This window comes from Pectinophora gossypiella, chromosome 14, assembly GCF_024362695.1.
Source record: "Pectinophora gossypiella chromosome 14, ilPecGoss1.1, whole genome shotgun sequence".
NCBI lineage: Eukaryota > Metazoa > Arthropoda > Insecta > Lepidoptera > Gelechiidae > Pectinophora > Pectinophora gossypiella.
The window spans coordinates 3,749,434-3,821,522 of NC_065417.1; the positions used below are offsets into that span (position 1 = coordinate 3,749,434).

Sequence of the window (72,089 nt, forward strand, 5' to 3'; positions counted from 1 at the left end):
AATTTAAAGATACAAAATATACTTTATTGCACAAAAACAAAAGAAAATAGTTACAAAAGAGACTTAAGTAGGTACATGGAAAATGGCGGCCTTATCGTTTATAGCGATTTCTTCCAGACAACTCTAAGGCGAGGAAATATACACACACATACACATGCATACGGATAGATACACACATTATTTTATATTGCGTAATAATTTATAAAATAACAGCCTCTGTGGTGTAGTGGTTAGAGCGTTAGGCCCACGATGGAAGTCCGGGTTCGATTCCGAATGAGGATATTGCCGAAAGCACTTTGTGACACTGTCCTTTGTTTGGTAAGGACTTTGCGGGTTTGAATCACCTGATTGTCCGAAAAAGTGAAATGATTCCTTGCTTCGGCGGGCAAGTTAAGCCGTTGGGCCCGGCTATTACACCTCCAGTAACCCGCAGTGGAGCAGCGTGGTGGAGTATGCTCCATACCTTCTCCAGTTGATTGAGGGGAGGCCTATGCCCAGCAGAGGGACGAATGAAGGTGGTTTATGTATGCACCTACCGGATCGTTAACGTAATCAATATCATAAGATTTCCTGTGCCTACTAACCAGGTGTCCATCAGAATCACCGGTCACTAGCCGGTCACTCATATTTTGTCAGCGTATTTTAAGTAGACATGGTGCTCAGTAATTGCTGCCCACTTAGTGGTGCCTAGGTATCACTAAACAATTGCTTCCGACGTATTTTAGCAACAAAAAAACTTTCAAAGGTGACCGCCGATTCTGACGGATATCTAGACGCGTAAGTCACAAATAAAATAAGTAATAAAAAATAAATAAGTCCAATCAATTTCATAAATTAACTAGTAAACAAAAAAAATATAATTATGACAATGATTCAGAATTTCACCACTGTTTACAAATGATTCGCTGGGCTCAGTGACTGAACTTTTGGTCTTTGATTGTACCTTTCCTTGCAATTTCTGTAATACTTACTATTTTTCGCCACAAACATACATTAAGTACTTACTTACTGGAGGAATGGTGGAGGAAATTACTTACTTACGCTTATCTAAAAAATACCATCATCTCAAAAGCACCCGGACGCATTCTTCAACTGAACCACAAATCCGACAGAAACAATAAACGAAACAACAATGGCCCGAAAAAAATCCATTTCTTCACCTCCTTACAAATCTCCTCAAATCCTACATGACAGATTACACAGCGTCATTCTATCAGCGCCTGCTGTGAAAAAAATCGCAAGACTCGGGCACAATGGGCTAACCCCTTCTCACCCTCCCTCACCCTACCGCGCCCTACCGCGCCCAGCTTCACCCCTCGCGAGGCGAGGAGGCAAAATAGGGAAAAAGTAGGATGAGACGGTAAAAGTGTAGTAAGCATATTTTGCGACTATTTATGTGCGATTGTATTCGGGATTTTTATTTCTATTGCTAAGTTAGGCAGAGACTAGATTACGTTGTTTTAAATAGACAAATATATAAATGGATTTACGTGAATCAATACGTTTTGGAGTCCAGTTACCTAATCTACATAAAAGTTAACAAAATTAGCCTATAGGTGGTCTGTGCCCAGTAGTGGGCCAAGCAGCCAGAGGAGGTATGGAACATACTCCACCACGCTGCTTCAAGTGAGTGCACGATTTGGAGGTCCGAGTGTAATGTATTTTAGACTATCCTAAATGCTTGCATGAAAAATACCATCTTCAATCTCACTCGCTCAAAACAAACTTTTTTACAAGTTACTACCATCAAGAGTTTTAAAAACAGCTAAAAATATTCAATTTAACAAAATAATGTCACCACAAAAATTTCGTACTACATAAAAACTCCCAAACACAAGGCAAGTATGTATTCAAAGTATCTCACATACTCCGTCGTACTCTACAACCCCTTAGCTTAGTATAAAAACTACAGCAGTGCAAAGCCAAATTGTTACCCTATTCGGCTAAATATATTCGCCTTTCAAATCAAATCAATCTTTATTAATTTCATCATTTCCCGTTTTTCACGAGGTCCGCTTATCTAACCTGAAGATTTGACAGGTCTGTTTTTTTACAGCTCTACCACTGGACCACAGAGGCCGTGCCAACCCCACTGGCCTGGTCGACGCATTTCCTCTTTCAGGGCTTATCGCTCGCTAAGAAAGGACTCGTTTACCTATCTAGCAAATGTCTATTCACTTGACGTGAATACTCGGAGAATTTAATGAAATTATTTTTTAATTGCACGCCTGTTCTCATTATACTATGTCCTAACAACGTGGGGTGGGATTTTTCGCGATCATGCGGAGTCAGGCGCAGTCGTGACCCCGCATCGGAAAATGACCAATCTCGGGAAATGAGCCTAAGATTATTTTGCTGCTAGCGTAAAATACTTACCTATAGCACACCTCAGACACTTCATACAAAAAACCTCGTTTTACACAGACACTACACATTGACGTTCTCGTACGCGCGCATCTGTGTTTGTGATGTCTGACGCCCAAATGATTGAAGACTAAAGTAAGACTGGGGGGGAGGTAAACCTAGCTCAGACGCTAGTGGGGAGCGGAGAGTTGCCGTTCTATACGTAGTATTATTCTATGCGTATATGACTACAAGTCACGATAATAGTGGTTATTTTCTTGGCTTACCATTTTAGGTAGAAACTGAGCAAGTATGACAGTAAAAGCATGCTGTACTTTTATTGATCTTCCATTGTGTGGGTTGTGAGATCAATGACCGACCTTAAGATTTGACAGGTCAGGCTTTTTACAGAAGCGACTGCCTGTCTGACCTTCCAACCCGCGAAAGGAAAACCAGCCCAATACCTACATGTTAGGTCACATAACCGCCGAAACTTCTCGGGTTGTGGATTTCTTCGCTGCTGAGCGCGTGAAACGATTTCGAGGTTAGGTTTAGGCCCATGCTGGATTCGAACCGCGATTACCTAATATTTGTAACGTGTATGTTTATCGAATTTCAATGGCCCGTTGATACTTGAGTAACTATCAATAGTATCACAGAGACAATAATTATTACAGAGAAAAATAAAACAAAAAATAATTTCCAGGATACATTTATTAAAAATCCATAGCTACTTACACCAATCACCAAAACCGTATTCGAAGATGTTCAAAAAACCCCCGTCTATCGCGACGTGAAGTATGCTCGCGTCCCCTCGACTTGTACTCGCGGTACTCATTTGGTACTCACTCAGTACTCACCCGGTACTCACTCGGTACTCGTCAGTACTCACAGGTTCTCACCGAACACTACAGTTGTCGCCGGATCCCTCTTCACGCGATGAAGATAGTGCATGTTCCTAATTTTCAGCCGCCCCTCGAAAAACCTGGTTCGGACAGAAAATATCGAGTTTCATATTCGGAATGCTTTTTTCGTCGTTTCGGGCTAAATGGAAATGGCCAGTATTATTCTACTTGTTATGGCTTCTTTTTTTTGGTAAATGCATTTATCGTAGATGGAAGCGATATTTTTCAATTGATCGTTATGAAATTTTGTATACATGTTGACAAAGGTGATATAGTGATTTGTAGGAAAAGATTACAGCCATAGCCGTAGTTGCGGACAATGGGTTCGTGTTATAAAAAAATAATTATAATTACTTAGTATATAAAGATTTCTCTTAGCTCTTATTATTGTAGATTAACTTCAGATATTTACTACTTGTTTGAGAAATGTAGGCAAAACTTTATCTGGCACAAATCTACAAATTATTTAAATGTTACAAAAGGAATAATCATATCAAAAGAAGGCCCTGGTGAGTCCTCTTTATCTAAGCCCCTAAAATATTAGTTAGTACTTAATAAATATGAATCGTATCTAATCCGCCTACCCTAGACAGAACGCTTTTCCACTGGCGATGAACAGTTTGGCTGTTATGGCTGGTGGCAATTAGATGGTATCAGCTTATACCATGTAGTCAGATGTACCTGAAACAATAGTAAATCGATCAATAAGTAGTTTTCATCAATAATAATACGAGTAGGAAGTACCTAGATTTTGTTTTAAAAAAGCAGCTCAATAGGTCACACTCGTTGATTTTGGCACAGTACTCTGGCATAGATTCTATAGACGTATATACGGGACCACCAATCTATGCACTATTCGCAGAAAACCATCATATTGGCTATATGAGCCCCGGGTGAGAGCCTTTTCCCCATTTGTCCGGCCAAGTAGGTAATGCCATCTGCGTTAATAACCCGGGTGCTTCGGTTTAGCCGTCAAGTAGTAGCCAATACAACATTTACATCGGTATTGAAAAAAATATAGACCAGGTGTATTATGCAATTTGATATACGACGAACGACGACGACGGGTTTTGATTTTTGACGAAGCTTGTGCGGAGTTTATTATGTATGAATTGAATATGCCTTCCCTTATTTTATTTTTTAAATATGAATGTTGGTACTGACGAAGCCTGTGGTGGATTTACATTCTGTTTTTTTATTATTATTGTTTCTGAATGAATATTTATATATTTGATATACGAACCCGTCACTTTAGACAAGTATTTCGAATTCCTCAACCGCAACATACCTGCACAACATATATTCCTCATCAGTATAAAAAAGCTATAAAACGAATACCATACATACACACAGTTGTTACTATGATATATTATGACTTATGGCAAAGAATGATAGCGGCATCATTCCTAAAATCACGAATAAATATAAGAAACAGTTATTGAAACCTACGCTTAGCCAACATAACTTTACAGTTCAAATAATAAACAACCAGCCTACAACATCTTTAATGACATTTCAATAGGGTTAAAAATAGTCAAGTGGGTTCAAAACTAAGTGAAAGTTGAGACTGTGTTACCAAATGTTTTCGAGTCTTTCTCACGAGCTTCTCACGCTGTCAGTGATTTATCTGCTGTGGTACCACGGTACGTAGGCGTGAAAACTAGACATCTCGTTAGTCTTAGGAATGTAGAATCGATAAAATAATTGTTTAAGTTTGCATGTTTGTGTATGCATCGAGAATAATGCTGTTGACTGTGCAATCACAGGATTACTTAGCGAATGAATTAGCATTGTATTTGAAATAATGGGTTTCATTTACACGAGGAAGGAGACTATGGTATTGCTTGTTGTAAACTTTGTAGATAAAGTTAGTATGCAGTAGTTTCTCTTTTGTTTTTTTAACCGATTTCAATACATGTTAAGCCTTCAGGTTACCTACTACTTACTGATGTAAGTACTTACGAAAAACATTTCCGCTAAACAATTACAACTTAGTAGTTACATGAGCATTAGGTCGCTGTGGCTGCTCAATAATAACCCTGAAACCAAGTTTGAAGAGCTTGGTTTTTGGGACTTTTAAGCCAAGAGTGAATAGGCACTATTTGAGTTTGCGTGCTGCACCTTAGACGACATCGCTGCTTAAGACCAGGCTATTACGTGATCTCTCTCTCTCTCTTGGTCCGTCCCTCATATCTGAGGATCGTGGTCAGCATCAGGGTTGCACCTGGAGCGTATGATCTGCTTCCTCCGGTTCCTGTCCAGCGCTTCCCTTACTACTGTGTACAGTCATGAGCAATATAATGTACCCACTTTAGAACTCTGTCGCACTAACATAATATTTGACATTTAGTGAGACTTACAGTTAAATTTGTCAAAAAAGTTAATGTGACATGGTACCAAAGTGTATACATATTAATGCTCGTGACCGTAGAACTTGGATGACGACGAGTCTTTCACTTGATCAGTCCATCTAGACGGTGAACGACCACGCGATCTTTTGCCTTCATTACGTGGTCTTTTTGGGTTGCCTTCATACCCACTTAAATCTCTAAAAAAAACATCTCACAGCCCACGCGATAGAAGATGAAGAGATGGCGCTGAAATTAAACTTCGTTTGCACTCAAACTCATAGACAGTGGACCGTTTGTTAAGTTCAATATATACGCAAGTAGTGGACGTTTACGACGCGTTTACAAAGCATCGCAGTGAGTTTTCAATCTTTCGTCTATTCAGTAGGACAGTAATGTTTGTTGGTTGATGGTTGCTCAATACTGTCGGATGCGACTACGGTTTGCAACTTGACATTATTATGAGCCCACGCGCTTTGCATTGTACTGTGCTGCGCTTGGATTGGTTTAGTAATTTGCATCATGGAACAGTAAAACTCGACTTCTTCCTGATACAGATAATAAATCCTTGCGTATGCATACATTTTGTTGTTAGAGTGTTATTTTATCATAATTATTATGTTATTTATTTTTCACTTTGCTCATCGTATATTTTCTATACTGTAATGTCAAAAATAAACACTGCATAATGCTTCGATTCAATTTTAATTTTTTTTTTTTTTTATAATGTATTTGCTTTGATACACACACCCATATCAAAGATACATACATAAACTCACGCCTATTTCCTGCCGCGGTAAGTAGAGACTATTCAATTTTTAATTCGATCCTGAAATACTTCTCTTGCTTCCTCCACATTCATCAATCGTTACTTACACGCATGCCGAATCAAAGTAGATCGTACTAAAGTTTTTTTAAGGACGTCTCCAATTTGGTCAATGTACATCCTACCAGGTCTAGTTATAACAAGTAAATAATATATTATATTTTTTAAAACTTTTATATCCACATGCATCATTACGATTTTTTTCAAATCACATGGAATGTGGGTCGAGCAGTCAAGTAACTGCACCGTTCTAAACAAGTCACAGAAACGCTTTAGCAGTGATTATCACCTATGTAACCGGCGTGGGCGCATCCAACATGCTTATCGATCGTTCCTAAATGTTCACACAATGCTTTTGGTGTATTTCGTAATACATTCTCGTTACTATAATGTATTTCGTTTTCGTGAGCTTTGAGAGTAGGAATGCACTGTGTACGTACAAGTATTGAGCACATAATATACTTGGGTTATGCACATACATTTACATAAATAAGTATTTCAATACATAGTCACCATAAAGGTACTCCTACGTATATATCGCACTCACGTGTCGTGTTCACAAGTACATAATATCTACATACCTGCTTAATAAACCAACTCCTCGCGAGCTATGTTTGAGTTCCATGTAATAGGGGACGAGCCTATTGCCATTAACCGGGCAAAAATTGTAGAAACTACGTGATATCAATTATCTATAATCCAAACATGAATTCAAACACATAAAGTCAAATTCCGGGGTTCTAACCAGTGACACTGCGATGTTAGTCACGCGTTCTCTGAACAGAGCTATCACGGATTTCCTAAAAGAATTTCTACTTAAATAAAATTTTAATCTTCTGTTATTCAGAGAAAAATAATTATCATCTGCCCATTTTCTCTAACAACAACGAAGATTTTATCGCGCCGGATATATTTTATTTATTTAATTATCGAATAATTCCAACTATAAGTTACCATACACTCACACATATGGCACGCCACACGGTACTGTGATGTGCCTTACTGGCCGTGAGTTAGTTTATGGTCGATTTATATTTGAATTTTTAAATTTGGAATTGTTTGAGAATAAGTTAGTTGTTTTTTTCTGAGGCTTTTTGGCAGGAACGTGATCGAAATGGTTGCTTTCTTCATTGAATAACCTAAATAATTAATATAAAGTGGTGGTTTATGGTTAATGATCCCATTAAGTTAGTCGGAAAACATTCACGACAGTGTTATTATATCGGAATATTCAATGAACCAAGTTTACCTATCTATTTTTGCTTCGTGGCAAGAAACCGCTTCATAACTCGAAAGTTTATGCGGACTTTTGGGTAAATTCGTTTGGGGGTTCGGAGTATTATTCGTCGTCATCACCTTTCATCATTTTATTAATCATCATCAAGAAAAACTACATAAGACTTGGCTGTATGGGCATAGTTCCCTTTGCCTTGCCCTTCGGGGAAAACCAAAACAACATCTCTATTCGAGCTGTCAATTTGTCTTCGGAGGTCCATCAGATGTCCAAAAGGAGTTTTATTCCCTTTGTTTGTCTCATCATATCTTTGTCTACTTATTGAAGGGAATGCAACGTTATCCGTATCTGTGTATTACCCCCAAACGTATAGTAACTTCTTACCCGAGATTTCTTATTCGCAATATAACACAAGGAACAATACCAACCAACCAATACCTATAGATACCTTTCGATAGGCCGATCCAAGGATTCGGAGTGACGGAAAAAAATGGGAAAATTCCGCGAATGGGAGAAAGGGTGGGCCCACATATTGGAGTGATGTGAGGGCGGGGCTTAAGATGCATGTTACGATTTACGCCCTAAGGAAGTACACTGACTGAATACGAAAAACATACATACATAAACTCACGCCTATTTCCCACCGGGGTAAGCAGAGACTATAGAATTCCATTTGCTTCGATCCTGACACACTTCTCTTGCTTCCTCCACATTCATCAATCGCTTCATACACGCACGGCGGTTCAGAGTAGATCGAAAAACAAATAACATAATGTATTTAAACTAGATATCCGATTTTGAGTTGATTACGACCCATGGTAGCCCACTAAGTAGAACGCTTGCTCACTTTGAGGTCGCAGATTCGAATCCAACACCGGCCTAAACCAATGATTTTTTTAATTCACGTGCTCAGGTCAGACAGGCAGTTGCTTCTGTAAAAAACCGTACCTGTCAAATCTTCAGGTTAGGTAAGCGGACCCTGTGAAAAACAGGATGACGCTAGGGAGATGATGATTAGATTTTGAGTAGAAAAACCTGACAAAATCTTCGGGTTAGGCAAACCGACCCTGTGATGTTCTTGAGGTTCAACTGGGTTAAAGTTTTGATCTATCTATAGATCAGTCAGTGATAAAAATGACATGGATGTTAATATCTAAATACCCGTTTGAGATGTGTTTATGAAATTTAGAGTGTATGTGAAATAGTTTTTTGAATTATTAGGGGGTCAAAAGTGGTTCCAAATTGTTCGTGTATATATTACACACGCTGATGCTCGCCAGCTCTGTTGCTTGAACTTGGCTTGATACGCTACCGCGTGTCTAGATAAAGAAAATACCCATAACTATCCTGCTGCTGGAAGAATACGCAGATTGAGCGTTCAAATACTCAGGTAATAAAAATTTATACTGTTAGCAAAACCTACTTGCACCAAATCAATTCATTCAAGTATTTCTAATTATTTCCATCTCCCCCCTCTATGGTTTTTAAACGTAATGGGGTCACAAGGGGTCAAGTTCATCGCCGCTTCATTAGGGGAATCGATGCTCTACACAGAGCTACGAAGATTATGTAAATTAGAAGGCGATGCGGTTGGTCCATTAATTTGACAATAAATGAAAATGACACATATTTTCTGTTATATAGAATTTAGTATCTCTAATTTTTGAACCTTCGGCTCTCTTATTTGGCCTAGTCAATCATGTCAAAAAAGATAGATAGATAGAAATATGAATAACCGTCTATACTTATTGTACTTATTGTAATATTTTATGATTTAGTCTAACAATTTAAAAAAAAAACTTTATTTTTTATATTTTGTTATTTTTTCTTGACCATGACTTTTTGGGGGTGGAGGCCTGGAGTCCTAAAACACAGGGTATCCTAGTTTAGGCTCCAGCCTCTACAAATATTATATTTTTGTATGTATTTATGTATCCATGTGTTTTGTTATTTGTAGAGGAAATAAAGATTTTACTTACTTACTTACTTACTTACCAAACATTAAGTTCACGAGTCCTGTGGTTTTACTCACTGTCTTTCTAACAATAGTGCTGATTCATGCAAACAGTAACTTAATTTTAATTTATTTAGCATTTCTATAACTAGCTCTGACTCTGTCTTGCACTCGTCGTAAGTGAAGGTCGGTACTATTTATAGAGCTGTCAAACTAAAATAAAGTTAAGTTCATTTCTGTCGGAATCGGCATCAATGTTTGTCTAAATTAAAGGTTACTTTTTTTGACGTAATTTATTGTAGATTTGCCGCAGATGGCATTAACTACTTGGCCGTACAAATGGGGAGCGCTGAAGGCTCTCACCCGGTATAACGTTTAAGACAACAGGCCTGAGGGTGCCCAGTTGGGCGCGAACCTCGGCTCAGGGCGCCGTCTCAGAGGAAAGATATTTGAAAGAATTAATCGACCCTAGTGTGTCGATAGCGATAAAAGGTTACTGGGAAATAAAAAACATAATATTAAGTATTTTAAAGGGACTTCTTCTTGTTTAACTCTTGATTCCTTTTTTAAAGCACATCCACAACTGTTCTTACATCCATGGTCATGCGCTAGTGTGAACTTGTTAAACAGTGCCTGGTGATTTATTAATATTGGACTTTAATTAACTTGTAGAAATTTCAACTTTACTAATAGATGATAATAATGCTCACATAGAGATTTTCATACATAAGGAATAATGACCAATTGTGTCGTGTAAGGTAATAACATATTAAATAAATTATGAAATTCTAATTAAGTACTAAATAAATACAGATGCGAAGTAAACGATCTACCAACATTTACATTAAAACTTAGTCGATAAACAGAAATATGTTTATAAATACAACTTTAAGACATTCTATAAATATGATGTGTAATACATTGATCATTTTCGAACGCGTGTTAGCAAATTAATGACTAAATGTACTTACTAGGAAAGAAAAAGTTGCACAAGTTACTTAAAGTCATTAAAATGTTTACTCACTGAAGAATACTTTCTTAACTAGAATATTTTACATACTAAATACGTTAATACATAAAAAATACGGTTGTTAATGTGTATACAAAATAAATAAACTCACGAAAAAGTTTTAATGTTAATTTAATTCATAAACGGTAGAAATTACGGGAAACATTTTAAGTACTTATTCGTTTTAGACGGTATTTTATCATGAACTTTATATAATATAAGCTCACGACTATATCGACTAACGACTATATCGCAAGATGAACTAAGTACCCACACCTCACCGAACTTTCTGTTAGACAAACGTGATAGGTGGAGCGCCGTATCGCCGTCTATAATGGCCTAGCCAACCTGTGTTAGTGAAAACATCATGGTCTTTACAAATGTAAATTGTAAAGTATGTAAAAATGTTTAGAAGAATCTTTACTATAACATTTTTTTTTGACGAGACTTACGTGATTTGCCGCAGATGGCATTAACTACTTGGCCGGACAAATGGGGAGCGCTGAATGCTCTCACCTGGTATAACGTTTAAGACAACAGGCCTGAGGGTGCCCAGTTGTGCGCGAACCTCGGCTCAGGACGTCGTCTGAGAGGAAGAATATTTGAAAGGATTAATCGACCCTAGTGGGTTGATAGAGCGATAAGCGCTGAATGAGGGATTTACTATAACAGTAAAACTATTACTGTTTTAAACTTTACTATATCAACAAAACAAACGATATCGTAAAACATCAGCGTTCAGACTGATCTGAAGAAAGTGTTAGTCTAGCATAGGGTGACCATAGAGTTGGGACACCGGCGGGAATAATAGACAGAGGGAGAGATAAGAATGTTGCAAAACGACAAATTCAAAAAAAAATTAAAGTTATTATTATTGGATAAATGTATATATGGTGTAAGAGAATTCACGAATAAGAGAATTCTAGTATTAAAAATATAATAGTACCCAGTAAGCCAGGATCGAATCAAAAAAATATATAACTGGAAAACATGTCACAAAAGCAGAATACGATTTCTCGGAATACTTAGGTACTTACATAAAAAATTAAAATAATATAATTAGACATAAACGTAAAAGAAACTTATAAAGTATTTTTTTCGTTTGATACAGAAGCAATAACACATAATAAGAATAAATGCAAGACAATTCAACATTTTAACGTTTACTCGATCTTTTCATATATAAAAGTTTCTTTTTAAATAAAAAAAATGTCTATTCAAAAATGATAATTCTCCAACTATTTAGTCTTGAGATAACTCATAAAATCGGGACGAGTCCCAAAAACCCCAGATGTAAGGCAACCCTAATTAAGCAACATTTTCTTCCACACATCTCTTGCTTAAAACTACAATCTAAAATAATCACTTTTATAGCAAACTTTTACGGAGGAAAATAGTCCAATCTTACTTGGTGGTTACGACATTTTGGTTGTATGAGTATGTTTATAAGAACGTATGAAGGGATGAAGTGTCGTGCATGTGAAGGGGTGTGGGGGAGTGTGTGGGACTATGTGGGTGGTCGCGAAAAATCGCGATTTTTCCACATACTCGCCTACTATTGGCGAAGACGTTTGGGAGTAGTCTATAGGTATTATGTAGGGTCACGAGCATTAATATGTATACACTTTGGTACCATGTCACATTAACTTTTTTGCCAAATTGAACTGTAAGTCGCACTAAATTTCAAATATGTTAGTGCGACAGAGTCCTAAAGTGGGTACATTATATTGCTCATGACTGTACAGGTACGTAGGTAAGCTCATATTATACTATCTATTGGTTGTGTGATACGTTTATGTGACGTCACAAGTGAGTTTTGAAGTGACAATAAGATAGGAATGAATAAAAGAGAGTAAAAGACAATAAAAACAGCCTTTTTCTCCCATCAGGTGTCTCTAGTGTCAAGAGTTCTTAAAGTTTAACAGTTCCCCATACTATTTGAGTAAAGAAACGTAATTTTTTTGGATATATTTTTACACTATAACCCTTAGTGCATCGTTTTAACTACAAAACACAATGGTGTTATATTTTATTCCCTAAAAATCGGAAAGAAAGTTACTTAGAAAAACTTATTTTCAATCAAAACTGCCTGTTACCAACTGATGGGTCCTTTTCTTTTTCGTAAGTAACTCATTCTTCAGATGGGATGCACTCCACGTAGCTCGACATTTTATAGCAATTTATCACGAATTTTAGCAGTATGGAGAACTGTCAAAATTTTAGTAACAGTGCTGCCACCTACAGTTGGCCTTGTAGTTTTTATCTTTTCATTAAGTGTTCTATTCATTGATGTCTAATGGCCCCGATTCCTGCAGACACCGCCTAATTTTATTTTAAGTTATATCCATCATTTTCATATCCGTCGAAAAGGAAAGGGACGGATGATTCACAGATCTTAATTTTAGGAAGAATGAGTAAATGAATGTGTCGGGTTATTGAGTGATGTAAAATTTTTAGACGGTTGGTTTAGATTTGTGCTTAAAATTGACGTGTGTTCCATAAATTTTATGCTTGTCGATTACCCGTCCCTTTCCTTTTCGGCGGATAAGAAAATGACAGATATAACTTAAAATAAAATTAGATGGTATTTACAGGAATTAGCACCATTATGTTACTATATTTAGGCCTAGATGAATTTATATAGTGTCCAGAAGGCACTTTTTTCGTGGTTAGGTATACCTATAAGTCAGTTCGAGGTCTACCACGCGTCATTTTGATAATAAAAATCAACAACAAGACAACAAAAAAAAACTTTTTAATAACGATACAGAGATATAATATGGTAAATATTATATCTAGCTCGGGAACATGAACACATAATTATGGATACAAAATCCTCCCTCATTTTCCACATCTCATCTCAATATTAAAAACCTCTCAGAGCTATCGAAGTGATTTCATATTCGCATTCTAAGTAAGTACACCTACTACTATTAAAATAAGATAGGACTGTCTGTCTGCCTATACAATTATTTTTTTATTAAAAACTTATATTGCATTGTCACTGGTTAAAATTCCGTCCCCGTTCAAAACTACTTAATTCGACTTTATGAGTTTGAATTCATGTTTGGATTATAATATCATCATCATCATCATCAGCCCATTAACGTCCCCACTGCTGCGGCCCGGGCCTTCCCTATGGATGGATAGGGAGATCGGGCCTTAAACCACCACGCGGGCCCAGTGCGGATTGGTGGTTATTAACGACTGCTAACGCAGCCGGGACCAACGGCTTAACGTGCCTTCCGAAGCACGGAGGAGCTCGAGATGAAAACTTTTTTTTTTTGTGGTCACCCATCCTATGACCGGCCTTTGCGAAAGTTGCTTAACTTCAACAATACGCAGTTTAGAGTATTTGTGCCCGGTTAATAAGTTAATAGGCTAGCTCCCTATTAGGTACATGGGACTTAAACATAACTGGGAAGGAGTGGGGGGTATACTATACACCTCTGCCTACCCCTTCGGAGGCACAGGCGTGATGTTGAGTTATGTTGAACTCAATGTATAGGTGCGCGGGATGGTGTAGATTTTTTTCTTTCATTCAATAAGTACCAAAAATTAATATTTAAATAAAATTAATAACTGAAATTCAAACGAACAAAGTCGCAGGCGGTTACTTGTAAATTTTTCATAGCCAAAGATGACATGTCACTCCACTCATAATTCCTGCTCTATATCATATCATTTTCCATCTTATTACTAAGAGCGGAAGGTACATTTATGGATGATAGGCGCAACAATCCTCCTTACAGATTCCATACGATTTCACCGAGTAATGATTTGCTTTGTAATGAGGGAGACGCAATAATATTCAGTAATCAGGGATGGATCTAAGCTTTATGTGGACCCCAACAAAAATAATAATATTAATAAGAACAGCCGCCGTGGTCTAGTAGTTAGAGCGTTAGGCTCACGATCTGGAGGACCGGGATCGATTCCTGATGGGGACATTGTCGAAATCACTTTGTGAGACTGTCCTTTGTTTGGTAAGGACTTTTTAGGCTTGAATCACCTGATTGTCCGAAAAAAGTAAGATGATTCTGTGCTTCGGAGGGCACGTTAAGCCGTTGACCTCGGGTATTAGCCGTAAAAACTCTGCTCCATACCCCCTCTGGTTGATTGAGGGGAGGCCTGTACCCAGCAGTGGGACGTATATAGGCTGTTTATGTAGGTAGGGATGTGACGACCCCATCGCCCCCTAGTGAATTCATCAGCAAACCTGGTGAATTCAACAGTGCAATCTCCACAAGCCAGCTTGTGGCGAGCTGTTCGTGAGTGACGACATCACGGAGTTGAGATCCCCCGAGAGTCGGTCAGATATTCCACTGGCCGGCCGGAGTGGATCCCAACGGGGGCCGCATTACTCTTACCTCTGGCTTGCCTTCATTGACCGGCCAGAGTGGGGTGTTAGAGCTATACGCTTGCAGGGTGGAACTGAAATTTGCATAAGACGCGGGTAAAATTCAGAAAGCGGTGTACACCTCTCGACACCCTGAACTGCTCACAACCATGACATTTACAAACACACACATCACACACTTCATTTCACCACAATACCGCCCCCATTTTCTATCGCTCCAGACAATGGTCCGAATAGTACGGCCCTGGACCGGGCGCCAAGGTAAGGAAACTCCAATCATACACCGCCTGGGATATGATATAAGGCATTATTAAAATCCGTGAAAGAATCAATATATTATTGTATTGTATTGCATTGTTTATGACTGAGAATGGACCTGTAGGAAACTTTAAATTGGACGTTTCGTTTCTCGCGATAGTTTATTGTACTGTGACATGAATTATATTTTAGGTTTAAACGCAACATTATATTGGTGGGCCGTAAATAATGCATAATACGAAAAGGTGGTGGTAACTTGGCTGATGCCTATGATATTTAGATAGTAAAAAAACATCTGTGCCTGTATAAGCCTAATCCACACAGAAGCGGTACGGCGGACATAAAATAAACAATAATATAGACGGGACATTCTCCGCCCCGCACTGATACTCGCTTAAAACGAGCTTTAATAGTCAGGGGTACATTCATCATATGTTTAACTAAGTACAGTCATGAGCAATATAATGTACCCAGTCTAGGACTCTGTTGCACTAACACATTTCACATTTAGTGAGACTTACAGTTCAATTTGTCAAAAAAGTTAATGTGACATGGTACCAAAGTGTATACTTATTAATGCTCGTGACCGTACCCACACCTCATTGATACTTCTGTTAGACTGACGTGATAGGCCGTATTGTCGTCTATAATGGTCGAGCCAACTGTGTGTCTTCTTTTTGTTATTTAATAACAAAATAAGTAACACTTTCAGCAAACTGGAAGACAGTTTGTTGGCGAAGTCATGCACTCATTACTTAAGTATATCTATTACAGCAAGTTGTAAACTTAATTCTTAATATGCTTCAAACCTACTAACTGTTCAATACGTTCATCAAATGAGAACTATTATGAAAACTGCACTTAAATTGTTGCGAGTCTGGTACCGGGCTTCGAACCGGGGCGCTCCCTGTTTCGGAAGCAACCCCCTAAACTTCAGGATCACAGTGACTTTTTCGAGTAAGTATACATAATTCCTTATACTTACAACTAAAACTGAAAATGCTAACAAAAAAATGGAATATAATTAAACAGAGCAACTTACATCAATTTATTAAGTAACTGTGAGAGAAAACATCCGACTTCCGGAGTTTGATCCGGTCCATTATTGCGTCCATATATTATATCCGAGAACCCGGATAATCTACGAAATAGAGAATGAGAATTACTCGTACCTCGTTTTAATATTCATAATATATTAATAACTAATAAAATAATAATATAGGGTGTTAGTGACATCGTAACGAATACTGAGGGGAATGATTGAGACCATGATCCTGAGTTGATAGCAAGTGAAATTTTACGTCACCAAAGTATGGAACTGAAAATAATTAAATGTTCATGAATTTTACGACAGGAAATTCCGCTTGGTATCAAATCCGAATCATGGTCTGAATCATCCCCGTCAGTATTTGTTACGGTGCAACTAACATCCATTCGCACTTGTACGGGGTGTAAGTGACATCGTAACGAATACTGAGGGGAGTGATTCAGCTCATTATTCTGAGTTAATATCAAGTGGAAATTTCGTAAATGCATAGAATTGAAAATAATTTAAAAAAACAAAAGTTTATGAATTTTCGACGGAAAATTCCACATAATATCAACTCAGAATCATGGCCTGAATCATCCCCCTCAGTATTCGTTACGATGTCACTAACACCCTGTATACTTTTTATCTCGTTTCTAGCACAGAATGAAATAGGCACGTAAGTAGGTCAAGTTGCGTTAACTATTCACTCTGGCCCTAATACAGTACACGTGGGCAGTAGAAGACTCGAATAAAACATGAACAAAGAGTGCTAACAGAAGCTCGACGCCCAGTAGGCACTCATTCACCAGCTCCATTTATTTTACCAGTTTGACACGCTGATAAGTAGCGTTGGCGTGACACGGCCAAACTACAGTACTTGTACCGAACAATACTCGGAACCAGCGGCATACAACCTCTATCTCATTACTGCCGACAACAGTTGCATTAAACAAGCTCCAACCACTCACAAAGGAGGTTACATTTTTCATAAAATACTTGTCAAAATGCCTCCCACATTCGGCCTGGGGCCACGTCGTAACGAGAGCCCGTGTATGGAGACTCTTAACACGAAAGCCACTCGACTTCACCCCGCCCTGTCCCTCTCTACCGCCACGCGAGAAACAGAGAAGAAATAAATTCTACTCTTCATCATATTTTTCCCTTTACCACCCTCGCCATCTGAAGCGTTCTTTTACATAAAAGAGGTTCTCGAGAAAATAATAACGGGACTGCTCAAAGGGCACCCAACTTTCCCTATTCCCAGCTTTGATTTTCGACTTCGCAAAGAATTTTCGAAACCACAAAGGGAAATTCGCCGACGATATTAAGCAAGGATTTAATTTCCAAGTTAATACATTTTCTACCTGATCCAATAATTGTTTGCTTGTAAAAGATTTTATGGGCGATAAAACGGTTTTCGAGAGTTCGCCTTTCCGCGGCTCTTAAACGCAAATTGGATTGAGTGCACAGTTTACAAATTACTCGGTTACATGCGAGCCCTATTTGTACATGTCTCTGTACAAATTATCCACCCACGTTTCTTTGAAATAGAAATTACGAACAACTTTTGTCGTGTCGATTTGAAATTCATGTTCCTTCGAGCACTTCACCGATCAGTTGGGCTAAGCTTGTTGTTAAATTTATTACGGCGAGAGAAACGGAAATAAATTTCTATTTCTCGTGAATTTGAATGAGACGTGGCACGTGTAGCGGACCAACTTATAACTAAGGAGAAATAATTCCCAAGTGCCATCAGGCGGAAGGCACTCCAATCAACATTACCTGTGAGCGCTGTAAGGCCCGCGCGCCGTCATCCCAACATATCTCCCATAACTCGAGCGCGAAAACATTTTCTGCTCGAGTTTTTCTTCTACGAGAGATTTTATGAGGACAAATGACAAAAATACTCAACGTTTCATTGTGAAACTTGGGTACGGCGAACATTTTTCTGCGCCCTCAGTGCTTCCCTATACATGTGTACAGAAGGGCGAAGTTATTTGCCTTCGCTTCTCTTCCGTCCATTTACCCCTCCCCCGGCCCCCGCACTTCCGGTTCCCATATTCCGCCTACCACCCGTCGCGGCCCAAACGACGACCAAAACTTTTCCCTACCGCGTCGAAATAGAATTGCGATTCGAACACCGATTCGGTCTCAATTTTTCTTCTACCTCCGAGAGTAACGTGACATTTTTCGCGAAGGAAAGAATTGGAACTTTGAGTTCAGGGGACACATTACAGATTGGAACAGAGCGTGTGTGAGTTTAGGTCCGTTGGGAAGCAGGGTAGCGTAGTGGTGCCCCCCGACCGTGGACCGTACGAAAAACATATTTTTCAGATAACGACAATGAGAAAGGAAAATATTCAGATGAAAATTCTCCGATACGCGTCGAGTGCTCCCGCGTGGAAGATATTAAGGGGCGGGCGTGTGCTACTTAACGATATTTTTCAACATGCTTTACTTTTATTGCTAACTCACGGCTCGATATCGGATACCCGTTTGTCGTATATCAAAATTCTTTAACATTAAAATTTCTAATTCACCACACAATGCCTGAAAGTCTGGAGTTAAGTTTCTACGCCAGTTGCACTTTTGAACAATTTACGAGTAGTTTCTCCGTTCCTTCAATATTCTCTGAAACAAAGAGACTGACAAATTACAAAGGCAATAATATTCTGGAATTATTATCCGAACAATGTCCCAGTGGGGTATTAAGTAACACGATATTAGCATCCCTCGAGTGGAAAAGGACGGATATATTATTGACTTGGTTAATTGGAGAGGGACAGCGACAGAGGGGGCGATCTTGTCTAAAGGACATTGGCCTCTGGGGCACGCGACCGTTGATTCGAACTCCTTTTTAATTCTTTTTTATTAATTATAGCGCGGACGAACGGTCTTAGTCCGATGACATTCTTGCGAGCAAGCGAAGTTACTACTTCGCTTCGCTTCGATCGTACTCGCGCGGTGACATTATTTATGGGAAATACTAAGAGAAAGTGATGAAAAAACGAAACATTTCGGATTATACCTACTCATTCTGTATTTTCGACATTAAACCACAGGTTTTCAACCAAAATGTTACTAAAATTCATGTTTACTAATTAGTCAGACCAAAGGGGGTCCGACAGTTTGGCCTATGTGACCAATAAAGTTATGCGATATATCAATAAAAGCTGTAAAGATATTGAGATGTAGTTTCATTTTATTTGCTCATAACGTTTTTCCCACAGCGATTCGAGACTTGCCGCCATAGTAAAAGTTGTAGAAAATAAAAAAAACCTTTCCAACAACATATCGCTTAACGTTATTGGTCCATAGGCCAGGGTCCATGTAATTTTGCCGGTCCTCCTTTGCCGTTGCAAACTAGCTTTATGAACCTCCGCAATTAGTGTGGGTTAAAAACAATTGACATAGGTAATATTATAACACGAGATAAAAAGCTGTCACAAAAACCGGTCATCAAAATCACCCAATCATTGTCTTCACAACTCTGTCTAATAATTAATACATTTTAGACCACTTACTTAGACTTTTTATAGTTTAAAAACTACGTCACTAAAATCTCAAATGCGAACCCTCAGGACTCTCTGCTGTAGAGCGAACGTGCGCAAGGTGATAATATTTTGTCACGGTCATTTTATTGACACTGACGACATAATTATGTCGTTTTGTCGATTGGTACTAATATGTGAACCCAATTAAGTCATGTCGTTCTGTCAAAATACGAACAAAGTCACGCAGCAGGCATGAAACAAACAAAACTTATCGATTTCTACTACATTTATTGAATCGATAGATAGAGAGCCCTGAGAAAAGTCTAACTAAAATGCTCTAAACTGTCTTAATGTTAGAGAGATTACATTCATTGATTGGGTTGTTGATGAACGACTATGTACTATAGGATGTTTTTATATCGTTATATTAAAAACCCACAACTGCAAGTATCAACTTCTCAAACTCCGGCTACAAATCTTAAACGCCCCAGCTTCCTTGCCTCATTAAGGACCTTTTTCTCAACTACGCGCCGCCATTCCTTCTAATGGCTGTTCTCTAAACTTGGCCTCAAGAGCCCCAAATTGGGTCAGCGTTTGACTTAATTTCAACCAAGGTCGCAATAATCAATAAGGGTCGTTTGCACCTAAAGTAATTAGATTTTTCGGCAATCGATTTTGGGGTAGGTCGCGAATCGATTGTGATTTGTAAGTTGTTTGTTCTGGACGAGTTTGGATTCGTTATGAATTTGTGTCTGTGGGTGTTTGGAGTTTCAAGGGGAGATTTTTATTTATAGGTGTACTGGGGGTTTTAAAAGGCCACATCAAAGTAATTCATCTAAAAAAACAATATTACTATTTGACATTTTTTGCTATTGCGCGCTAACTTTTATACGCAAAAATGACAAGTTGCAATATTGTTTTTTGATAAATTGCTTCTGTTGCCTTGAAACTATGTTGATCACTTTGAAAAGACACTACAGTAGCTAGGACTACCTCATCTCATCAGGCATCATTCATCTTTTCCTGATGATTTATACAGTTTCTAGAAGGCGTAAAATGTTTCAGCATGGGTGAGACAGTCTTATCAACATACTATAGTCTTCTTCTTCTATCGTGTGGGTTGTGAAATGGATTACCAACTCCATCAACCTTAGTGTCAGGGTTACTATAGAGCCGCGAAAGGCTCACATAACCCCCTGACATGGCTCATGTAACGACTACTAACTTACATCAGTAAGTAGTAGACGGGACCACCGGCTTAACGTACCTTCCGAAGCACGAATCATCTTTCTTACGGACAATCAGGTGATCAGCCTGTAATGTCCTTTAACCAAACTAGGGATCACAAAGTGATTTTCGTGATGTGTCCCCACCGGGATTTGAACCCGGAACCTCCGGATCATGAGCCCAACGCTCAAACCACTGGATTGGAACTTGATACGTATATCGGGAGCGTCGGTTCGAAACCTAGTACAGTACAGATCCTTAATTTATCTTAATTGCAGTTTTCACTAACACAGTCGGCTCGACCGTTATAGACGGCGATACGGCTCACCACCTGTCACGTCGGTCTAACAGAAAGCTCGGTGAGTGGGTGTCAAGTTCATCATACGATGGATGTCCCTCTGACTACCCCAATTGGGGTATAGTCGTAATACAGACAGCATACGTTAGGTTAGGTTAGGATATAATTAACTAACTGTAACATAAACCTGTAACACCAATTTTATGTACCTATGTTCAATGCAAATAAATAATCTGAATCTGAATCTGATACGACATTATCCAGCACATAGCACAAGTGTATCTTTAAAAGTAAAGAATTTAAAGATGCAAAGATAAACTTGCGTAAAACAAAATACATGAACTACCTAAGCATAGGATTAAATCTAGATTGATCGCTATGCCTCCTAGGTAAACTGTGGGTAATCTGTTTTAAATGTGTAGGATATAATTACTGACATTCATCATGCTGTGTCTAGCATGCATTTGCACTGCCGTGGGGTACAGTTGGGCTGTAGACGACTAATCGGTTTAAAACAAGAGCTCTTTATGTTATAGATACTACGTTATGGTGTACTGAGGGTTTAAACCGGCCAAATAGTTAATGCTATTTACGGAAAATCTACAATAAATCACGTAAAAAAATGGGTGGTATAAAGGTCACGATCCGGAAGCCCCAGGTTCGAACCCCGATGGGGACATATTACTAAAATCACTTTGTAATCCCTAGTTTGGTTAGGACTTTACAGGCTGATCACCTGATTGTCCGAAATTAATTAATTAACATTAATTATTAGTTCGTGCTTCGAAAGGCACGTTAAGCCGTTGGTCCCGGTTACTACTTACTGATGTAAGTATGTAGTCGTTACATGAGCCATATCAGGGGCCGTTAACGGCTCAGAAACACCCTGACATCAGTGTTGATGAGGTTGCTATTCCACCTCACAACCCACACGATAAGAAGAGTTGAAGGCCGCACTAAAGCAATTCATCTTAATAAAAGAATATCAATTTGACATTTGCGCATATAAAGCTAAGTGCGTTATGCAAACATACATAACATACATAATCAGCCTATATACGTCCCACTGCTGGGCACAAGCCTCCCCTCAATCAACCGGAGGGGGTATGGAGCTTACTCCACCACGCTGTTCCACTGTGGGTTGGTGGAGGCATTGCGGCAAATCTACAATAAGTCATGTCAAAAAAAAAACAGCTTGCACAAAAAGGCATAAATGTAAGGAACGGCGGCGCAGAAGCCACTTTGCGTGCCACTTACAATATTTGTTGGAGGCGGAATGCGGTAGCCGTGGAGTGCGCAAATATACGCGCACCACGGTCAACACACTCGCGTGGTGCGCACGGGACCGTCAGCAGATATGTCACGGGGTAAATTCCTTATCGCTTTCTCTTTTTACCCAACTGCGTCTACACAAAAAGCAAGGTAGAATAGAATAGAAATAGTTTATTACAAAAGGGCGCCACACACAACACAATACAACATCATATAAAATTTCCACTAAACAATTACAAAAAAAGCAAGATGTATGTTTGTCGCGTGCCCGCATTGGAGCAGCGTCATTTATTTGATGTTTGTTTGATGATTCCGTGCTTCGGAGGGCACGTTAAGCCGTTGGTCCCGGCTATTAGCCGTAAAAACACCTCCACTAACCCACATTGGAGCAGCGTGGTGGAGTATGCTCCATACCCTCTCCGGTTGATTGAGGGGAGGCCTGTGTCCAGCAGTGGGACGTATATAGGCTGTTTATGTATGTTTGTCGAAATGATCATAAGGTGGTCATAAGGTTATATGCTTCGCTCCTTCTATCTCTCCGCTTCTTCCATCGTGTGGGTTGTGAGGTGGGTTACCCATCAACCCGTGTCAGGGTTACTATTGAGCCGTCAAAGGCCCCTGACATGGCACATGTAACGACTACTAACTTACATCAGTAAGTGTTTGACCGCTGTATATATGTAATATGTGTGCACGTCTGTTCCCTCCTAACTCCTAAACCACTTATCTGAATTTCACAAATGACCTGTCCTAAGAGTTTGCCTACCACAGCATACGACCACGGCTATCACTAATTAAATTAATTCCAGGGAAATATTTCTTGTCTCATACTTTTTAGAGCTTGATTTTTGCGTAGTCGCGTTTTTGTTTTTAAACTTAATACTATTTCTTGTGTGCCAACTAAAACCACAACAATCTACTCAACCTCTTATTCGACGGTCGAATTTTGACCATTATAGATGGCGATATGGCTAACCACACCTGTCACGGTGGTCTAACAGAAAGCTCTGTGAAGTGTGGGTACTTAGTTCATCTTCTCTGGATGTACAATCAAAGCGCAAAAGTGCAGTCACTGAGCCCAGCGAATTATTTGTAAACAGTGGTGAAATTATGAACGATTAATTGTCATAATTATAAAATTTATGTTTTTGTAGGTGCTTTTGGTCTATTACAGAAGCGACATGTAACCAGGAGGTCTTAAATGCAACCAGTTAATTTATTACTTTGGAAGAAACTGATTGGACTTTGCAGCTTATCGTACCTCTGGCTAGCCCAAAAGGGAACGTAACCGTGAGCTTATGTGTCAATGTAATATGATTATCAATCTGTACATAAATAATTAATATTCAGTTTAAAATTTAGTTTTCCTACCACCACCTCCACGTTAGTGCGGTAACTTAGTTCTTCTTGCGATGGATGTACAATCAAACACCAAAAGTGCAGTCACTGAGCCCAGCGAATTACTTCTAAACAGTGGTGTAATTATGAAGCATTAGTTGTCAAAAAAAAAAAAAAAAAAGCGAATAAATCAATTATAATTATAAAATTTATGTGTTTGTAGATGTTTTTGGTTTGTTACAGAAACGACATTAACAGGAAGTCTTAAGTGCAACCAGTTAATTTATTACTTTGCAAGAAACTGATTGGACATTTGCACCTTATCGTACCTCTGACTACCCTATTGGGATAAAGTCCTGAGCTTATGTTATGCCACTATGTAGTTCTCATAAAAATGTGTAGGAATAAACTGTTAGTACGAAAAGCGTTCCGCCTACATCTCACTTCTAATAATAAACTTTTTCATTAAATTAGAAATTTCAGCCAAATATCTCTTGCTGACGTTCCATACCTTAATTTCTTAAACTTTTCACTCACAGACAAATAGTCGGCGGCGCAAATTTTACGTATTAATGTATGAATATACAGGTTGTTAGTGACATCGTAACGAAAACTTTGAGGGGTGGTTCAGGCCATGATTCTGAGTTGATATCAAGTAGAAATTTCCGTCGCAAAAGTATGGATTGGAAAATAATTAAAAAGAAAAGAAAAATTTTCATGAATTTTTTGACACGAAATTCCACTAAATATCAACTCAGAATCATGGTCTGAACCATCCCCCTCAGTATTCGTTACGGTGTCACTAACACCCATACCTACTTATATGGCTACCGTATGTACTTGTACGGGGTGTAAGTGTCATCGTAACGAATACTGAGAGGGATGATTCATCTAATTATTCTGAGTTAATATCAAGTGGAATTTTCCATCGCAAAAGTATAGAATTGAAAATAATTTAAAAAAACAAAAAAAAATCATGAATTTTGCGACCGAAAATTCCACTTGATTTTAACTCAGAATCATGGTCTGAATCAACCCCCTCGGTATTCGTTACGATGACACTAACACCCTGTATATGTATAAGTAAAGGCTTCATACACGCCGCATGTAAGTATATTTGTCTGTGTAATCTACTAATGAATCATGACCATACGAACGTTTACATTGATTTCATCATAACAAATATAATATTCGTTAGAAAGAGCTTTGAATAGGTCAATAGGTGGACTTAGGTAAATATGCAAGGCCTCTTCCATCGTATTAGAGTTTCCATGGCCACGTCGACGGCGACAGTCGTCAAGCAATTCATAAGACAAGAGAAATATACTTTAAATGAAATATTAAAATATATAGCAGGTAAGCCGTGGTAGCCAGTTGGTAGAATGCTTGCCTCTCACTTTGAGGTTGCAGGTCCGAACCCAGCACAGGCCTAAACCAATGATTGTCGAATTTATTTTTGAATTCATGTTTGGATCATAAATTATTATCACGTGCTCAGCGGTGAAGAAAAACAGCATGAGGTAACCTACATTCCCGGGGAATGCATTTTCGGAGGTATGTGACCTAATCTGTACTGAGTTGGTTTTCCCTTCGCGGGTTGGAAGGTCAGACAGGCAGTCGCTACTCTGGTACCGGACTTGCATTAAAGCGTTACTAATTAATCTTACGTGCAGTTCTCACTATCACATTGGCTTTTGCTCGACCATTATAGACGGCGATACGGCTCACCTATCGTTAGTCTAACAGAAAGCTCGGTATTATCTTACGATGGATGTACTACCCCAATTGGGATATAGTCGTGAGCTTATGTTATTTATATACCTATATGTACGGTCACGAGTACTAATATGTCATCATCATCAATTTAAGAGCCACGCTCTTGTCGGTGTAGCATTTTCCATTCCAGTCTATCAAAGGCCAATTCCTTGACTTCCCTATAAGACACGACGTTAACCTTTTCTTTAATCTGTTCCATGTAAGCTCTTCTTGATCTTCCCCTAATATGTATACACTTTAAAACCACGTCACATTAACTTTTTTGACAAATTAAACCGTAAGTCTCATTAAATGTCATATATGATAGTGCGACAGGGTTCTAAAGTGGGTACATGATATTGCTCATGACTGTACCTATGTAATATAAGCTAAAACATATAATCTCACCGATACAACACAAAGGCGCACTGAACTTTCAAATTAGTTGTAAATTATCGAACATTTTTGCCAACATGCTCGCTAGATCCAATTTAGAAGTTAGCACGTTCATTTGACGACGAGTACAAAGAAAGAATTTCTCATAAGAATCTCTCATGTCTAAGGACGGGTGGTAAAGCGAGGTGCAGAATGAAAGAGATGATCCGAGTTTTATATTGCGTCTTGAATTTATTTACATAAGCATTTATTTATTTGCATCTGCTTCTATGCTCGGCTGGGAGTGAATAAAAACATAGAACAGCAGGACTAACATGCTCAACGTAACAAAACTATCGATCGATTCAATACATTTTGTCGAAATCTATAAGTTTGTTTTTTTTCCTAACAAGCGTGTCACGGGATTTTGTTCGTATTTTGACAGAACGACATCACTTATTTGGGTTCACACGTTAGCACCAATCGTCAAAACGACATAATAGTTATATCGTCAGAATCGATAAAATTACCGTGACAACATTTTACCACGTTACGCATGTCAACTGCGTATTTGACAACTGACATAGTTCTAATTCCAGTACGCATGTTGTTTTTCTGTGAGATGTTACTCTGACTACCCCATTGGGATATTTTCGTGAGCTTATCTTACGTTTTTATCAGTGTTTTCACAAAAAAATCAGATTCGAACTGACTGTTTTCATTGTCGCGCCAAAACGGGGCTCGAGTGTAAGTTTTCTATTATTTCATTCACAAAATACTCGTGTGAGAATGAATCTAACCGCGCATGTAAACCTAGGCTCTATTCTAATCAACACCAAGCCGAGACGATCAATAAAATGAGCTTGAATGTATTTAAGATCCTAACATACATATATACCCAAGGAAAGGTATATGCATACGTATAACACGTATGTAGAAGTGTTCAAAGGAAAGAATTCGCAATATATTCGACTGAAGTCTCCACCCCCTACGTATCACGTAGGACATCCATTGGCGAACGATAAGGAAAACGGAAAAATGGGGTAAACCCGGGTAAAGGAGTTATCGAGGAAGAGTTAGGGAACAGGGAGGCAGGGTAATGACATTCTTTGCGACATGCGATTTTACGGGTTTTGGAGACTCAGTATTTTGAGACTTGTTTCGTGATATTTGCATGCATTATTTTTTTGTGAAAACTTAATTTGTTATGTGTACTACCTAAAGTGTGTTATATCTATATATGTGTTATTTTAAGCTGTATGTTTTCCTTAAATAAATAAAAATAAAAATAGATATTGAGTAAGTATTCTAATATAAAAGTTGTGAAAAGTAAGTAACAAACATGTTTTTTTTTTGTATTTAAGTACTCGTACTCGTTTCTATTTTCCTTCCTTTTTGTTTGTTTTTTTTATAATCAGACATATAAAGGAGCATATTGAGGAGCTCGGTGGCGCAGCGGTAAACGCGCTCGGTCTGCGATTGTTGAAGTTAAGCAACTTTCGCAAAGGCCGGTCATTGGATGGGTGACCACAAAAAAAAAAAGTTTTCATCTCGAGCTCCTCCGTGCTTCGGAAGGCACGTTAAGCCATTGGTCCCGGCTGCATTAGCAGTCGTTAATAACCATCAATCCGCACTGGGCCCGCGTGATGGTTTAAGGCCCGATCTCCCTATCCATCCATAGGGAAGGCCCGTGCCCCAGCAGTGGGGACGTTAATGGGCTGATGATGATGACTCGTTTCTATTATTGGAACAAAAAAAACTTCTGCCTAAGTTTTCTTTCCTATCTAAGTAAAGAGACACACATTAAAAAAAATAACCACGGGTCTTTTTTCAGTTTTATATGGAATTAATTAAGTATAATCACTTTTACAATACAGATAAGGCAAATTGCGTACGATGCGCAAGAATTGGTTTTCCAGACACAATCGTTAAAAACAATGGGGTAAGTATGGATTTTAAAAGAGCATTCGGTTTTACGAATACAACTGTATGAGACAAAAAAAAATTGCTGAATTATCAAAGCGAACTTAACTGTTGTACGGACAAGACTTAACTACTTAAAGTCTCCGCTCAAAATACCAGACAGTCTAAACGAAACCCCTAATAGTAGTGTTGAATTTACAACTTACACCAAAGTGTTTCTAAAACAGCATTAGAACAAAGACGTGATCCTACCGCGGCCATTAATAAAAACTTTTCACAACTTTCGCAATATGGCGATAGTCCACCGCCTTCATTCATGCAACGGAACTTAGTTCTTCGACTTTTGCAACTTTCCCCGCCTTTTTTGGAACTAAAGTCTGCAATTTCGAACGACTTTTTGCTGTCAAAAGACCGTGTTTGATGTGAGCTAGTGGTATTTATTTTTGCAACTCTTTTTTATAAAAAAAATGTATGTAAGTATTTTTTCTCTCTTTTTTCTTTTTTTAAGTAAGATGATTGCATATTTCGGAAGGCACGTCAAACCGTTGAACCCGGCTAACCGTCAAACGCTTACCCGCAGTAGAGCTTCGTGATGGAGTATGCTCCATACCCGCTCCGGTTAATTGACGGAAGGTCTATGTTGGATATTTATATTAAATAAAGAAGCGGCCTAGTAGCGTACGTATGCTCCACCACGCTGCTCCACTGCGGCTTGATGGAGATGGTTTATGTGGCTAGTTTTTCTCAGCTAATAATTTCCAAGTTCACATAAGGCTTAACATATTTATATTCAACTTTAGCTGCACTAAACCAAACCGAGGCTAGGTCCAATCCACTTTGCGATCTAAATAAACATAAACAACGAAAATCCATCGACTTCGTTCCCGGGTCGGCGACATCGCTTTATTTTCCATCTCCTTTCATCTCTTTTACTCGAATGACTCGAGCCACTCGTATTTAATGTTCAATCTATCAGGCTGGGGGGGTTGCCCCCCCCCCCCCCCCCCCCAAAGCTGATACACTTTGGTTGGTAAAAGATGTTGAATCTATATAAAAGGATATCACGTGATTCTACCTCCAATATTTACCACTACAAAAAGAACTACAAGAACAACTTAAGCCCACAAGATGAACTAAGTACCCACACCTCACTGATCTTTTGGTGAGACGTATCAGAATCTATCCTCGTTTATACGTAATGGTCGAGCTAACTGTGTTACTGAAAACTGCACTTAAGATAAAAACTCATAGGGCCAAATACGGTTCCGGAGTTCGATCAAAAAAAAAAATTATCTTTTTTTGTCATTATGACTTTTCCAAATATTAGGAATCGACTATGATACCCGGCCAAAAACATTTTTGATTCCCGCTAAAATCTCCATCTACTCCAAGCCATTAAAAAGAAAAAACACGTTCAGTTGACGCACCGTCTTTACTGAAGACTAGGCAGCATGTACTTATGACCTTAGCCTGTATCTCAAATGGGCAAAAGAAAAAACAAATGACGCACCGTAGTTATAATCGCGCGCGAATTTTTGCAGTTACTTTATAAACGTTTCAAATTTATTAAAAGTGTTAAAACTAATAATCTCTAGACTATCCTAGGAGAATATATATCACTACGTTTTTGTATCAGCAGCTTCAAAGAACTCACCCCGAGATCAGAAAACAAGAAATATGGAAGAAGTCATGTGAGTACCTACCTATATTATGTAGGCGATTATTTAGGCATTGTCGTGTCACAGATTGGAATTCTGCTGAATTCGACATTGTGAGTTTGAATTCATATTTTTATCATACGTAGATAATTGAGTCGTGTATTAAGCTCAAGATAAATTATAAAGACAAATGTAGAACTAACGAAAAACATTTTCTTTTTTCTATTTAACTTAAGTATTTATGAATTTTAATCACGAAAAACGTTAATAAGTCCGACATTTTATCACGTTTTTCTACAGAAAAACGTCATAACGTCACAGTGTGCTTTTTCATACAAATTCCATTGTAATTTCGTGTTTTGACGTTTAGTAAAAAGTAACTGATTTGACTAGTTCGAAACTAGCCAATTGATATCACGCTGTTTCCAGGATTTGTGTCTGCTTAAAGGCAACAGGCTCGCTTCATATTACATGTAATTATATACAGTCATGATCAATATAATGTACCCACTATAGGACTCTGTCGCACTAACATATTTGACATTTAGTGAGACTTACAGTTCAATTTGTCAAAAAAGTTAATGTGACATGGTACCAAAGTGTATACATATTAATGCTCGTGACCGTACATCCCTCTCCAATATTTTACTAAGCTATAATGTCGTTTCAATTCAAAACCTTATGGTGGTCCATAATAACCTGTCGAGCCTTCTTACGCAAACATCGCGTCGCCGTCTATACCATCTAAAAATGGTCCATTTGTATGATAACCCCCTCCCGACTTTAACCCGAGTTGTCTATACCTCTATGTATACTAAGCTCACTATATACATGAATTTCATTTACTCGACTACTTCCATCTCTCTCTATCACATCTTTTGTCCCTCTCCTTGGGTTTCCAAGCGCCAAATCCTACTTATAACATCTCGTGGCTCAGCTGAAATGGATTTTTTCTTTTGACCTGTGACCGACGAGTTTTGATACTATCTGCATAATACTGTTTCTTTGGCTGTGGATTAAGGAAATTGGCTATGTCGACTAACGTCTTGTTTATTTCTTTTTTCGAGTCAGAAACAGTGTTACATAGATACTCGTAGTAAATAACAGTACTTATAAGTATGTAAACTCATGTCATTAACCTCTTCTGTGGTATACAGCGACACAAAAGATAATATAAGCTCAAGACTATATCCCAATTGGGGTAGTCAGAGGTACATCCATCGCAGGATGAACTAAGTACCCACGCATCACCGAACTTTCTGTTCAAAAGATCAATAAGATTAATTTTAGATTTTCGTCATGTCTAACAAATCCATAGTATAGGTACCTACCTATACTTTCTTTAAAATAAGTTCTTGTAATATTGTTTGTTCATTGTACATGACTCCTTGTTTTACGAGGTTTCTTTCAAAACTGTAAACAACACATGTTTTGTAACATTAGCTCTCACACGAGTTCGCATTCAAAAGGTATTTTGGTTTACACACGGTCGTAACCTCGTCTAAAATTACTTAAGATTCAGGCTAACGTCGTAAATAACACATCTTCGGATTTATATACATATAAACATTCTACTGCTGGGAACGGTATTCGCTTCATCGGGTAAGGAGTACAACTTCACTACGAGGATCCACTGCGACTTGATGGAAAATTTCGTTTTCCTAAATTAATCCCACCGAGAGCCGAATCCGGGCTTTCTAGTTTGGTCGAGTTGTCTAGCCATAACACCATAGAGATCATTAATCATTTTTAAATAGGGATGTTTTAATGTGACTTATTGTATATTTGAAGTAGTGTATACTACTTGGCCGGATAATGGATAGTGCTGAGGGCCCAATGAGAGTCAGACCTAGCCTGTAGTCATTTTTGGTCGATATCAAAAAGCGCTAGCCCTGAGTGTGCACAGGTGAGCGCGAATCTCGGCTCAGGATATCGTCTGAGGGGATTATAACCTGTCCTGAGAGTTTGCTTATCACAGTGTACGACCACGGTTAAGCTATCTCCTAAACATTACTATTCGGGAGAATTTCAGAGAATTCATGGCTTACTTTGCAAACTGAAGTATCTGCAATTTTTTGCTGAAATAATTTGTGTCTTATTGACAACGGCAAAAGGTGCGTCAGTTAGCGACGTCAGCGTCGAATTGTTTTCTTGTTTCATGCTTTTAAAGCGCGTTTTTTTTTCCTTATCGAGATTTAAACTTGTATTTTTATTTTAAATATTTATCAAGTACCAAATCCTCACCGTCGGCGCCTAAGACGCGCCACGAACGCATTCGTAGAGATATTTTCTTTATATTCCGCGACACGGCTACTCTGGGGAAATACGGAGTATCTAGCGAGTCAGTTAGCATTCCGAGACATTCCCTGCTCTATAGATTAGAACTTCCTTGTCATTTTAGATTGAAATCTAGTTAAATAAATGGAAATATACCTATAGAAGTAATATGGGCCGTTATTAAGCTGATGAGTTCATTGAGATGGTTCAACGGTAACCTGGTATTGATGACACGCTGTTTTTTTTTTAAATTATGTACCCTTGACGTCTGTAGATGTATAATTGCAGGTTATTTTTCGTAAAAAAAGCATGCGCATTAGAACAATAATGTCCTTTTCTGTACACTTGACGTGTATAAAACCGAAAGAAACCAACTCTCTTTCACGTTTAGTTTCTGTTCTGAGTTTAGTATCCTAACAGTGGCATAGTGAATAGAATTATAATGGTCATGTCTAACTGTTAGTCCGTCTAAAGAATGCATAGATAGGTCTTATAGTACTCGGTTCTAAGAAGAAGAACAAAAAACATGGGCGCACATTTGAATTTTAATACAACGAACCCTGGCGCTTCAATTGTTTTAGGCACGGTTGTGATTTGGACAAGTTCTATAGTAAATCAATAATATAAAAAAAACTTTATAGTACCAAAATTGTACCAAATTAACCGTGGTTGTGTGAGGATACAAGCTCCATCTTTACAACCTTCAAAGGCTCCTGACTCTTGTAACTATTACATACTGTTAAATAGAAATGAATCGATTTCTATTTATTTAACAGTATAGTATAGTGATCTATACTTATGAACGTCACAACACTAGCTTGCGTACTTTAACAGATCTAATTCTTACCGCGCATTGAGACTATTGTAAAATGTTATCTTATTGAAATATAATCATTATTTGTACTGAGCTAGTTTTTCTGTTTAATAGTACCTACTTAACTGAATAGTAGCCAAAATTTAACATGCTTTCTGAGTAACGGAATTGTCTTCACAAAATTACATAATATAACACAGCATCACGCCTGTATCCCTGAAGTGGTAGGCAGAGCTGTATATATACATTTCCTCGCTCACTCCTCGCTAGCCACATTTAAATCCCATTTAAGTATCACCACAAAATTAACTTAAAGGGGCGGCCCACAGAGACCTGGCGACGTTAAAAACGCTCGGCATATATAGGTGTCTGAGGTTCTGCGTGATGATGAATGATGTGTGAAAATTAAATAAAGTATTTTTATATGTCTCATCATCATCAGCCCATTAACGCCCCCACTGCTGGGGCACGGGCCTTCCCTATGGATAGATAGGGAGAACGGGCCGTAAACCATCACGCGGGCCCAGTGCGGATTGATGGTTATTAACGACTGCTAATGCAGCTGGGACCAACGGCTTAACGTGCCTCCCGAAGCACGGAGGAGCTCGAGATGAAAACTTTTTTTTTGTGGTCACCCATCCTATGACCGGCCTTTGCGAAAGTTGCTTAACTTCAACAATCGCAGACCGAGCGCGTTTACCGCTGCGCCACCGAGCTCCTCAATATGCTCCTTTATATGTCTAATTATAAAAAAAAAACAAACAAAAAGGAAGGAAGACCAAGAAGAGCTTACATGGAACAGATTAAAGAAGAGGTTAACGTTGTGTCTTATAGGGAAGTCAAGGAATTGGCCTTTGATAGACTGGAATGGAAAATGCTACACCGACAAGAGCGTGGCTCTTAAAATGATGATGAATATTATTGTTTCTAATGAAAGTTTCACGGCACATTGGCGCTTTTTCACTGTAAAGTCGTGAATTTTAAATATTAATACTTAATATTAGTAGTTATTAATTGTTCGCGAGGAGTGGAAATCTGTTATTCGAGCATCCCAACAATAAATGAAAGGATTAAAAGAAGAAGAAGACAAAATTAACTTGGCTTTTTTTCTACATTGCAAAGGTAACCGCGATTCTTATTCCTGACGATTGTCATTCACTAAACGAGACAAATTTTAATCGAAGGATGTACTTATGCAGTTTTTATAATGGCACCCCATTTCGTATTCCGCATTGTATGGTAATGCAATAGTTTAGAGGCTATTTAAGGAAAATAATCATTTAATTTGTAAGTTGGAATGGGCCTCATCGGTTTTGGCTAGTTCGACCATCTATGCCTACTCTTCTTCTTATCGTGTGGGTTGTGAGGTGGGATACCAGCCTCATCAGCCAGCCTCATTGAGCCGCCAAAGGCCCCTACCCCAAGCCTAAGGTGCCTACTAAGGGTGGTATTAATAAACTAATCTCAGCTTCGAGACTGCCCTCAAGATCATGTCAATGTGACAGTTCTCATATAAAAACAGACACTTGAGCATGATCTTGAGGGCAGTCTCAGCTGAGATTCGTTTATTAATACAACCCTAAGTGAGAGACTTTCCAGGCTATTTTCTCATTACTCGGGTATGTACGTAATTATTCCAAAATACAATTTAATGACAGAAACATATTATTATATAAAAATAATTATTGCTTGATATTTGGATCACAATTATGTATAGAATTATGTTGCTGCCTATATTGCTTCTATTTATTTTGATCAGAATAAAAATGTGTGGAACATGGAATTGTGCCTAGATGTAATAAAAAGGGTCATAATTTATACCCAAAAAATATATAGTAAAAAATGCACACTTTATCTTAATAAATAAGACCATAAAATAATATAAAGAAAAATATTAGCTTAAAAAGTAAAACCCCATTACGAAAAAATCATGCTCTTTAAAATTATAAAACAAGAAAATAAGTCCTTTTTTTTGACGTGTCTTATTGTAGATTTGCCGCAGATGGCATTAACTACTTGGCCGGACAAATGGGGAGCGCTGAAGGCTCTCACCCGGTACAACGTTTAAGACAACAGGCCTGAGGGTGCCCAGTTGGGCGCGAACCTCGGCTCAGGGCGTCGTCTGAGAGGAAAAATATTTGAAAGAATTAATCGACCCTAGTGGATCGATAGCGATAAGCGCTGAATGAGGGAAATCGTCGACCACGCCGGCGGGGTCGGTATCGGGGCCGAGAAAATAAGTCCAAAACTCTGAAATTCTTCCAAATAACGAGGTTTAGAAGATACCTAAACGTGGTCGTATGTCGCGATAACTCTTAGGACTGGTTTGTATACGACCACGGCTATCTTGTCATCTCAGAGGTGGTTTAGAAGGTTAGACGCGCATACACAAATATATTATACATAGCAGTCAAACACATAACCCTCCTTTATGATTCGCCGCAGTCGGATAAAAAGGCATCAAACAACATTCGCATTTAAATTAAACAGTCATATTGACAGTGTATGCTAACAAGCCAGCGTTAGTCCTCGTAACAAAGTTGCACCGCGGCAATAAAATTAAAATTAAACCTTTAAAGTCGAAGTCCAATATTCCTCCAAGCGCGAACAACAAGTTTGTTCTTTTTCTTTTCCTTCGTTTTTTCCTTGTATAAGTTCCTAGAGAAATTACTCAAACAATTTGCCGGCCACCAAACAAGGCTTTTGAAGAAGAAATAAGTTCAACTTTGTTCTTTGTTGTTCAACGTTTTTGGATAAATAATGCCGGGAGTGTGTTCTTATGTTGGGATCATAATATGTTTACTTATTTTATTTTCTTAGGAAGATTAACAGTCATATAATAACTATAGATCTAGACGATAAATGTAAACAATGCTAATGAGAAATCTCCACAAATAGATAAAGAGTTACGTGTTGATAAAGAGGCACATATCACATTCATCTGATATTAAATGAGTAAAAAGAAAAACAAAGGTTTGGCAAGCATTCGTTTGACAGTTGCAATGCTGGTACAGAACAAATCTAAATCGCATTGCAATTCACTGAAATCGCGACAGGCACGAATTTAAAATGAATTTCTGCGATAATTTACTCTAGCAAATGGTACTCGAAGAAAAGAACTTGTTGTTGTTCTAAACAGGTTAGGTTTGGGTAACCTTTTCTCTTATATTTTGAACATCGAAGAAAATATACGCTTAGGTAAGTCGAAGGAATGTTATACACAATACATTATCGTCTCCTAGTGTTACCGAAAATTTCGGGATCTCGCGGGATTGATATTTCCAATCCCGCAGGATCTCTAATTTGCGATCTCGAGTCGGAATTGCATTCCCTAGTTATAACCCTTACACCGGGTTTGATAATGATAATGAAGTCGGTCATTGACGTTACGACCTACAACCCACATGAAATAAAAATAGGTACCTAAGCATACCTATCCAGTTTATATCTACCTAAAATTAAATACCCCTTTAAAATTCCCACAAAATGTGTTCACTGATAACTAAATAGCTGAAGGCACTTTTAAAACTAAATTAACATTGAAAGGGTAACCTTTGTAACACCTGTCGTCATTTGTTAAACAATTTAATTTTCGTTAAAATTCAAGCTTCAGGCTAGTATGTTACAACACTAGAATATGTTTAAAACTATATAATAAAGTTCAAACTGTTATTGAAACGAATTGAAACCGCTTTATTTATAAAAAGTCCTATAATTTTATACATTATAGTTTGTGAACATGACAATTATCTTCTTCTATCGTAAAGGTTGTGAGGTGGATTACCAACCCATCAACCCAGACACCAGTGTCAGGATTACTATAGAACCGCCAAGAGCCCCTGACATGGCTCATGTAACGACAACTGACTTGCATCAGTAAGTAGTAACCGGGACCAACGGCTTAACGTGCCTTCACGGATCATCTTACTTTCGGACAAACAGATGATCAGCCTGTAATGTCCCAACTAAAGGAATCACAAAGTGATTAATGTGATGTGTCCCCACCGGGATTTGAACTCGGGACCTCCGGATCGTGAGGCGAACGCTCAAAGCACTGGACCACAGAGGCCGTTAAGAATGATAATTATTAAACTTACAGACATGCCAATATGTATCTTCTAGTGCTAGGCTATACACCTCTACCTCCCCCTTCGAGGATACAGGTGTGATGCTTTTAAAGAAAGATATAAAATGCGTTCAGGTGCTAAGCATCTTTAGTCATTTCAAACCGCAGAGAGTTCGGACCGCGGCACGGTGCGCATCAACTACCTAATGCTCTATTTTCTTCTAAATTGTTGCTCTTAAGTGAAGAATCCATTTGCCCACTATCTCATCACATCTTATAAAGGTATCCATAATAAGTAAGTAGTGTATATCAATAATTATGAGACAACAGCCTTAAATAATCTTAAGACCGTAGACATCCACCAACCAATAAATAAACCAAATGGTTGGCTACTACAAAAACTCACTATTTACTCCCCGTCTCGGGGAAATCTCGTGAATTCCATTTTTTTCTTTTATTTTTCGCAATCGCAAGCGGGCTGTTGCGTTTTCTTACTCATTTTGCTTGTTATTTCATTTAAATTTCATTCGGGCTAGGGTGAAAGACAGCAGGACCGTTTTAGCTGTGAAATAGTCGGAGAATTTCTTATTGAGATAAAATCTGTTTATTTATAACTTGACGGCGACAGTTAAGCTCAGACGGCAGGGAAAGAAATATTACATTAACTATTCGATTTCTTAATAAAACTTTGTCGATAGTTAGAAGTCGGCAAAAATAAACTTAGATTCACAAGGTACTGTCATCATTGTGTTTATGTACCTAAATACATAGCGGTGAAACATATAACACTCCTTTTTGACTGATTGTGAGTCCTATTTTTTCAGGATGTGCAGGTTTATATATTTCGGTAAGCATAAGGCGACTGCACTAGGCGAATGTCGAGCAAACCAAGCAAAAAGCTTTTGACCGCGACTTTTTGAGCGCGATTTTTCCATAGTCAGGTTTTTATTTCTTAATTTTTTTATGACGTTTGCGCGTGTACATACGCACTAACACACACTAACACACATCGGTGAACTAATATAAGACACACATCGATATACAGACACATTGGGCCACACTAATAATTTGGTCGAATTCTAACAAACGAACTGTAACCAAAGTGGACCAACTCCAAACTTTCCATCGTTTTACTGGACAAAGTTTCAAACGACATAACACGATACTGCGGTGTGCAACTTCATGTAAATAAACATTTGTATTCCTACTTCAGCACAAACATTGCCAACTTTCCGAACAAGGAACATTATGGCTTGAATTTTAATACTTTTTAAAATTGATTTCTTCATTTTTAAGTACTAAGTAATACATGTTGTGCTAACCCCACATAGAGAGGGACGAAGGCGGGAGGATGATGACGTAATAATGTTTACACCACGGAATAGAAGACAGACCTTCCAACCAGAAGGGCCAAGTGAGCGCAAAACGCGCGCCATACAAGTATGAGCAAATCATTCCCACTTCAACTTTGCACTCCATTCGTCCGCAAACTTTACGACGCACGGAGCTCCGCGATAGTATATTAATAGGTCATCTTGTGCATTATATTATAACCTTGAAGCCAAAAAAAACAAATGTCGACTATCATGCAAGGAGATTCCTCCTTATCACAGGAAAGCTAAAAACGTAAGTATGATCGGCTACGAAAAGGTCTTACGAAAAATAATGATGGAATTGCAATTGAATTATAACCTGAAGGTTTGACAGCTTCGGTTTTTAAAGAAGCAACTGCCTGTCTGACCTTCCAACTCGAAGGGTAAACCAGCCAAATATAGGTTAGGTCACACACCCCCGAAACGAATTGCATGTATACTATATAACCTGTTGATTACCTGAACGTAACATAAACATAAACAGCCTATATACGTCCCACTGCTGGGCACAAGCCCACTGCTGACGGGATTATCTGAAAGATAAATAAATACATTCTAGAGGGCACGCCTATATCTGCGTAGGCGGAGCTGCCACTCTTTACCTATTCTATAAGTAAAAGAAAAAACTAGCTTGTAAGTTTCTTACTGAATGTATTTTCTTTTATCTAAAATATCTACCTACATTAATAATATCTTTAGTGACCTATAACAAATACTTTATTGCACAAACAGGAAAAAACAAAAGAGAAATAGAATGTGTTCAATTAGGCGGCCTTATTGCAATCTCTTCCAGGCAACCTTTAAGTAAGTATAGGAGATATTTAATATTATGTAATATAGCGGGATAGTGCAGCATGGGAATACTTGTACGTATAAAAATAAATACAAAGATACACTTACGAGTACATAAACTACATCATAATAATACACATATAATTGTTATATAAATATATAAATACTTAAACTACTACATATACTATGGAAGAAAAGGAGTAAGTAGATAGATTATGAAGATGAAGACTAAATAGAAGTAAGGAAATGCGCCTTGGGACGTTCTGGCACAAAGATTTTTGAAAAAGTAATTGTAACAATTATATTATTCACACAGTAAGCGACCTGTGATTTGTTAGTTTGAAATGTTACAGATAGTCTGCAAGGCACAGTCAGTAAACAATCAAAAACTCATTTGCAGAAATCGACTGCTTTACCAAAAAAACTTAACAAAAAAACTTAACTTAACTTTATACAAAAAAATATGTAGATGAACTACATAAATAGATTCCAGAGAGAGAAAAACTTTAGGCCCTGTTCGGAGAACGCGTCACTTACGGTCACGAGTACTAATATGTATACAGTTTGATACCATGTCATATTAACTTTTTTGACAAATTAAACCGTAAGTCTCATTAAATGTCAAATATGATAGTGCGACAGGGTTCTAATATGTGTACATGATATTGTTCATGACTGTACATCGTAGTATCACGGGTTCGAATCCCGGCCTAAACCACTAAATTAATTTTAAAAAAAACCCTCAAATATTACATTGATTGACATAAACAAAAGAATAGAGAAGTGCGTATACTACACACTTCCGCCTACCTCTTTGGGGATAAAGGCGTGATACTATCTTGTGTTTGATTGAGGGGAGGCCTGTGCCCAGCAGTGGGACGTATATAGGCTGTTTATGTATGTATGTGTATGTATGTATATTAGAACTAAGTCGATTCATAATTTATTTCCATACTCGCTCTAGTCAGACAGTCTTAAAGCTTTAGGTCGCAAGTATCTGAAATTCCGCCTATCGACGGTATTGATTTCAGAACGGACTCGCGTAGCAGAAAAATATGCTTACATCACAGTCTTTGTCTCCTACTACAAAGATATCGAGGCTAGGCAAGCGTGGAGGCGGCTTTTGTAGGAAATCAGCGCCCGTAGCGGACATTCGCTGAACTAAAAGTAGTTTCCGAAAATATTGTCCTGCATATTTAAATAAATATTTACGTCATTATTATTACATTTACTTATTATTTAGAAAGCATTTACTGCACATTAAAAAGAAAACAAAAAAAAATAAAAAAGATGCCTATAAAAAACAAAACAAACAAATTAATTAATGTTTGTAGTTATGGTATGTTAATTTCATTCGTAGGTCTAGGAAAGGCCACTTTTCATTCAATTGTACGTATTACTATTATTAACTCCGTTATAAAAGATAGTTTTATAGTTCATAATTATAATGCAATAGAAAACTATACACGTGACAGGAAAAGCATAAATATAGTAAAACGTTGTTATACAATTCTTTTTATGGGGCTGCGGTGTACACGCCTTCCCATAAAGGTATAAAATTACGTCTATCTGTTTAAAAAAGCCTATCCTGTGTGTGTTTGTAAGGTACACTAGGGCAATTCACTGTTCTTATTTTTAACCCCCAACACTACGCGGAGAGGTACTATAAGTTTCACCTCTTTGTCTGTCCCCCATACGCCATATACATACACATTTATACGACACTTTATTTGACAATCATAATTTTTCGCTTTTTAAAGACACGTTTTTTTCATATTTTTTACCTTTTTTTTATTTCAAATCGTTTTAGAGTCACCAATGAGCACGGTAAAATATTAGATTAAAGGTTTTTTTTTATTAAATTCAATATTTCAATAAAAATAAAAAAATTCAATATTATTAAAACATAATAAATGCAATCAAATCCACTCAATGGCCACGAGAACCCATAAAAATAAGTAAATTTAAAATGAATAATGTTATTATAATGTGTAAAACTGCACTTGCAGGTTCATTAAACATTTATAAACAACTTATTAACAATTCTACATAGTGGTCATAATTTTAGTTACGGACGCTATATGATCATAATTCCTCAATTAACACAAGCTAATAAAAAAGACATATTAATTTTATCGCAATTTACTGTTTACTGCGTTAATTCGCATACCTAGTCATATATAAAATTGTTACAGGTACCAACTTCATGATGTTTTAAAAGACATGTTTCGCATGGTTTCACTATTTCACTACTAATTGTATTTAGGTATACCTGTATATTATGAATTGGTAATTGAATATGTACTTTCGATATTACATTGAATATAAACGATACCGAAACAAAATATGCATGTAATGCAAAAAATGCACGTTTATTTTTTTTTAATTGTTTTTACTTTACCACAGTTTATTATCAAATAAATTCAGTTTAACAATGGTTTGTCACAACTGACGTCATAAAAAATGTAATTGCCGAACACTGCTTCCTGAGATACAAGTCTCCTAGTTCGGGTAGCAGGGTTATACTTCTGTAGCATTTGTGTGTCCTAGCTATAAATAGTATCCAATGTTGTGTAGACCTTTTTTCTATGACAATATACATTTTTTTCATTTTCAACAAAAAAACAAATGAAAATCTCAGCCGTTTCCACGCTAAGCCGCCCCTAGTTTTTCAGCGCCACAAAAGGGATGGCGCGCTACGAAAAAACGGGTAAGGGCGCATAATCCACTTATACGGAACGCTCGGGTTGCCATACATTTTTGCTGGAGAAATTTTCGGATGCCCTTAATGCATATTAAGCCGGGTCCAAAGCTATTTGCAATGAGGTATCGAGCACGGTATTGAAATGAAATTTTCCGCCTGTGGATTTTAGGGATAACGAAGGTTTCGTACACTTTGTAGGTAAGAATGTGACCCTCGCTTAGAGGGTCCGACGGATTATTGTTTCAAGTACCTTTTTATTAATAATGACCGGGATATAGAGATCTGTGCATGTGTGCGGCGACTGATGAATTGTTATGTCTGTGTGTGTGTGTGAGTGTCGAGACCACATAATGTGTGTGTGTAAGTCGTGTATGCGAGTGTTTATAAACGCAGCCTTTTGTCGGTTTGGGATGTGGTTAGATTGTGAATTTAATAACTTACGTTTATCCATTAGTGAGGCATAATAAATGGAAACCCATTTGCAATGTTTTGCCTGTATATGCAATTGTATAAAATCGTTGTGAGCATTCATCTCGCATCTGGCGGTCTACAATAAAATGTTGCGCGTGGTTTGATGTCAATTTGTAACACTGTGTCGTATCCCTACTGGGTTGAATAGAGCCACAAATAGTCATGATATAACTTTCTATCATTCTTTAATACACATGATGACACATACCTATACAAATGAAGACTTCCCAGAAAGGTATGCAGAGGCTGGAGACAATGGATTATTTGCTTCTTTCACGCTTCTTTATAAACTTCTTTATAAAATATATACTAGTCTCTGTGGTCCTTTGGTACACCTACTTGTTTCTCGAACGGGAAGCACCGGTTCGAACCCCGATACCGAACTTGCACCAATGAGTTATTAATTTATCTTAAGTCCAGTTTTCACTAACACAGTTGGCTCGACAATTATAGACGGCGATACGGCTCACCACCTATCACCTCGGTCTAACAGAAAGCTCGGTGAGGTGTGGGTACTCAGTTCATCTTGCGATGGATGTACATTGCTACCCCAATTGAGATATAGTCGTGAGGTTATGTTATTACTTCCTTTATTAAACGAGTAAACGCACTTCGGTGAATTGAATATCACTAGACTCTAGACAATTGAGAAATCCCCGATTTAGTCAACATGGCTTCCAAAATCAAACCAAAAAGAAGCAAACATACTATATTTAAATCTTTAAAGTCAAACGCCTGGTCAACCCATTCTCTGCTCTATAACGATAATGTCTTGAAAAATACTAATTTTGCATCTTTTACTGGAACCCACAGCTCAACGACCTACGTAGTCCAGTGGTTGAGCGTTGGGCTCACGATCCGGAGGTCCCGGATTCGAATCCCGGTGGAGACATATCACAAAAATCACTTTGAGATCCCTAGTTTGGTTAGGACATTACAGGCTGATCACCTGATTGTCCAAAAAGTAAGATGATCCGTGCTTCGGAAGGCACGTTAAGCCGTTGGTCCAGGTTACTACTTACTGATGTAAGTAAGTAGTCGTTACATGAGCCATGTCAGGGGCCTTTGGCGGCTCAATAGTAACCCTGACACCAGGGTTGATGAGGTTGGTACTCCACCTCACAACCCACACGATTGAAGAAGACCAGCTTAAGCCGGGACGAGCCTGTTAACCAATACACCATCGGGTCTTCATCCTGTCCATGCGATTTTTTCGTCCCGGCTTGACAAAAGGTTCACGTCACGAGACTTGAACCTGCAGCTCTTGTCTTGTCAAACGAGTGACTCAGACGACAGAGTCACACTTTTTAGATTAAATTTTCTCTTTGTGAGTTTCCCTAAGCACGAATGAGTGCTACAGTAATAAAAAATCCTTCAAATCTTACATTCCACATTTTTTATATTATACTGCACTATAACTCTACACATGACAAATACCACTTTATATGAAGGTTAATACTCAATTTTCTTATTATGTATAACATGTCTGTTATAATACCTGTCCCTCATAACGTTTCACTCTTAACACACACATAAAATTTCAGAAACAACTCATTCACAAACCGTTACATTTTCAACTCTTTTAAATCCGATTAAAACTTCTTTGTCGTCAAGAAAAGTATAAGTAATTAATTATTTAATTGCATTTGTCTAATTACGCAAAACCAGTCTGTCTCAGTCGAGATCGCGGCCAGAACTGTGGTAAATGAGAAAGATTTCTCCTATTTCTTCCCATTCGAGAGAGAATATAAAACTCTTTTTCGCCTTTTTTTACATTCAACTTCGTCTTAATATGCCACCCGCTTGGACCTTGGGGTGGCGCGGCTACGAAACCGACAGAGGCGGCACGCTACATTTTGGCCTGACATATTATTTCCTCGCTTTGCAGACAAAACTAGAGAACTATTTCCAACTATCGAATTACAGACAATGAGATACTTTTTACGAAATGTCAAAAAGAAAGCTTTCTATGGAGTTTGCATGGAAATACTTGTCCTGTGACGTCATCAATAAAAGTGGTCACACGTCGTACATAATTCATAAATAAGTCGAAAAGTAAAATGAGATTGATTTCTGAGACTTGTTTTTTCTTTCTTTCTTTCTTTTCTTTTTTTTCTGAGATTTAGACAGCTTTTTTTTATTAATTTTTTTTTATTATTATTTAGCTTCTATTCCTAGATTAGAATTTTATAATTTATCTTTCACCCAGTCAGATACCTCAGATTCTTTTTAAAATAAAAGAGGCTACACAAATCTAAAATGCGGTAGACGCGGCGGATTTTTATTTTGATTGGTTTTTAATCATTTTTAGTCAGGTCTGGTTAAATAGAAATTATTGTCAGTGAATTGCATTTTACCTACCTAAGCGTTAAAATGTAGTCTAAGTCTCCAACCAAGCAAACGCTTACGAAAAGCGATTGCACTGTCGCTTTTCACAATTGTTTGCAACATAGCTAAGGCCTCTGGGCTACACTTATGCAACTATATATAAATAGCGTAGTATCCTTACATCCTTAGAACCAGGACTAGCTGCAAAGTTTTTATTATACCTATTATGAAGATAGGTTCACCCTTGTATACGCATCCGGTGCGGTTTTTTATACGTAAATAAATAAACAAAATATACGTAAATACTTATCAATATACCACCAACCAACCATCATTATACCATTCCCATTGCCAATATTTAAAAGTAAATTCAAAAAGAATGAATATATAAATTTAGTCACAACCGTTTATTTCAATTAAAATTGTTGTACTTATGCGTTATTTGTGTATTTAAAATACGTAACTATTGTTGTTGATTTTAAGACAGATTTATTACAGATTAGATTTAAAGCATGTTCGTTTAATTATATTTAATATTCGCACGCTATATGTTTCTTACAACATATTATTTAAGATATTTTGTACCACTCTAGAGCGAATAAGTTTTTCATGTCTAAAAAAATCTGGAACCAACGAGATTCAGTAAAGTCCGTCGTAAGCAAATTGGAGTGGACACTCCACAACTGAGCGGCAAAAAGCATATCACAGCCCGGTAGCAGTCACCTAAACCATCAACATTGTTGCTAATCTGTTCGTTACATTCAATACAATCCGTCGAGAAATGGCAGAATAATACCCGTGAAGTTGCGCGCTATGCTACTGGTAAAATAAATGTTCAATAATTATTGCGCTTCTGACAACCCTACTGTTAGCGATAAAGCGGAGATCGATTACTTATTTTTGGTGTGACTTGTAGTAGGTTTGTCACAGATTTCAAACACTTCAGAACCCCGATACCGACCCCGCCGGCGTGGTCGACGATTTTCCTCATTCAGCGCTTATCGCTATCGAGCTATTCTTCCTATCAGACGACGCTCTGAGCCGAGGTTCGCGCCCAACTTGCAGGCCTGTTGTCTTAAATTTTGTACCGGATGAGAGCCCTCAGCGCTCCTCATTTGTCCGTCCAAGTAGTTCATGCCATCTGCGGCAAATCTACAATAAGTCGCGTCAAAAAAAAGCCACAGTTCATACAATTTTTGACCGAACAAGTGACAAGCGCTGAGGGCCCAATTGTATATGCCAAAGTACGGTTTTGCAATGTCCTGGTTCTGGTAATAATAATATTATGTTAACTCGTTTCTAGTCTGGTAATTAGCAGACTTACTTTTTTGGTAGGTAAACATAAGCTCACGACTATTTCCCAATTGGGGTAGACAGACATCCATCACAAGATGAACTAAGCATCCATACCTCACCGAGAAATCAGAAATCAGAACATACTCCTCCACTATAATATATCTCTTCGATTGGTCTTAGAATTGATCATTTCATGATGTGCTCGATCATTTCATGAATGGTAACACGTTCTGCAATGAATAATTCTAGATCTGGCCACGACATATCCACAAATGTAATCTAGTAGATAACAGATCATGGTTTAATGAAAGCGAGACTAATAGCAAGCATGAATGTGGTAAAGCAAACACACAGACTTCTATGAAGCGTGTTTCGCGGTAGCGTTTTTACTGTTGACCCTAGTATAATAAGGTATACTTACATATGCGCTATCCGCTGCCACTGAGGCCAAAGCCTTAAGGCTCAAGAATAAGACTTATGGCCTTTTTGGACGTGAGCAGAACGAATAGGAAAAGTATACCGACTTACTGTGCAGTTGTAAAATTATCGAATATCCGTAAAAGTCGTATCTATAGTCTTGGTCATTTATGGCAAAGCGTTTTGCATTTAATTCTGATAGGTTAAAAAGGCCACATTAAAGCAATTCATCTAAAAAGCACTATTGGCACTGCGCACTTTCTTTTATATGCGCAAAAGTCAAATTGCAATATTGCTTTTTAGATAAATTGCTGCAATGTGGCCTTTTTAGACCCACTGTTCGACAATAAAAAGGTACTTAAAGGTACTATCTTTACTTCAGGAATCTAATAGGTTAGTCAATCAATCGATTGATTCTTTTTAAGTTAAAATGTAATCTAATCTTTGACAATTTCTAACATAAAGCGGAATCATCGTATAAAATTGATACGTACGTATTCGCATCAAAATTAAATGACTTTATCAGCCAGAAGAGAAGACAAAGTCAGACTTCACAATTAGGTACTTACAAAGTCATTTTTTACACTAATAATTACCTACAAATAAATAATTTTCCCATCTCATTTTGTACTCTACGACATCTCAAGCCGTCTTTTACATCGTAAAAGTGTCTTTCAATATGCGAAGACATGATGATAAACAATTTAAATTACTGCTTATTAACTTATCTTGGGAAACCTGTGGAGTATAGCCTTTAATTTGAGCCCGACGTAGGCTACCTTTATAATGTAAGTATGTAATGGGTAATCATTGTAATTTACCTGCTTGGTGCTTGCGTATAGAGGTGAACTTGATAGGAAAGTCACAAGTATAAGTAACATCGGCCGTTAAAACTATTATTTTTTTCACTTCTGGATGTGGCACATACTTATTAATATTTAATTCATTATTGTGTTTTTCAAAGTAAATTAATAGGACTACACATCTGCCTACCCTTTCTGGGACACAAGCGTGATGCCTTATTATAAGTAGGAAAAAAATATGTACAACCGATCGGTCCTCCATCAGCCAAAATCTACTGCCGGCGTTTTGTCACCAACCAATTTATGCCAAACAACTTGCAACAAGCGATTTGCACCAACCGACTTGCACAAACCGATTTGCACCAACCGACTTGCACCAACCGACTTGAACCAACCGACTTGCACCAACCGACTTGCACCAACCGACTTGCACCAACCGACTTGCACCAACCGACTTGCACCAACCGACTTGCACCAACCGACTTGCACCGACACGTTTTTCTATAACGTCACCTACAAATTCCATTGTAATTTCGTGTTTGACGTTTAGAAAAAATTAAATGATTTGGCTAGTTGAAAACTAACCTACTGTCAAAACTAGCAAAACCTTGGCACCTCTATGTGTTCAGAGGTCTGCCGCGGGGTGGCGCGCTAATCGCAAGACCTCCCCGTCTTCGTTAGTCTAGAATTAATTCGTTGATAAGACGCCGCGCTCCCGGCCATGTCTTATACAGGGTTGACACTGTTCAACCCCGGTACTGGACTTGCACCAATGAGAAGAAAACTAATAAGTTTTCACTAGCACAGTTGGCTCGACCATTAATAGACAGCCATACGGCACACCACCTGTCACGTTGGTCTAACAGAAAGCTCGGTGAGGTGTGAGTACTTAGTTCATCTTGCGATTGATATACCTCTGACTACCCCATTGGGATAGTCGTGAACTTGTGTTATGGCACTGTTAAATAAGAATTTGAGACAACAATCTTTTAGTGTGCTATAGTATAATGCTTATCATAATTTTATGAAATCGTCTTTAATAATAAACATCCCTTATAACTATTTACATCAAACAATGCCTTTTGTCTTTATTTTTATATTATTTCTGATTCTGAAAACATTTTTGATTTGATTTGATCCCAGTGTTGTTTAAATTGTGCTGAATTTGATAACTGTATTTTTTTGCTAAAGTAATTTGTGTCTTATTGACTGAATTGAATTGTAAAAACCGCCAAAATTTGCAGATTCGTCAGTTCGCGACATCAGCGACGAAATATACGTCCCACTGCTGGACCTACGCCTCTCCTAAATCAACTGGAAGGGGAATGGTAAGTTTATGAAATTATGGAATCGTTTCACGAATGTTAATTGAATTTTCATTACTTTGTAATTCCAAAATACCAAACCTCTCAGAAAAACAAAACAAAAACATTTTTCGGACATAACTGTCAACTTAGTACAGAAAATTCAAAAGCTTTTTTACATAGCGGACAGCCCTGAAATTCGAGAACAAATTAAAAAGAAGACCACAGGATGGCCTTAGGGAGGGGGGAATTATACCCCCTCCTCACTGACCGTCTTTAATGAACATTGCACTGTATCTCTGTCTCTTTCGCACACACTGAGTTTCCTTAAAAGAAACTTCGCACTCTCTCTTTCTAAAATACATTGGAAACGATACCGATTGTCCCTGTGTTGCAGTCTAGGAAACGTTTCTGTAAGAAATTGATGAAAATAATGCTTACTGGGTAAACCTCTGCACAACTAATTGTCCTGGGTTCTGTTCCCAGTATAGTAATTTAGGAAATGAGCTTTTCTGGCTTGACTCGCTGTGGAACAACGTGGAGGACTATGCTGCATACCCCCTCCGGCTGATTGAGGGGAGGCCTGTGCCCAGCAGTGGGACGTGTAAACTGTTTATGTTATTCATCTTAGGACAGTACATAACATAAGCTCACGACTATAACCCAATGGGGTAGCCAGTACAGTCATGAGCAATATAATGTACCCACTTTAAGACTCTGTCGCACTAACATATTTGACATTTAGTGAGACTTACAGTTCAATTTGTCAAAAAAGTTAATGTGACATGGTACCAAAGTGTATACATATTAATGCTCGTGACCGTACATCCATCGCAAGATGAACTAAGTACCCACACCTCATCAAGCTTTCTGTTAGACTCATCATCATAAGTGTCATCTTAGGACTGTATTATATATGGCGGCAAACGGTTTCTGATGGGGCCTTAAGTAAGGGCTCTGTTTAGACGCTCTGATTTGGTATTACGAACTTCATGTAATTGTGTATACGATATATTATCGTTGCTAACGTCGCTTTTTTATGTATCTATAATTTCTGGCGAATCTGTTTTGCACCTGTTACTATTGAGAAGCTCGGTGGCGCAGCGGTAAACGCGCTCGGTCTGCGATTGTTGAAGTTAAGCAACTTTCGCAAAGGCCTGTCATAGGATGGGTAACCACAAAAAAAAGTTTTCATCTAGAGCTCCGTGCTTCGAAAGTTACGTTAAGCCGTTGGTCCCGGCTGCATTAGCAGTCGTTAATAACCATCAATCCGCACTGGGCCCGCGTGATGGTTTAAGGCCCGATCTCCCTATCCATCCATAGGGAAGGCCCGTGCCCCAGCAGTGGGGACGTTAATGAGCTGATGATGATGATAACTATTGTCAATAAGGCATAAATTATTTTAGCCAAATATTGCATATACATCACTTTGCAAAGTCAGCCACGTTACCTATGTGCTATGATATTATGTTGCGTCATAACACATCCTCCGGGACGTCGCGGCTTGATTGATGTACTATAATGGCCTAAGTACTGTCGTGTACACAAACTATAGTACAAACCCGACCGAAGGAACATAATACGATGAGGTATCGAGTAAATTTTGTATGAAAACCGTTGTCGCTTCTGGTACTACCGAATAAGGTAATTTCCAACTAGTCAAATCAGTTACTTTTTACTAAACGTCAAAACATGAAATTACTACGGAATTTGTATGAAAAAGCCATCTGTGACGTTATAGAAAAATGTGACAAAATCGCACTTATTATTACATTTTGCTTTATAAAATTTTCTTATTTATCTATACTTATAATAAATCTGTAGAGAGGTCAATTCTGTACATTAAATATTTTTTCAAAATAACTATCAGGGGGTGATAAGTGATCGATACTGATGCCAAAAATGCAATCAGTAAAATTTTTGTCTGTCTGTCTGTCTGTCTGTCTGTCTGTCTGTCTGTATGTTCCTTATAGAAACAAAAACTACTGGACGGATTTTAATGAAACTTGGTACAATTATTCTTCACACTCCTGGACAGGTAATAGTATACTTTTCATCACGCTACAATCAATAGGAGCAGAGTAGTGAAGGGAAATCCTTTTGTATGAAAAATCTAAACAACTCAAGTTAGACGTTTGAAATTTGGCATGCAGGTACCTTAGATATCGTAGAGGTGCACTAAGAAAGGAATTCCCGAAATTCCTACGGGAACGGGAATTAGCGGGAAAATTCTTTTATATGAAAAATCTAAACCGCTCAAGTTAGACGTTTGAAATTTGGCATGCAGGTACCTTAGATACCGTAGAGGTGCACTAATAAAGGAATTCCCGAAATTCCCACGGGAACGGGAATTAGCGGAAAAATCCTTTTGTATGAAAAATCTAAACCACTCAAGTTAGATGTTTGAAATTTGTCATGCAAGTACCTTAGATACCGTAGAGGTGTACTAAGAAAGGAATTCCCGAAATTCCCACGGGAACGGGAATTAGCGGGAAAATCCTTTTGTATGAAAAATCTAAACTACTCAAGTTAGACGTTTGAAATTTGTCATGCAGGTACCTTAGATACCGTGGAGGTGCACTAAGAAAGGAATTCCCAAAATTCTCACGGGAACGGGAATTAGCGGGAAAATCCTTTTGTATGAAAAATCTAAACCACTCAAGTTAGACGTTTGAAATTTGGCATGCAGGTACCTTAGGTACCGTGGAGGTGCACTAAGAAAGGAATTCCCAAAATTCTCACGGGAACGGGAATTAGCGGGAAAATCCTTTTGTATGAAAAATCTAAACCACTCAAGTTCGACGTTTGAAATTTGGCATGCAGGTACCTTAGATACCGTAGAGGTGTACTAAGAAAGGAATTTCCGAAATTCCCACGGGAACGGGAATTAGCGGAAAAATCCTTTTGTATGAAAAATCTAAACCATTCAAGTTAGATGTTTGAAATTTGTCATGCAAGTACCTTAGATACCGTAGAGGTGTACTAAGAAAGGAATTCCCGATATTCCCACGGGAACGGGAATTAGCGGAAAAATCCTTTTGTATGAAAAATCTAAACCACTCAAGTTTGAAATTTGGCATGCAGGTACTTTAGTAAACTTAAAGCTTAGTTGCAACAGGATATTACAAAATTCCCACGGGAACGGTAGTTAGCGGGAAAAAACATTTGTATGAAAAAATCAAATCTAAATAAAAGGAGAAACTGACAGACTCAGTGACTGACACATCAACGCATAGCCTGAACGGCTAAACGTAGGCATTTGAAATTTGGAAGGAACATAGCTTAGGTACCGTAGAGGTGCACTAAGAAAGGAATTCCCGGAATTCCCACGGGAACGGAAATTAGCGGGAAAATCCTTTTGTATGAAAAATCTAAACCGCTTAAGTTAGACGCTTGAAATTTGGCATGCAGGTACCTTAGTTAACTTAAAGCTTATTTGCAACAGGATATTGCAAAATTCTCACGGAAACGGGAGTTAGCGGGAAAAAAACATTTGTATGAAAAAATCGAAACCGCGTAAGATAGATGTTTTCAATTCAATTCAATTAAATTATTTATTGCATTCCATGTAGTACAATGGGGTGTTACATAGGCATAGGAACTAAAACATGGACCCTGTAGGGCACAGCAACGTTGAAGGGAAGAGAGGAAGTGTGTATTAAAATTAAAACTCAATGAACAATCAATTTAAAAAAAAATCAATTCAATCAATTGATTGCATGCATGCATACCTTAGTAAAAATAAAGTTTATTTTTGGCTGTATTTTGAAAAATGGGAGTTATTGGGAAAAAAATTGTATGAAAAAATCTAAACTGCATAAGTTAGATGCTTGAAATTTGATATGCACTCCCACACACACAAAGATCTCTCTCTTATATAACACGCCACGCGGACGAAGTCGCGGGCAGAAGCTAGTTTATTTATAAAGTACAACCACATCACATATATTTAAACATTTTACATTTATAAGGTTACGGTATTGTGACAAATATATATGACAATTACGGCGTACATAACTTATGCAATTAAGGGTACTTAAGTATTTAAAAATAAAGTAAAGTAAGTAAGTAGTTTTCTTTATTAAAGTTCTGTCTTTATTTAATACTTAATCAGAATTTTATAATTTATGTTCGACCTAGGAAACTACCCAATTATACAGACTTCAGAATATAGATTCTAAAATTGGATTCAATAAAATATTGTTTCTTACTTTTTGTCGGTTTATTTTTTACCAGCTTTTTGACGTTTGAACAACCTCCGTGGTCAAGTGGTTAGAGCGTTAGGCTAAGAAAATTCCACTTGATATTAACTCAGAATCATGGTCTAAATCATCCCACACAGTATTCGTTACGATGTCACTAACAACCTGTATACCCAAGAGTGTTTTTTTTTTACGGGACTTATTGTAGATTTGCCGCAGATGGCATTAATTACTTGGCCGGAACACCCAAGTGTGACGTTTTCAAAGTACTTCTGTGTCCAACGATACCATAATAACTATATCATAACGTGACTTTTGGAATTCTCCCAAGAAAAATTATGGCTTCATCAACCCTTTGCGGACAATTAGGTGGCAATCATGTAATTTCGCATCGATACTCTAATGGCCTAATAATTACTTTATAACTCTTGCGATGGCATTTGGTATTATAACCTGAAAAACTGGGAAACACAGACACGAACTGATGGCTTCCAGGATACGGCTTTGTATGCGTTGCCGCTGATAAAGGCCTGATCACACTAAACGCTACACGAAGCTCGAGCGGCTTTCGTATCGCAAAAGGAAAAACACTCAATATCGAAAAACTGTTTTCTATTTAAATAAATACACAGATATCGTGAGGTTCTCTGTGTAAACTAATAGATATGCACCACATTTTATGTACTAACAAATAACTTACGACTTCATGTTAAGTTTCCGAAGTTATAATTGTAGTACTTAATTATCTATATACCGTTATCATCAATAGAAGTTAAACATGACAACACATAATATAAGCTAACGACTATATCCCAATCGGGGTAGTCAGAGGTACATCCATCGCAAGATGAACTAAGTACCCACACCTCACCGAGCTTTCTGTTAGACCACCCTGATAGGTGGTGGTGGTGAAGTTATACATTATAAAGCATATTATACAAAAAGCCGATATTACATCACTTCTTCTTATCATGTGGATTGTGAGGTGGAATACCAGCCTCATCAACCCTGATATTACGTCTATTACTGATCACAATAACTGTTACTGAGCGCAATTTTCATGAGAACAATCCATAGCCAATCTTCAGCCAAGCTAGTCAGAAGTACATTCATCGTAAGATGAACTAAGTGCGTGTGCTTCACCGTGCGATATGTCCAGAGTGACAAATAAATATTTCATTCTTTCTGACCTTCTGTCCTTCTGCCCTTCTGTCCTTCTGCCCTTCTGTCTTTCTGCCCTTCTGTCCTTCTACCCTTCTGTCCTTCTGCCCTTCTGTCCTTCTGCCCTTCTGTCCTTTTGCTCTTCTGTCCTTCTTCCCTTCTGTCATTATCCTTCTTTCTTTCGTTCAAATAACGCGAACACCGTACCAATGCGTACAGCCCCTAATGCAGATGTTACTAACACCACATTGATGTAATATTACGGATCATAAAACAATTTTGTGGTTTTAATTTCCTCATTACATTACACAGGAGTGGTGCGAAATTGAGTACGTTGACGGCATAACGTATTGTTCGTATGCAATTAATATGTGCGTCAGGAGAGTACCTTTTTATTGAAAGTTATTACAATGCATTAAAATGTTATTATGCTTTAATTCGTATAGTCGGTATGGAGCCGTGACGGGTTGTGGCTTGCATTCTAAGAGCCACAAGTTCGAAACCTGACGTGTTTCTTTTTCATGATCATGAATCATTGATGTAATAATTATGTATGAATCGTAAAATATCACGTGCAATTAACGGTGAACAAAAACACGTGAAAGTGTTTTTACAGCTATGAAATTGTCCACGATCCTACATTTGATGCCTACGAATAACTGAGATAGATATAAGATAAGATAATTTATTTTCACTACAAAAGATATATAATATAAAAAAGTAGTCGCTTATATAAAATTAATGTGAATATAGAAGTACCAATGAATGAAAGTTACTTAGCGAAAGAGAAAGGGCTTAAGAGACATTTTTATGTCATATTTTTTCAATAAACAGCTACATTATTTTGTCAATGGAATAGCAAAATTTCGTCCGAAAATATTCGGAAGACTTTATACTAAGCGTGGTATTAATAAACAAATCTCAGTTTGGAGACTGCCCTCAAGATTATGTCAATGTGACAGTTCTTATAATATAAAAACATACACTTGAGCATGTTCTTGAGGGCAGTCTCAACTGAGATTAGTATATTAATACCACCCTAAGATAATGAACGCTATCTGATTATTAAGAAACTGGACGTTAGACTCTAAACAGACCTGTAGAGTATTCCTATGAAACATATCATGATGTAAACAACCTATATATGTCACGTACAGGCCACCTCTCAATCAACATTAGGGGGTGTGTAGCATACTCCACCACGTTGCTCCATAGCAAGTCAAGCCAGAAAAACTCGTTCCCTAAATTGACCATACTGGGAACAGAACCCAGGATATTTAGTTATATTATGTATATTATTACGCTCCATTCCTATGAAAATAATATTAAAATTATATCACAAAAATTACTTTGTGGTCCCTAGTTTGGATAGGACATTTCAGGCTGATCACCTGATTGTCCAAAAATAAGATGATCCGTGCTTAAAAAACCACGTTAAGCCGTTGGTCCCAGTTACTACTTACTGATGTAAGTAAGTAGCCGTTACGTGAGCCATGTCAGGGGCCTTTGGCGGCTCAATAGTAACCTTGAAACCAGGATGGATGAGGTTGGTACTCTACCTCACAACCCACACGATAGAAGAATAGTAAAATTAAAGATGCATATTATATATTCTGCGAAAACCAAGTACTTATAATTTATTTTCTCCTACACGGGTATTTCATAATATATAGAGGATATCATAACAATTATAATGTAGTAATTTTATTAATATCCGCGGCAAATGTGGGTTGACCGGAAACCAGTTGTATTACTAGAACATTTTATAATATACTTATAATTCCGCCACGCCCTAGTTTGAACGCAAGGCTGCGTTCAGAAAGTAAAATGATCATAGATATATTTTTTAAATGTATGAGTGTGTGTAAGAACTTTCGTTGGTGTATGTAATCTATTTGTCTTTATGTTATGTACTTTGTACTAAATATTACGATGACAAACAGTACTATACAGCAATGGCAACCTTTTTTCAATAAATTAATTTAAAAAAAAAAACAATAGTTCAAGGGGTTAACCACGTTGCAAACGACTTCACTGTCACTGTCACTGTCCATTGTCATCAAAGGTCCTTGCAGGGATTGCATGAAATCTGCGCCGCACGCAGCGCGAAGTATACCAAAGGCTTCGACCAATAGACGCAGCGAATGCTATCTATGTAGATAGACATCGTACGAGGAATTCGCACCGCGCGCGGTTGTCGTGCCGCGAGGGCTGGTGTCTTGTTGGTCGCGCAACCATCAAGACATGTGGAGCAGCGTTTATACAACTGCATTGTAATTGTGTGCCCCAGTGAGATAGTGCCCTAAGGTACAACCATTAAACACCTGAACATCAAACTGATACCCATTAAAAATGTAATAAACGTGTTACATCTCTATTACCGTCCAATAACACAATTATTTTGTAATTGAAATCATCTGCGCGCTTACAAAAAAAATAATGAACTCTATAATATTCGCTATATCATCATTATAAAAACAACTTAGTGGTACACCTTAGAGCATGGTAACTACTTTAATACGTAACTGAAACCTCATGATATTATTAGGTTTTTACTGATACATAAACATAACATAACAGCCTATATACGTCCCACTACTGGGCACAGGCATCCCCTCGAATCAACTAGAGGGGCTATAGAGCATACTCCACAACGCTGCTCCACTGCGGGTTGACGGAACTTACTGATATAAATAAGTAAATTATTCTTCTTCTATCGCGTGGGTCGTGAGGTCAATGACCTAACTCGTCAACCCAAGTGTCAAGGTTATTGAGTTGCCAAAGGCCCCTGACAAGGCTCATGTACAGACTACGAGCGAGAGCTGATCACAATGACAATCCGACTAATGGTTGACCCGCCGCATTACAAAATGGCTAGCCGTTATTTAATACGGCAGATTATACAATCCGGTTGCGATATATTTCATATGACAAATTTTTAGGGAAAAATAGGGCAGTGGTGATAAATTTATAAAATTCAAATTCAATTCAAAATATCTTTATTCAGTAGATAACATAATTTTAATCGTAATTTTTTTGTAACTCTCATCCGCCTAAAATCTGAATAGCAGAGGAAAATCTGAAGAAAAACCTCGGCACAGAGCCCTAGACGCTCTTTAAAAACTAAAGTATCAGACTTGACGTAACTTTTAGATAGTTTCAATCACTATCAGCGTTATCATCACGCTATATCTCAACCGCGTTGAACAGTACCGCCCACATTTTCTCTCTGCCTCCCTATAATTAAAATTATACTTCGCAATTGGCTTATCAGCACTGTTTAATATTGTTAATTAAATTGTTGACAAGTTAATAAATACCCCATCAGCATGTAATGAGTACCTGCTGTTATAGGAGGGTAGGTTGCCACTCCCACTACACTCTTGTTGAAGAGGTTGTCGACGGTTGGAGATCGCTAATTGATTGAATTTTTTTAAGCAAAGATGATGATGATTATGATGTCCTCCCAGACGTATCCGTTGACGGGGACACCCTTAGCTAGTGCCTGGGCTCTAGCATGGGCGCAAGCGTGACTAGCAAAACTAAAATTGGTTTTGAAAGTCCTGTTGCAAGAGGCATAATAGAGAGTCCCACTTAAAGAAGGCTTGGGTCGAGTTTTTCGGGTCGAGCATTTGGCGTTTGGCGTCAAGATCTACAAGACGGGCTCGTTCAAAGTTTTCTAATCCCGATTTGACAGCAGATCGCCAGTCCGATCTCTGATTGGCAAGCGTCTCCCACGACTCACTATACGTGCCAATAGCAGTCAGATGACGTTTCAAGACATCCCCATGCAATAGGTACTTATCAATTCCGATGTCTCTGTCAAACCGATCTATTAGATTCTTTCGTTGGGAAGAAGCTGTATGATATTTTGAAGCGAATATTATACAAACAATGTCTCGCCCAGGCAGGAATACAGCACCACGATACCGCCGCCGGCGTGGTCGGCGATTTCCCTCATTCAGCGAGTATCTCTATCGACCCACTAGAGTCGATTAATTATTTCAACTACAATCTTTTCACAAACGAGCAACTGAGCACTCCTTTTTAAGTGAGAAACCTCAGCGCTCTCCGACGCTCTCAGCTTAAAATCCATGATAAGCCAAAACAAAAAAATGACATGACCCGCTTTTGATACAAAGTCTTAGATGGATATAATTTACTTGTGGCTACCTATGACGCTAAACAGTTAATCATTACTTACCCTAAGCATAGAATAAATAATAAGTGTGATACGTAACCATAGAAGGGACTTCTTCCCCCCGCACCAATTCGAGTTTAATTTACCTCACCCCGCCATGCGCGCGCGTGGTCTGTCTGTCTCGTTCACACGCACGGGGAAAGCCAGTGCACCGATCGAGATTTTTCTATCGAGTGTCCGAGCTGTGCCATCAGACAAAAACACCAAAAATATGTCTTGTGATTACTTCTGTCTTTGACTATACCAATACGGATATTACTACAATAGTAATTACTCGCGTTTTACGTATAATAAATACTAAGATAAATCAAATCTAAATTTGATCGTAAACACGGCGCGCGTGAAGATTGCCATTAATAAAACACAGGCGTAACTGCGTATAAATAACGTATGGAATATCGAAACGGAACATTGTTGCGTTTTATTGTTGCATAAAGTGTGCATTAACGATGGGAGATGTTCGCGGGCGGGTGCGGACCTCCCTGGAGCGGGCACGACTGCGCGGGCCGCGCAAGCGCAGGGTCCGATCTAGACGGGAGAACTACGTTTATTTTCTATGCCTTACATACACGTAAACCCCGGTCACCCCAGAGCCAGTAGCAAAGAGCAGCCGCTTTTAATACGAACTCGGGTGGATATCATGATATCTTGTCACCATAAATCTCATGATTTTTTTATGGTGACAATTGGTTGTACAACCATCGAGACAACAAGTATCAACCGCAAACATTTTGCTGGTGGTACGAATGTGTGGAGGACCATCGGCATTGTGTCCTAGCGAGAAATGTCTCTACATTATTTCTGACTAATTTACCAATTGCCTTTTCCGTACAAATGTACTTACTATTAAAGCCATTTTAGTTTTTACCCAACTGCGGCGAAGCAAGAAGGAGGATTATGTGTTTAACCGCTACGTATTTATAGTTTTCAATCATTAAAATTCATCCCTGACCAATCACTATTTATTGGTAATAAACGCGAGGGGATAAAATTAACAGATAATAGCGCATTTATTGAGTGAACGGGAGCGGACTATAATTTACATTAATTATTCATCTGGCTGATTGAATTTCGCATTGATATCCCACCAAGATTGAACAATTTGTATCTGTCAGTGTTTTAATTTCATAAAATTATACCCTGACCGGTATAAACTTCAACTATGGCATATTGAGAATAGTGATACCATAGACTTGGCTTTTTTTACGCTTACGATAGGTAATACTTTTACAATACAATGAGATCCATAGTAAAGTGAATCTACACAAAGTTAAATTGGACCTTTTAATCTCAGAACTAAAGTAGATTAATATCCAGTCTAGTTTTTACAAAAGCGACTGCCTGTTTGACCTTCCAACCTGAAAGGAAAACCAGCCCAATTACAGGTTAAGTTAGGTTGACAGAGACAGAGATGTATCTGTGTCTCCATCTGTGTCTGTTTCTGGAGGTATTCACATACCTCCGAAAACAGAATTCCCGAATACCGCCGGTTTCCTCGCTATGTTTTTATTCACCGCTGAGCACAATCATTTAAGATCCAAACACGATATCGAAAATAAAATCGAGAATCATTGGTATACGTCCTACAGCACGGGCTTGATATTGCGATCTCACAATGAGAGTCAAGCGTTCTTCGAACAAGGCTTCCAAACAAAAACTGTTAAATATTTAATTATATACCTGAAATACCAACTAGATATCTACTTCAGTTAAGCAAATAAGCTTTCAATTACCGTAAACCAGGAATCCCTGAATACAACTCTGGGGTCTTTATCATTGGAACAAAAATCAAAAACGAACTCGGGAAAATAATTTGCCAAGGTATTATAATAATTTATAGCTTCATTCAGATCGATTGCTTGCACCCCGAACGACGAAGGTAAATATAAAAACTGTACAAGACTGTCAATATTATTTAGTAAGAGTGATTCCGTAGGTTTGAGTAAAAATCTCGGAATGGTCTTGTAAAATAAAAAAAATACGATACCGCGGGAAACACCTATGCACGTAAGGGGTGGAGACTTCAGTCGAATTCTTTCCTTTGAACACTTCTACATACGAGTTATACGTATGCATATACCTTTCCTAGGGTATATAAATGTATGTTAGGATCTTAAATATATTCAAGCTCATTTTATTGACCGTCTCGGCTTGGCGTTTATTAGAATAGAGCCTGGGTTTATATGTGCGTTTAGATTCATTCTCACACGAGCATTTTGTGAATGAAATAATAGAAAACTGACACTCGAGCCCCGTTTTGGCGCGAAAATTAAAACAGTTTGAATCTGGATTTTCTCGACGAAAACACTAATTATAAGCTCATGACAATAACCCAATGTGGTAGGAAGAAGTACGATAATTCTTGCAAAGTAATAAATTAACCGGTTGCACTTAAGACATCCTGGTTACATGTCGTTTCTGTAATTGACCAAAAACACTTACAAAAACACAAATTTTATAATTATGACAACTAATGGTCCATAATTTCACCACTGTTTACAAATAATTAAATCCATAGAAAAGACATTTATTACTTGAATTTTCAAAGAGCGTTATTGCTGATAATTATCAAAAATACTTATTTCATAAAGTAAAACCTTGTGTACATCAAGATTGGTGGTATATTTAAGAAACATTTAACTTTTAAAACGTAATCTATACGTACTTAATTGGTAAAATTGTTGAATGCACATTTTCAAAGGCTTATTTATCCCAATATAAAGACAAGGGTCCCTAAAACTTTTGTTAACATCAGTAATAATCTCACGTAGTTTATCGATTTATGCCAATCGATACTTTTGACTTAATTTACGGCTAAATAATTGACTGGGGCGTGATTCAATTACCCATACTAATATTAGTTTTTTTACTGTTATGGCACAAAATCGTACGGCGTATTAATCGTGCCTTTTCATTTTTATTTTAAAACTGCCTGTAAGACGCTTCCATTTTTAAAATTAATAATTTTGCAAGCTTAAACAAACAAGAATAAACTGGTTATTTATCTTATTATTGTATCCGTGCAGGAGTTGTAGTTTGAGAAGTAAATTGGTTTAAAGTTTTCTATAAGTCTACATATATAGGTACATGCGCATACATGCGCTGACCACATAAGGTGAAGTACGTACAAATAGGTATTCCACGGTAGGTAGGTGCTAGGTATTTAACGACCTCCGTGGTCCAGTGGTTGAGCGTTGGGCTCACCATCCGGAGGTCCTGGGTTCGATTCCCGGTGGGGACATATCACAAAAATTATTTTGTGGTCCCTAGTTTGATCAGGACATTACAGGCTGATCACCTGATTGTCCGAAAGTAAGATGATCCGTGCTTCAGAAGCCACGTTAAGCTGTTGGTCCCGGTTACTACTTACTGATGTAAGTAGTCGTTACATGAGCCATGTCAGGGGCCTTTGGCGGCTCAATAGTAACCCTGAGACCAGGGTTGATGAGGTTGGGGTTGGTACTCCAGCTCACAACCCACACGATAGAAGGAAGATAGGTATTCCTATGCTACACTATCCCGCTTTAACTATCATACTACATTTGTCTTTTGTTTGTTATTTTGTATCCAAAAGTTCAAATTCAATTAAAATAAAATCCTGTGTGTGCCATAAAGTAAATATTTGTTATGTTGTTAAAGATTAACTCCCCAAGATAAAAGCAGAGCAATACCTCATTTCCCACAGCATTCTTTAGGAAAATCCCTCTCGAACCTATTACAGTACAAATCGATTCAGCAAACGAGATGGCTGGCACATAAATCTTTTTTGCTGACGCTCCGGGCGCGCCGTAACCGATTAGTAGGTGCGCCGCGGTTATCTACAGCGAGAAACAATTTCCAATGCATTATATAATTTATGACTTCATCGAAGATCGAGGGGTCACGAGCGAGCGTGAGTTTCGTTCGAGAAACGATGGTAGGGGCCTAGGGTTGCGCGTATGGGAATTATGAGCTCGGATTGACAACTGGACAATTTAAATTTGGAATTCGTTTGTAATGCACAAGCAGTTTTTGAATTTGTAATTTAAAAACTGAATTCGAATTTTTCTTTTGTAAAAACAGGGGATTAAAACGGCGACATCGAAGCAATAATAATTCATCTAAGAAAGCAATATTGAAATTTGACATTTGCGCATATAAAAGTAAGTGCGCAATGCAAACAACTGTCACATAGCAATATTGCTTTCTTAGATGAATTGCTTCCATGTGGCCATTTTAACGCCCCAGGTTTGCGTTTGACCACTCCGTGCCGGCTAAATACTTTAAAAACAATTACAAGAATTAAGTAATTACTAGCCACTCGCTAATAAATATAATCCTCCTAGACAACGCCCTGAGCCGAGATTCGCGCCCAACTGGGCATTCTCAGGCACGTTGTATAAAATTTTGTACCGGTTAAGAGTCCTCCGCGCTCCTCATTTGTCCGGCCAAGTAGCAAATCTACAATAAGTCAAGTGTAAAAATGTTTCTTTTTTTTTTCTTCTTTTAAGTACTATTTTTAATACTTTACCAGTTTAGTGTTGCCTTCCCTACACTACATAGTATAAAACAAAGTCGCTTTTTCTGTCCCTATATCCCTATGTACGTTTAAATCTTTAAAACTACGCAACGGATTTTGATGCGTTTTTTTTTAATAGATAGAGTGATTCAAGAGGTTTGTATGTATAATAAAATAACATCCATTAAATAGTCGAGAAATACTGTTATTTTTGAGGTTTTTAATGTGATCTAAATAATTTCATTTTTTCCTCAGCATTGCACCCGAGCGAAGCCATGGTGGGTCGCTAGTAAAGTATAAACGATTTATACGCAATGCATTAAACATTGAGATGTGTGAAAAATGATATTTTTGTGCGCGCAACTACATTATAAGGATCGTAAAATTTTTAACGAAGGTCTAACCATAGCTTTCTGATAATATTGGCTTCTGATGTCCCTCCGATAAACGGGTAATATATACCCGTCCCGTTACCTGCAGAATTATCATCTGATGATTCTGCAGGTAACGGGACGGGGATCTGATGATTTGAGCATGATCTTGATGGCAGTCTCAGCTGAGATTAGTTTATTAATACCACCCTTAGACGTGATAGGTGGGCCATATTCCCGTCAATATAGCTGTGTCAGTGAAACTGCACTTAAGATAAATTAATAACTCATTGGTGCAAGACACAGGTGCATCGGGGTAAACAACTCTGGAATGGAATTCCATTTGTTTCGAATAGGCGTGAGTTTACATATTGGCCCTGATTCCTGCAGACACCTAATTTTATTTTAAGTTTAATAGGTTTAATAGGTAGGTTTGGTAGGTAGGTAGGTATAGGTATAGGTAGGTTATTGAGGACAGAAGAGGCAAGATGATTGGACAGCTAATAAGACACGACGAATTTATTAAAAACATCATAGAAGGAAAGAGAGGAAGGGGAAGACCAAGAAGAGCTTACATGGAACAGATTAAAGAAAAGTTTAACGACGTTAAACTTTTGTCTTATAGGGAAGTCAAGGAGATGGCCTTTGATAGACTGGAATGGAAAATGCTACACCGACAAAAGCGTGGCTGATGATGATGATGAGGTATACCTATTGTTTTAATATCAGCCGAAAGGGAAAGACACGGTTCATTGACATCTGTCAATTTTAAAATGAATGAATAACCCGGGCGAATCACATAGGCATCTTGCTAGTACGCCCATCTGGCGTGTGTTGTCAACTCAATTTTGTCGAAATATTCGCTAATGTAAAATTTTGGAAGGACTTTTTAAATTTCTGCCCAAATAAAATTGACGTGTGTGTCATAAATTTTATGCCTGTCAATCGACAGGACTGGTAATCACCCATCCCTTTCTTTTTCAGCGGATAAGAAAATGACATTAAAGTAAAATTAGATGGTGTCATACTGGAATCAGCACAATTATGTAGGTAAGCATGTGGTACAGTACAGAGACAGAAATGGCCTGACGATACCAACTACTCCAGTAAACACCATCTAATTTTGACTTATGCCTGTCATTTTCTTATCTGCCGGAAATGAAAGGGACGAGACGATCGACAGGCATAGAATTTATGGAACACACGTCAATTTAAGGCAGAAAAAAACCATCAAAAATTTTATATTGCCCAATAACCCGACAGAATTAAGTTGACAGCACTCGTCAAACGGGTTGCATACCAACGCGGCGGGTTAAAATTAACAGTTGTCAATCATCCGTCCCTTTCCTTTTCGACGGATAAGAAAGATAGGAGCCAGTGTGGCCTCTGGGGCCTGTTTAACATATTCAATGTGTATGAACCACATATGAGGCAATAAATTTGAAACTCATACGTGCATGCCCCATAAGTGTTTTTTTGTCATAGTGTATCTTTGTACATAAATCCCAATGAGTTTATCAAAAATAACATTACACGTGAGGGTGTTAACATTATAATTACTTATCAGGAAAGATAACGGAAGGTAGGTACTATCAAGGAATTACTTTCTTAGCCCAATCGTAAGTCGCTAATATCAAAATTTTCAGCCAGTTCATCCTACCCCATTATTTATTGCGAGCGAGAATTTACCTATTCTACGTAACTGAAAACAATCTGTCTAGAACATACTTTATTCTATTTTTATTTTTGTTCCATTAATTTAAATATATTTTTTTAATTGAAGGCATTCCAAATTCAACCAGCGCATCAAAGAGATCCTTTAAATGTCACATAAAGCCGCCATTCTAATTACAAAACACCACCGATCACGTTTCAAACAACTTAATAAACTCTTAGCAACAAATCCGTCGGCATTCACTCACGCGCAGCTTCAAAAATGGCGCGAACGCACCCAGTTTCCGGCAAGGTCGGATGCATCCTGCGCCAGAATGGACTATTAGATGTTCTCGACAATTGATGTAATTACCACCGCGGATAAATACGCGGGCAGTATGGCAAGTTATAGAAAATAGAGAGGTTAGTGACATCGTAACGACAACTCTGAGGGATGATTCAAACCTCGATTTTGACTTGATATCAGGTAGAATTTTCCGTCGCAAAAGTATGGAACTGAAAATTATTTAAAAAACGCTAAAAATCATGAATTTTCCGACAGGAAATTCCACTTGATATCAACTCAGAATCATGAGCTTTATCGTCCCCTTCAGTGTTCGGTACGGTGCACCGTACGCAGTTACTAACACTAAAAGTAAGATGATCCGTGCTTCGGAAGGCACGTTAAGCCGTTGGTCCCGGTTACAACTTAGTGATGTAAGCAACTAGTTGAATTAAATGAGTCATGTCAGAGGCTATGGCGGCTCAATAATAACCCTGACACCAGGGTTGATGGGGTTGGTAATCCACCTCACAACCCACACGATAGAAGAAGATATTCCTTAATGTTTACCAAGTCACCATACTGCTAGTATACGAATTTCGTGTAATTACTTCATCAAAGTTACTTTTGTTTGAACTAATGAGTGAGTTTCAGAGTGCTTAAGATAACTCAGATACGGTTCGAATCGCCGGCGCAGCGCACGCAATCACAGCTCAAATTACTTAAAGTTTTCTTTTTTAATTAATAGCATTCCTTGTTAATGTACTGTGCTTGGTTGAGCTTTGTTCCAGTTGACCCCTCAATTTGTCTCTTTTTTCTTCGGCCAAGCAGTGAATGCGAGGCAAGTGATGAACCTTTATACGGCCGAGGAGCGTATCACCTTACTGCTTGTACCAAATCGCCTACAAGTTATCTTATTATTCTGCCCAACCTACCCATTTGGGATTACGGGCGTGAGTTTATTTGTGTTACTGCAGACTTAGTACTCGGTCAATATTTAACGACTTGTACCTGATTAACCTCAACTAATAAAGTTAAAATTTTATGTACCTATTTTCCCTTTTTAATGAACACTATAATGCTGCTTTACAGCTATTTACACCTCGCAAGTGCATTTTTGATAAATAATGAGTAAACTAAAAACCTATGTACGTATCAAGTTTTTAGAAAAATCAATTAATTTTGTTTCGCCTCCAATCCATACAAAACTAAAAATTCTGACATCGGAAGAATCCTGATGCGCTTTCAGCTTTAGGCGGCTATAAATATATCGATACTTAGATTTCATAATATACTATCGTTGAAAGTAGTAGTGTTGTCGCCGAACGAAGTAAATACTCCTTTGGCCAAAACTCATGGTCCAGTCCTTTAAAAATAAACATAATGGCGGACATTTTTAAGAAGAAAACAAGGAAAGACAGTTGACGATCGGGAGCGAAAAGGATTGGACATGGTTGAACTGAAGATATTTAATTATATTAGTCGAATTGAATAAATACTGATAATTGGTATACAATCGAAACAAATGTATAATGAATGTTGGATGTTAATACAAAATCTGTATGAACTAATATGGTTTTCATTTACTTAATAGTATTATAGTTTCAAACTTCCAAAATGGCCGTCTACCGTTGAAAGTAGAATCTCTAGACATAGATCGTTAATGCACTATAGTCATATTTCATGATGCCTACGACCCGTCGGCGTCTTTGCACGTCCCGACTTGTGCAATTAGCTAATCACGCCTTTTATGCTGTCCCTACCATTCACTTTTATCGTGCAATTAGAGTCCATAAAATCAGCTCTGGGAGGCGATGCCTTCACAATCTTCACATATTTGACATAGTCTTCACAGCTAGTGCTGCGCGGTGTTCCGGTTTACGTGGTATGTCCCGAATTCCGAATGCCAGACATCTCAACACTCTTCGAATTTAATGGAACAACTGGGATTTTCTAAACACCACATTGAAGCAATTCATTCATACGCGTAAATTTTTAATTGCAATATTGCTTTTTAGACAAATTGCTTTTAGGTGGCCTCTTTAAACCACCTGCTCTGCACATTGTTATTGTTAAGTAAGGTTCTTCTATTCTTTATTTCTAATCTTGAGTATAGTTAATAGGAAACTGGAAGATTGAGTGTTTCTACTTGAACACAGTTCTTATTAGTTCGGTTTGTAACATCGCTTTTAGAGGTTAAGTAAATACATTAACGAATTCCCTTTTCAGAATTTTCAAATAACCTATCATGATCCATATCCCAGCAGGTGCCAGTATTCTAGCCAGACTGTACCTACGTCTTTTAAAAAAAACCGGTAAGTCTCCGTCCCGCACCAATTCGTATTAGACGCCGACCTCACCCCTCTGGGTCTCACTTTCTTAAGCGCGGTCTCGCTCGCACTTACTTGAGTAACTCCTTGAGGAGTGTCCGGGGTGTGCCCCTGTCCCGCTTTTCAACAAATAAGACTGCACAACACTTCACACACAATGCCCTAGAAAGCTATGCGCTATTCCAAAGGTTTAAAAGACGTCAAAAGAACTCAAAGTTAGCACCACGTCGGTTTTTGCACGATTACCCGACACTATAATAACTCAGTTATGGAGTCAAGAGGCGGTGACAGGAGTAAGTGGCTTGTGATTTGCTGCTAATCAACTGGTGTCAATTTTATCATCGCACCCTCGCGACGCCTTTAATCTTGAAAATTACGCAAAATTATAAACGTAGAATTAATTATAGTTATTTGTTAGGCTTAATTATATTTTCCAACATTTTACTATGTTTGAGATAAGTACTTCGGTAGAACCACAAGTCGTGAGAAGTTTCTAGAAGGGCAGGGGAGTTGAAAAGGCCACATGGAAGCATTTGCGCATAAAAAAGTACCTAAGTGTAGTCTATTCTCTTTTGAAAACCTACAATGTTCTACATCGGATCGGATGTGATCGAATAAATAAAACTATCGTACTTGATGCGCACAATTCCATTTTCAAATATGTTTCCAAATTAATAGGCTACTTTCCAACTAGTCAAATCAGTTACTTTTTACTAAACGTCAAAACACCACATTACTATGGAATTTATATGAAAAAGCACACTGTGACGTCATTGACAAACGTAACAAAATGTCGCACTAATTATTACGGATTTTTTTATTAAAATTCATAAATAAGTTAAATAGAAAAAAGAAAATGTTTTTCGTTAGTTTTAGATCTGTCTTTATCTGGTAATCAGAATTTCATAATTTATCTTGAACCTGGTACACGGCCCAATTAAGCTCTCTCCTTACATCCCTACCTCTTAGTCTATAAAGAGTAATCATCATAAAATACGTTTTTGTTTGTCATGACTGTTATAAGCCGCGCCAATAAAGAAACGAATCGAAAATGGCGTCTAGTACTTGCAAAGACAGATGGTAGGGTCAGCAATACTAGGGTTTAGTTCCCGGGAAATTTCGAAAAAATAGATATTTTTCAATTTTATTAAAAATATTTTTTAAGCAAGATTAATATTCCGGGATCGAAAACCCATTAGTTTCAAGCTTGTTAAGAGATACATAAGTATGTAGAATACATAGGTGTAAATATAAAACAATGCTTTGAGCGAAACATTATTATTTATTTATCAAAATAGACAAATTAATTTTGAGACGTTGATGGCCTTTCACCGGTTTTAGTAGACGTTGATGTCCCTTCACCGGGGTCATCGTAATCAATCTCTTCAATCCCAGACATCTCACTGTCCCTTTCTTCCGCCGAAGTATCAGTTTCACTTGATGAATCGTCGCTGCTATCCATACCCACTCGTATAATGAAATCATCTATTTCCGTTTCATTCGTAACGTCACGTGTCCAGTACGTTTCTTCTACTCTTTTAATATGGTTGATTTGTTTTTTCCAGTCTTCAGCTGTTATTGATGAGATGGCATCTTTTGTTAGTTGTTCAATTTTGTTTTCATGCTGTTCCACATTTTTGTCAGCAACCCTTTGTTTTAACAAATTCCAGATATGCTCAATCGGGTTCAAATCACAGTTATATGGGGGCAATCTTAGGACTTCGTGTCCGTGTGATTTTAATAATTCATCCACTACATACTTTTTCTCTGGCATTTGTTTCTTTAACTCTGTTAGGAGCTCTGCTTTTGTCCATTCCTCTCTGTAGGTTATATTATGTTCCTTCATAAATTTTTTTACATCATCTTTTCGAGTAGCCGTTGTTGGTGCTTTGTCCAATTGCATCGAATGATACGAAGCATTGTCTAGTACTAGAATACATGATGGAGGCAGATTTGGAATTAATTTTTCATTCAAATATTTTAGAAAATTTTGGCCATCCATTTCGTCGTGGTAGTCACCTGTTTTACATTTCGCTTTAAAAACCAGGCCAGCACCACTCACGAAACCATTTTCACTTCCTGCGTGAACTATTACCCACCTTTGGCCAGGGCTGTCATTTTTTCGAACACCCTTATCCCTCGAACTTTGCCAGCATTTGCTTACTGTATAGTGGGCGTGAATCCATGTTTCATCCATATATATCACAGGTTTTTTATCGGGTCCTAATGCATCATTTTCTCTAATGCGTCGCAAATAGCGGGCTCGCCAAGCTTTAATATTGTCTTTTTCTATAAGAATCGATCTGTTTTGACGGCATTTTTTGAACCGATAGCCAAGTTTATTTTTTAAAATCCGCCTCAAAGTTGTTTTAGATCCTTTAAAATTTAAGTCTTTTTTTGCGGATGCCAATATTTTATTTAACGTGGGTACTTCTTTACGCACATCGTAAATAGAATTAACAATATTTCCGATGGCACAGATATCAAAATTGTCAATGGGGACTCTAGTATTATGTAGACCACGTCTCCCTTTGCTGGGTGTCCGAATTCTTGTCTTCTTCTCCTCAGCAAGTTGACCTTAAAAAACAAAAATAATTCTCAGCATTAATAAAAACATTGAACATTGCAGTTATCATCGGATATTAGCCGTAACATATCGAGAATATCTAAGAAGTACCTATTTATAAGCATATTTTATTCCTTATTTTTATAAAAGAAATAATTTGTATTATACATATAAATCTTATTATAAGATTAAAACTTAATTTTCGTTTCCAAAAGAAAGATTTAGTTCAAAAATGGAATGAAAATATTTCCCATTAGTTGTTTTTTACAGAAGATAGCCTATATGGGCTATGAGCTTTTGCATGCTAAAAGCTAGGCGAAAATAACTTAAAAAGAAAAACAAAGAACTAGCGATAAACTAGAACTCCGCGCCACAAAAGAAGTCCCGTGGATGAGGTCGTTGCACGTCAAAGGCGGCCATCTTGAGACACGAAAAAGAACTCTATTGCAAAGAAATAAGAAAAGTCAAATTTAGTTCCACAATATGCCGCGGGACTTCTTTCGTTTCAATCTAGGCAACATGGTCTTATTTTATGAATTAGGTATGATCTTAGCCTGCTCCACACTAACTGGACGAATTTAAAAAAAAAATAACATCAATCGTGTAATATTGAGGTTATTTTATTATTTCTCGTAAATTATAGATTTCTTCACAAAAACTATTTAATGTCTATACTTGTGTACAAAATCATGCCGCGGGTTACTAATGACATACCCTTGTTAAATACGAAAAATATATTACATACCTTCTTTTTTTATTTTCACAATAGTGCTAACAGATAAACCCGTGGCCATGGCGGCGCGAGCGTTTGCGTATTGAAACGGATGATACCGTTCCAAATTTTTTTCTTCTTGGAAGTATTTGATGACGTTATAAACAATATCACGTGCATCACTTCGAAGAACCTTGCCTCGTTTTCCAGAAGTCGTCATAATGACCACGTATCAACACGGCACTTAAAAGTTGGGTTAGGAATTTGGAAACAAACAGCGTCGTGAGCGTCGTAGCAGCGGAAGAGCAAAACCAGACTGATTCATTTTTTTTTTGTATACGGTACGCCCGTGTGTGAGTAAAGACAGCAATAGCGTGCGAGTGAGAGAGAACGATGAGTGACGCCATTTTCGATTCGTTTCTTTAATGGCGCGGCTTATACAATAAGGAGTTTAACCTTTACAGTTACAGGCTTACTTACTGTAAATACTCGATATAAATCATTGTCCGCGACGATATTTCACGATCCTTCCTTATAAGGCCGCCGATAAACTAGACCTGAATCAAGGCGGTACTAAATACTAAATTGTATTGTGAAGCAATAGTAATAGAGGGTATTTATTAATATCTGATAGAGTCAAAGGCTATGTCGAAACAAAAAAGGTGCAGAGGGGGTTAAAATTTATTTTTTAATTTATTTATTTACATTTCACGACTTTACAGTGCAGAAGCGCCAATGCGCCGTGAAACTTTGAATATAAACAATAATTCTTCTACTTCTATGTCATGGAATCAGGGTTTGTTCTGGTGTCAGAGTTACTATTGAGCCGCCACAGGCCCCTGACATGGCTCATGTAACGACTACTCACTTACATCAGTAAGTAGTACCAGGACCAACGGCTTAACGTGCCTTCCGAAGCACGGATCATCTTACTTTCAGACAATCAGGTGATCAGCCAGTAATGTCCTAACCAAACTAGTGACCACAGAGTGATTTTTGTGATATGTCCCCACCGGGAATCGAACCCGGGACTTCCGGATCGTGAGCCCAACGCTCAACCACTGGACCACGGAGGTCGGTACAAAACGCTTTATACATGAGTTTTGCACCTTTTTACTGCTGGGAACGTCACCAAAGTGGGAACTTTGCCTAGAACGGCACATTACTGTACAGTGCAGAGTCGAACAAGCACCGTGATGGAGTATGCTCCCATGCAAATCAATGTCCGCAAGGATATTTCACGATCCCACCTTATACTTAAATGGTGGAAGACAATCTTGGAAATCGAACTAAATGGTACACATACATACACATACATAAACTCACGCCCGTAATCCCTAATGGGGTGGGCAGAGCCACAAGTAATCAAAGACAACTTGCAGCCACTGTTGATACGAAGTCCAAAGATGGATATGATGAACCTTATGGTGATAAGGGATCAGCCTATCGCCCATAACATTAGTCCATCATGTTAGAGGACACAATCCCTCTGTCGGTTTTTACGACATGCCCGGGAAGAGAAGCAGCTGAACGTGTTCTATGTTTTTTATATGCTCCCAGAACAGCATAGAAGCACTACTAAATGGTACATTGTATTATAACAGCAGCAGCAGCAGCAGCAGCTTCGTATCAACAGTGGCTGCAAGTTGTCTTTGATTACTTGTGGCTCTGCCCACCCCATTAGGGATTACGGGCGTGAGTTTATGTATGTATGTGTTGTATTATAAATTACTAGCGACCCGCCTCGGCTTCGCTCGGGTGCAATGCTGAGGAAAAATGAAATTATTTACGACATCACATTAAAAACCTCAAAAATAACAGTATTTCTCCACTATTTAATGGATGTTATTATACATATAA

The 72,089-nt window shown here is 38.0% G+C and overlaps 1 protein-coding gene and 1 long non-coding RNA gene across 2 annotated transcripts; both read right to left on the reverse strand.

Annotated features, from left to right (window-relative positions):
* Positions 1–3,101: 3,101 nt before the first annotated feature.
* Positions 3,102–43,783, reverse strand: LOC126372598 (uncharacterized). Its single transcript, XR_007567189.1, has 3 exons — positions 43,603–43,783; positions 3,833–3,929; positions 3,102–3,328 (listed from the first exon to the last, which is right to left on the reverse strand). It is a non-coding gene; the product is annotated as an uncharacterized LOC126372598 (long non-coding RNA).
* A 24,430-nt stretch (positions 43,784–68,213) lies between these two features.
* Positions 68,214–70,668, reverse strand: LOC126372490 (uncharacterized). Its single transcript, XM_050018288.1, has 2 exons — positions 70,263–70,668; positions 68,214–69,528 (listed from the first exon to the last, which is right to left on the reverse strand). The coding sequence occupies exons 1-2, from the start codon at positions 70,447–70,449 to the stop codon at positions 68,255–68,257; spliced, it is 1,461 nt and encodes a 486-aa protein (XP_049874245.1). The 5' UTR covers positions 70,450–70,668; the 3' UTR covers positions 68,214–68,254.
* Between the last annotated feature and the right edge of the window lie 1,421 nt (positions 70,669–72,089).

Excerpts from the sequence above, each read along its gene's own strand:
- LOC126372490 (XM_050018288.1), bottom strand. The coding sequence starts at position 70,449 with ATGACGACTTCTGGAAAACGAGGCAAGGTTCTTCGAAGTGATGCACGT. Across the intron at positions 69,529-70,262 it reads TGTGAAAATAAAAAAAGAAG|GTCAACTTGCTGAGGAGAAG; the intron begins GTATGTAATATA and ends TTGTTTTTTAAG.